The sequence below is a fragment of the Zea mays genome, chromosome 8 (assembly GCF_902167145.1).
Source record: "Zea mays cultivar B73 chromosome 8, Zm-B73-REFERENCE-NAM-5.0, whole genome shotgun sequence".
Lineage (NCBI taxonomy): Eukaryota > Viridiplantae > Streptophyta > Magnoliopsida > Poales > Poaceae > Zea > Zea mays.
In genome coordinates, this window is record NC_050103.1 from 105,323,914 (window position 1) to 105,396,002 (window position 72,089).

The 72,089-nt window shown below is 48.5% G+C and overlaps 1 long non-coding RNA gene and 1 other non-coding gene across 2 annotated transcripts; both read left to right on the forward strand.

Annotated features, from left to right (window-relative positions):
- Positions 1-29,680: 29,680 nt before the first annotated feature.
- Positions 29,681-31,533, forward strand: LOC103635644 (uncharacterized). Its single transcript, XR_002264250.2, has 3 exons — positions 29,681-30,648; positions 30,744-30,834; positions 30,918-31,533. It is a non-coding gene; the product is annotated as an uncharacterized lncRNA (long non-coding RNA).
- Positions 31,534-40,190: 8,657 nt separating this feature from the next.
- LOC111590035 (U2 spliceosomal RNA) lies at positions 40,191-40,387 on the forward strand. Its single transcript, XR_004852324.1, has one exon. It is a non-coding gene; the product is annotated as a U2 spliceosomal RNA (small nuclear RNA).
- Positions 40,388-72,089: the final 31,702 nt, after the last annotated feature.

Consider the following 72,089-nt stretch of genomic DNA (forward strand, 5'->3'; position numbering starts at 1 on the left):
CAAAAACAAGGATTCCCAAGATTCAATAATATTTGGTGATGGGAATCAAGGCAAGGTAAAAGGGTTAGGTAAAATTGCTATTTCATCCGAGCACTCTATATCTAATGTGTTTTTAGTTGAGTCTCTTGGATATAACTTGTTATCTGTTAGTCAATTATGCAAAATGGGATATAATTGTCTATTCACAAATGTAGATGTGTCTGTCTTTAGAAGAAGTGATGGTTCATTAGCTTTTAAGGGTGTATTAGACGACAAACTTTATTTAGTTGATTTTGCAAAAGAGGAGGTCGGTCTAGATGCATGCTTAATTGCTAAGACTAGCATGGGCTGGCTGTGGCATCGCCGCTTAGCACGTGTGGGGATGAAGAACCTTCACAAGCTTCTAAAGGGAGAACACGTGATAGGTCTAACCAATGTTACTTTCAAAAAAGATAGACCTTGTGCAGCTTGTCAAGCAGGTAAACAAGTGGGAGGAGCGCATCACACCAAAAATGTGATGACCACATCAAGACCTTTGGAGATGCTTCACATGGACCTCTTCGGACCCGTCGCCTATCTAAGTATAGGAGGAAGTAAGTATGGTCTTGTTATAGTTGATGACTTTTTCCGCTTCACTTGGGTATTCTTTTTGCAGGATAAATCTGAAACCCAAGGGACCCTCAAGCGCTTCCTAAGGAGAGCTCAAAACGAGTTTGAGCTCAAGGTGAAAAAGATAAGGAGCGACAATGGATCCGAGTTCAAGAACCTTCAAGTGGAGGAGTACCTTGAGGAGGAAGGGATCAAGCACGAGTTCTCCGCTCCCTGCACACCACAACAAAATGGTGTAGTAGAGAGGAAGAACAGGACGCTTATTGACATGGCGAGGACGATGCTTGGAGAGTTCAAGACCCCCGAGCGCTTTTGGTCGGAAGCCGTGAACACGACTTGCCACGCCATCAACAGGGTCTACCTTCATCGCATCCTCAAGAAGACATCGTATGAGCTACTAACCGGTAACAAACCCAATGTTTCGTATTTTCGAGTTTTTGGGAGTAAATGCTACATTCTAGTGAAGAAGGGTAGGAATTCCAAATTTGCTCCCAAAGTCGTAGAAGGGTTTTTGTTAGGTTATGACTCAAATACAAAGGCGTATAGAGTCTTCAACAAATCATCAGGTTTGGTTGAAGTCTCTAGCGACGTTGTATTTGATGAGACTAATGGCTCTCCAAGAGAGCATGTTGTTGGTTTTGATGATGTAGATGAAGAAGAAGTTCCAACGACCGCAATACGCACCATGGCGATTGGAGATGTGCGGCCACAGGAACAAGATGAACAAGATCAACCTTCTTCCTCAACATTTATGCATCCCCCAACTCAAGATGATGAACAGGAGACGTGTGATCAAGGGGGAGCACAAGATGATCATGTAATGGAGGAAGAAGCGCAACCGACACCTCCAACCCAAGTTCGAGCAATGATTCAAAGGGATCATCCCGTCGACCAGATTTTGGGTGACATTAGCAAGGGAGTAACTACTCGATCTCGATTAGTTAATTTTTGTGAGCATTACTCTTTTGTCTCCTCTATTGAGCCTTTCAGGGTAGAGGAGGCCTTGCTAGATCCGGACTGGGTGTTGGCCATGCAAGAGGAGCTCAATAACTTCAAGAGAAATGAAGTTTGGACACTGGTGCCTCGTCCCAAGCAAAATGTTGTGGGAACCAAGTGGGTATTTCGCAACAAACAAGACGAGCACGGGGTGGTGATAAGGAACAAGGCTCGACTTGTGGCAAAAGGTTATGCCCAAGTCGCAGGTTTGGACTTTGAGGAGACTTTTGCTCCTGTGGCTAGGCTAGAGTCCATTCGTATTTTGCTAGCATATGCCGCTCACCATTCTTTCAGGTTGTTCCAAATGGATGTGAAGAGCGCTTTCCTCATCGGGCCAATCAAGGAGGAGGTGTACGTGGAGCAACCCCCTGGCTTTGAGGACGAACGGTACCCCGACCACGTGTGTAAGCTCTCTAAGGCGCTCTATGGACTTAAGCAAGCCCCAAGAGCATGGTATGAATGCCTTAGAGATTTTTTAATTGCTAATGCTTTCAAGGTGGGGAAAGCCGATCCAACTCTTTTCACTAAGACTTGCGATGGTGATCTTTTTGTGTGCCAAATTTATGTTGATGACATAATATTTGGTTCTACTAACCAAAAGTCTTGTGAAGAGTTTAGCAGGGTGATGACGCAGAAATTCGAGATGTCGATGATGGGCGAGTTGAACTACTTCCTTGGGTTCCAAGTGAAGCAACTCAAGGACGGCACCTTCATCTCCCAAACAAAGTACACACAAGACTTGATCAAGCGATTTGGGATGAAGGACGCCAAGCCCGCAAAGACTCCATTGGGAACCGACGGACACACGGACCTCAACAAAGGAGGTAAGTCCGTTGATCAAAAGGCATACCGGTCTATGATAGGGTCTTTACTTTATTTATGTGCTAGTAGACCGGATATTATGCTTAGTGTATGCATGTGTGCTAGATTTCAATCCGATCCTAAGGAGTGTCACTTAGTGGCTGTGAAGCGAATTCTTAGATATTTAGTCGCTACGCCTTGTTTCGGGATCTGGTATCCAAAGGGGTCTACCTTTGACTTGATTGGATATTCAGACTCCAACTATGCTGGATGTAAGGTCGATAGGAAGAGTACATCGGGGACGTGCCAATTCTTAGGAAGGTCCCTAGTGTCGTGGAGCTCTAAGAAAGAAACCTCCGTTGCCCTATCCACCACTGAGGCCGAGTACGTTGCCGCAGGACAGTGTTGCGCGCAACTACTTTGGATGAGGCAAACCCTCAGGGACTTTGGCTACAATCTGAGCAAAGTCCCACTCCTATGTGATAATGAGAGTGCTATCCGCATGGTGGATAATCCTGTTGAACACAGCCGCACAAAGCACATAGACATCAGGCATCACTTTTTGAGAGACCACCAGCAAAAGGGGGATATCGAAGTATTTCATGTTAGCTCCGAGAACCAGCTAGCCGATATCTTTACCAAGCCTTTAGATGAGCAGACCTTTTGCAAGTTGTGTAGTGAGCTAAATGTCTTAGATTCGTGGAACTTGGATTGATTTATAGCATACATGTATTTATGCCTTTGATCATGTTCCTTATGCATTTTGTTGCTTACTTTGGTGCTCAAGTTGTACAATCACTCCCCGGACCTCACAAGTCCTTTTGCAAGTGATGCACATATTTAGGGGGAGTTGTGCTACAACTTGACCCTTTGAGACTAACCGTGTGCTTGAGTTTGCCTGTTTTAGTCTCAAAGGAGGTTTGAAAGGGAAAAGGTGGACTTGGACCATGAAAGACTTCCACTGCACTCCGATGAGAGGGTAACTTATTCCAAGTTCATCTCACATACTCTTATTGCCTTTGTATTCTTATTGAAGATTTTGGTGAGGCAATGGGGTTCTAGGGCCAAAATTGATCCCGTTTTGGTGCTTGATGCCAAAGGGGGAGAAAATAAAGGCCAAAGCAATAAATGGATCAGCTACCACTTGAGAATTTTGAAAATAATAGAATAGAGTTTTTTTTGTTTTGTCAAAACACTCTTATATTGGCTCTTTTTGTCAAAAGTTGATCTCTTGTGGGGAGAATGGTTGATTATGGGAAATAGGGGGAGTTTTTGATACTGTGATCAATTTCTATTGGAACAACTCTCTTTATGTTGATTTACAAAAACAAACCAAGAGGTGGCAAAGTATGATCCATATATGCCAAAATTGAATCAAAACAATTTTGAGTTTTCATTTGCATCGATATTGCACTTGTTTTAGTTGCTTTATGTTGTGTTGGCATAAATCACCAAAAAGGGGGAGATTGAAAGGGAAATGTGCCCTTGGGCCATTTCTAAGTATTTTGGTGATTGAGTGCCAACACAAGTACTTTTGTGTTAATCTATGCAAAGTGGTGGACAAAGTGCAAATCATGTCAAAAGGTATGTTTCTAGACTTAGTACATTGTTTTATGGACTAATGTATTGTGTCTAAGTGCTGGAAACAGGAAAAATTGAATTGGAAATGAAATGGCTCCGTTCAGCCAAAGTCTGCTCAGTCTGGGTGCACCGGACTGTCCGGTGGCGCACCGGACAGTGTCCGGTACGCCAGGCTGACTCTGGCGAACTTGCTGCTCTCGGGACTTCGACGACGGTGTACGGCTATAATTCACCGGACTGTCCGGTGGTGCACCGGACTGTCCGATGAGCCGTTCACAGGCGAACTCGTCGCTCTCGGGAGATGATTAACGGCGTACGACTAAAATTCACCGGACTGTCCGGTGGTGCACCGGACTGTCCGGTGATCCAACGGTCGACCGGGCCAACGGTCGGCCGCGCGATCTGCGCGGGACACGTGGCCGAGCCAACGGCTAGAAGGAGGCACCGGACTATCCGGTGTGCACTGGACAGTGTCCGGTGCGCCAACGGCTCTCAAACTCCAACGGTCAGCTTCGCCAAATAAGGAAGGATATCCGCACCGGACAGTGTCCGGTGGTGCACTGGACTGTCCGGTGCGCCAGTCGACAGAAGGCAAGAATTGCCTTCCTACAATGCTCTCAACGGCTCCTAGCTGCCTTGGGGCTATAAAAGGGACCCCTTGGCGCATGGAGAAGACATCCAAGCATTCTTTGAGCATACTTGATCACTCACACTTCGTTTTTGCGCACTTGTTCGACATTCATAGTGATTTGAGCTCCGTTCTAGTGAGAAACTCGTGATAGTCTCTTGAGCTCAAGTCTGGGTCTTGTGTGTGCGTATTTGCTGTGATCTTTGTGTCTTGTGTGAGTTGCTAATTCCCCCCTTACTCCGTGCTTCTTTGTGAACTTCAAGTGTAAGGGCGAGAGACTCCAAGTTGTGGAGATTCCTCGCAAGCGGGATAAAGGAAAGCAAAGCAAAACACCATGGTATTCAAGTGGGTCTTTGGATCGCTTGAGAGGGGTTGATTGCAACCCTCGTTCGTTGGGACGCCACAACGTGGAGTAGGCAAGCGTTGGTCTTGGCCGAACCACGGGATAAACCACTGTGCCATCTCTGTGTTGATATCTTTGTGGTTATTGTGTTTTGTTGAGACTCCTCTCTAAGTCACTTGGCATTATTGTGCTAACGCCGAATCATGTTTTGTGGCATTAAGTTTTCAAGTTTTACATGATCACCTATTCACCCCCCCTCTAGGTGCTCTCACGAGGGTTGCACTCAACCCCTTTCAAGTGATCCAAAGATACACTTGAATACCACGGTGTTTTTCTTTCTTTCACTATATCCCGGTTGCGAGGAATCTCCACAACTTGGAGCCTCTCGCCCTTACAATTTGATGATCACAAAGAAGCACGAATGTAAGGGAGGGAAAAGCAACACACACAAGTCTCAAAAGCAACAGCACAAACACGCACACTAGTCACAACTTGAGCTCTAAGTTCACACACGGAGTTCTCAACTCAAGAGGAGCTCAAATTGCTATCACAAAGAATCAAATGCGCTAGAATGAAGTCTTGGTGCTTAGAGATGATCAAAGAATGCTTGGGTGTACTCCTCCATGTGCCTAGGGGTCCCTTTTATAGCCCCAAGGTAACTAGGAGCCGTTGGAAGCAATCCAGGAAGGCAATTCTTGCCTTCTGTCGGGTGGCGCACCAGACAGTCTGGTGCACCACCGGACAGGCACTGTTCAGTGTCCGGTGCAGATTTCTTTCCTAAATTGGCACAGCCGACCGTTGAAGATTTGGAGCCGTTGGCGCACCGGACACTGTCCGGTGCCCCCATCTGACCGTTGACTCGGCCACGTGTCACGCGCGGATTGCGCGGCCGACCGTTGGTTCACCGGACAGTCCGGTGCACCACCAGACAGTCCGGTGAATTTTAGTCGTACGCCACCGACGAATTCCCGAGAGCGGCCAGTTGACCAGACTCCAGCCTGGCGCATCGGACACTGTCCGGTGCACCACCGGACAGTCCGGTGCACACAGACTGCGCAGAGTCATGGCTGCTCCAGCCAAGTCTTTTTCCTTTTGTCCTTTCTCTGATTCTAGCACTTAGACAAATATGTTAGTACACAAAAACCAATGTACTAAGTCTAGAATCATACCTTTGTGTTGATTTGCACTTCATCCACCATTTGGCACTTATTAATACTTAAACCATTTGTGTTGGGCACTTAATCACCAAAATACTTAGAAATGGCCCAAGGGCACATTTCCCTTTCAATCTCCCCCTTTTTGGTGATTTATGCCAACACAACAAAAAGCAACTAAAAGAAGTGCAACATCAATGAGAATTTGTTTTTGATTCAAATTTGGCATATTTGGATCATTCTTTGCCACCACTTGGTTTGTTTTTGCAAATCAAATTCAATTTCCTATCTCTAAGTCAAATTCACTTGTTGAGGCATAGAGAGAGATATTCCAAGAGAAATTGATCAAAGATTCAAAAACTCCCCCTTTTTCCCATAATCAAACATTCTCCCCACAAGAGACCAACTTTTGACAAAAAGAGACACTTAGAGTATTTTGACAAATCAAAACTTCTAACTCTACTATTTTTAAAGTTCTCAAGTGGTAGCTGATCCATTTGCTTTGGCCTTAATTTCTCCCCCTTTGGCATCAAGCACCAAAACGGGATCATTTTTGGCCCTTTAACCTCATTGCCTCACCAAAATCGTCAATGAGGAGCAAAAAGGCAATAAGAGCATAGAGATGAACTTGGAGTTAATTACCCTCTCATCGGAGTGCAGTGGAAGTATTTCATGGTCCAAGTCCACCTTTCCCTTTCAATCCACTTTTGAGACTAAAACAAGTAAACTCAAACACAAGGTTAGTCTCAGAGTGTCAAGTTGTGACATGCCTCCCCCTGAATAAGTGCATCACTTGCACATGGACTTGTGAGGTCTGGGGATCATGTGTACAACTTGAGCACCACAAATGAACAATATAGATTGAAATGCATAAATTACATGATCAAAGGCATAAAACACATGTATGCTATAGATCAATCCAAGTTACGCGAATCTAAGACATTTAGCTCACTACGCAGCCTGCAAAAGGTCTTCTCATCTAAAGGCTTGGTAAAGATATCGGCTAGCTGGTTCTCGGTGCTAACATAAAACACTTCGATATCTCCCTTTTGCTGGTGGTCTCTCAAAAAGTGATGTCGGATGTCTATGTGCTTTGTGCGGCTGTGTTCAACAGGATTGTCCGCCATGCGGATTGCACTCTCATTATCACATAGGAGTGGGACTTTGCTTAGATTGTATCCAAAGTCCTGGAGGGTTTGCCTCATCCAAAGTAGTTGCGCGCAACACTGTCCTGTGGCAACATACTCGGCCTCAGCGGTGGATAGGGCAACAGAAGTTTGTTTCTTAGAACTCCAAGACACCAGGGACCTTCCTAGGAATTGGCACGTCCCTGATGTACTCTTCCTATCGACCTTGCATCCAGCATAATCGGAGTCCGAGTATCCAATTAAGTCAAAGGTTGACCCCTTTGGATACCAGATCCCGAAGCAAGGCGTAGCAACTAAATATCTAAGAATTCGCTTAACGGCCACAAGGTGACACTCCCTTGGGTCGGATTGAAATCTAGCACACATGCATACGCTTAGCATAATATCTGGTCTACTCGCACATAAATAAAGCAAAGAACCTATCATAGACCAGTATGCCTTTTGATCAACGGACTTACCTCCTTTGTTGAGGTCGACATGTCCGTCGGTTCCCATTGGAGTCTTTGCGGGCTTAGCGTCCTTCATCCCAAACCGCTGATCAAGTCTTGCATGTACTTCATTTGGGAGATGAAGGTGCCATCCTTGAGTTGCTTCACTTGGAACCCAAGGAAGTAGTTCAACTCGCCCATCATTGACATCTCAAATTTCTGAGTCATCACCCTACTAAACTCTTCACAAGACTTTTGGTTAGTAGAACCAAATATTATGTCATCGACATAAATTTGGCATTCAAATAAGTCACCATCACAAGTCTTAGTGAATAAGGTTGGATCGGCTTTCCCAACCTTGAAAGCATTAGCAATTAGAAAGTCTCTAAGGCATTCATACCATGCTCTTGGGGCTTGCTTAAGTCCATAGAGCGCCTTAGAGAGCTTACACACGTGGTCGGGGTACCGTTCGTCCTCAAAGCCAGGGGGTTGCTCTACGTACACCTCCTCCTTGATTGACCCATTGAGGAAAGCGCTCTTCACATCCATTTGGAACAACCTAAAAGAATGGTGAGCGGCATAGGCTAACAAAATGCGAATAGACTCTAGCCTAGCCACAGGAGCAAAAGTCTCCTCAAAGTCCAAACCTGCGACTTGGGTATAACCTTTTGCCACAAGCCTAGCCTTGTTCCTCGTCACCACCCCGTGCTCGTCCTGTTTGTTGCGGAACACCCACTTGGTTCCCACAACGTTTTGCTTGGGACGTGGCACCAGTGTCCAAACTTCATTTCGCTTGAAGTTATTGAGCTCTTCCTGCATGGCCAACACCCAGTCCGGATCTAGCAAGGCCTCTTCTACCCTAAAAGGCTCAATAGAAGAGACAAAAGAGTAATGCTCACAAAAATTTGCTAATCTAGAGCGAGTAGTTACTCCCTTGCTTATATCACCCAAAATCTGGTCGACAGGATGATTCCTTTGAATCGTTGCTCGGACTTGAGTTGGAGGGGCTTGAGGTGCTTCTTCCTCCATAACATCATTATCTTGTGCTCCCCCTTGATCACACGCCTCCTCTTGATGAACCTGTTCATCAGTTTGAGTTGGGGGATGCACCATTGTTGAGGAAGAAGGTTGATCTTGCTCCTTTTGTTCCTGTGGTCGCACATCTCCAATCGCCATGGTGCGTATTTCGGCTGTTGGAACATCATCTTCATCTACATCATCAAGATCAACTTGCTCTCTTGGAGAGCCATTAGTCTCATCAAATACAACGTCGCTAGAGACTTCAACCAAACTCGATGATTTGTTGAAGACCCTATACGCCTTTGTATTTGAGTCATAACCTAACAAAAACCCTTCTATAGCTTTGGGAGCAAATTTGGAATTCCTACCTTTCTTAACTAGAATGTAGCATTTACTCCCAAATACACGAAAGTATGACACGTTGGGTTTGTTACCGGTTAGAAGTTCGTACGACATCTTCTTGAGGAGGCGATGAAGGTAGACCCGGTTTATGGCGTGGCAAGCTGTGTTCACAGCTTCCGACCAAAACCGCTCGGGCGTCTTGAATTCTCCAAGCATCGTCCTTGCCATGTCTATGAGGGTCCTGTTCTTCCTCTCTACCACACCATTTTGTTGTGGTGTGTAGGGAGTGAAGAACTCGTGCTTGATTCCTTCTTCCTCAAGGTACTCTTCCACTTGAAGGTTCTTGAACTTGGACCCGATGTCGCTTCTTATATTTTTCACCTTGAGCTCAAACTCATTTTGAGCTCTCATTAGGAAGCGCTTAAGGGTCCCTTGGGTTTCTGTTTTACCCTGCAAAAAGAATACCCAAGTGAAGTGGGAAAAATCATCAACTATAACAAGACAATACTTACTTCCCCCGATGCTGAGGTAGGCGACGGGTTCGAAGAGGTCCATATGAAGTAGCTCCAGAGGTCTTGATGTGGTCATCACATTCTTGTTGTGATGAGCACTTCCCACTTGTTTACCTGCTTGACATGCTGCACAAGGTCTATCTTTTTCGAAAGTTACATTTGTTAGACCTAACACATGTTCTCCCTTTAGAAGTTTGTGAAGGTTCTTCATCCCCACATGTGCTAGACGGCGATGCCACAGCTAGCCCATGCTAGTCTTAGCGATTAAGCATGCATCTAGATCGGCCTCCTCCTTCGAAAAATCAACTAAATAGAGTTTGTCGTCTAGTACACCCTTAAAAGCTAATGAACCATCACTCCTTCTAAAGACAGACACATCTACATTTGTAAATAAGCAATTGTAACCCATATTACATAGTTGACTAACGAACAACAAGTTATACCCGAGCGATTCAACTAAAAACACATTAGATATGGAATGCTCGGATGAAATAGCTATCTTTCCTAATCCTTTAACCTTGCCTTGATTCCCGTCACCGAATATGATTGAATCTTGGGAATCTTTGTTCTTGACGTAGGAGGTGAACATCTTCTTTTCCCCCGTCATGTGGTTTGTGCATCCGCTGTCGATAATCCAGCTTGAGCCCCCGGATGCATAAACCTGCAAGGCAAATTAGGCTTGGGTTTTAGGTACCCAACTCTTGTTGGGTCCTACAAGGTTAGTAACAATAGCCTTAGGGACCCAAATGCAAGTTTTGTCTCCCTTGCATTTTGCCCCTAATTTCCTACCAACCACTTTCTTATTTTTGCATGTGAGTACAAAATCAGTGTTGCAGGCATGAATAACAGTAGCATTTTCATTATGCATTTTCCTAGGCACATTAACAACATTTCTCCTAGGCATATGATGAACAACATTTTTCCTAGGCATATCACTACCATGCACAAAGGAAGAACTTGAAGCAATCATGGCATGTGAATCATAAGCATTACAACTCCTATTATGATAAGTATTTCTAGAAAATTTTCTATCATAAATAAATGCATGATTCTTTTGACTACTATTAGCCATAGGAGCCTTTCCCTTTTCCTTGTTGAAAATGGGAGCTCTTTGGCTTGTTAAGTTCTTGGCCTCCCTTTTAAAGCCAAGCCCATCCTTAATTGAGGGGTGTCTACCAATAGTGTAGGCATCCCTTGCAAATTTTAGTTTATCAAAGTCATTCTTGCTAGTCTTAAGTTGGGCATTAAGACTAACCACTTCACCATTTAATTTTGCAATAGAAGTAAGGTGCTCAACACATGCATCAACATTAAAATTCTTACACCTATTACAAATTACTACATGTTCAATACATGAGCTAGATTTATTTGCTACTTATAAATTAGCATTTAAGTCATCATTGACACTCTTTAGACTAGAAATGGACTCATGACAAGTAGATAATTCACATGAAAGCATTTCATTTCTTTTAACTTCTAAAGCAAGAGATTTGTGCACACTTACAAATTTATCATGCTCTTCATATAAAAGATCCTCTTGCTTTTCTAGCAATCTATTCTTCTCATTCAACGCATCAATTAATTCATTGATCTTATCAATTTTAGTTCTATCTAAGCCTTTGAATAAACTTGCGTAGTCTACTTCATCATCACTCGATTCATCATCACTTGAAGAAGCATATGCAATAGTATTTCGAGTGCTCACCTTCTTCTCCTTTGCCATGAGGCATGTGTGATGCTCGTTGGGGAAGAGAGACGATTTGTTGAAGGCCGTGGCGGCGAGTCCTTCGTCGTCGGAGTCGGACGAAGAACAATCTGAGTCCCATTCTTTTCCAAGGTGTGCTTTGCCCTTAGCCTTCTTGTAAACCTTCTTGTTCTCTCTCTTCCCATTCTTTCCTTGTTCCTGGTCACTGTCATTATCGGGACAATTAGCAATAAAGTGATCAATCTTACCACACTTGAAGCAGGAGCACTTTCCCTTCATCTTGCTCTTGTAGGGATGCTCCTTGCGACCTTTGAGCGCCGTCTTGAAGTGCTTGATGATGAGGGCCATTTCATCCTCATTTAGCCTGGCCGCCTCAATTTGCGCCACCTTGCTAGGTAGCCCCTCCCTGCTGCTTGTTGCTTTGAGAGCAACGGTTTGAGGCTCGTGGATCAGCATTGGGCCATTCAACGCCTCATCAACATATCTTGCCTCCTTGATCATCATTCGCCCGCTTACAAACTTTCCGAGTATTTCCTCGGGCGTCATCTTGGTGTACCTAGGATTTTCACGAATAGAGTTTACAAGATGAGGATCAAGGATAGTGAAGGACCTTAGCATAAGCCGAACGACGTCGTGGTCCGTCCATCTCGTGCTCCCATAGCTCCTTATCATGTTGACCAGGGTCTTGAGCCTATTGTACGTTTGAGTTGGCTCCTCCCCCTAATCATTGCGAACCTTCCTAGTTCGCCTTCCACCAACTCCATCTTGGTGACCATGATGGCGTCGTTCCCCTCATGCGAGATTTTGAGGGTGTCCCAAATCTTCTTGGCATTATCCAAGCTGCCCACCTTATGATACTCTTCCCTACACAAGGATGCTAAAAGAACAGTGGTAGCTTGTGCATTTTTGTGAATTTGTTCATTGATAAACATGGGATTATCCGTACTATCAAATTGCATTCCATTTTCTACTATCTCCCATATATTTGGATGAAGAGAGAACAAGTGGCTACGCATTTTGTGACTCCAAAATCCGTAGTCCTCTCCATCAAAGTGTGGAGGTTTACCAAGAGGAATGGAAAGCAAATGAGCATTGGAATTTTGCGGAATACGAGAATAATCAAAAGAAAAGTTTGAGTTGACCGTTTTCTTTTTCTCGTCGTCGTCGTCTCTTTGGGAAGAAGAGGACTCGTCGCTGTCATAGTAGACTATCTTCTTGATGCGCCTCTTCTTCTTCCCATCCTTCTTCTTGTGACTTGAGCCCGAGTCAGTGGGCTTTTCGTCTTTTGGCTCATTGATGAAGGACTCCTTCTCCTTGTTGTTGATCACCATCCCCTTTCCCTTAGGATCCATCCCTTCGGGCGATTAGTCCCTTTCGTGAAGAGAACGGTTCCGATACCAATTGAGAGCACCTAGAGGGGGGGGGGGTGAATAGGTGATCCTGTAAAAACTTAAAACTTATAGCCACAAAACTTGGTTAAGTGTTAGTAGGCTAAATAGCGAGTTCTTGTGAACACAAGTATCACAGAAAAGCAATCACAAAAGACACGCGAGTTATCCCGTGGTTCGGCCAAGTACAACACTTGCCTACTCCACGTTGTGGCGTCCCAATGGAAGAGGGTTGCACTCAACCCCTTTCAAGTGATCCAAAGATACACTTGAATACCACGTTGTTTTTCTTTCTTTCACTATATCCCGGTTGCGAGGAATCTCCACAACTTGGAGCCTCTCGCCCTTACAATTTGATGATCACAAAGAAGCACTGATGTAAGGGAGGGAAAAGCAACACACACAAGTCTCAAAAGCAACAGCACAAACACGCACACTAGTCACAACTTGAGCTCTAAGTTCACACACGGAGTTCTCAACTCAAGAGGAGCTCAATTTGATATCACAAAGAATCAAATGCGCTAGAATGAAGTCTTGGTGCTTAGAGATGATCAAAGAATGCTTGGGTGTACTCCTCCATGCGCCTAGGGGTCCCTTTTATAGCCCCAAGGTAGCTAGGAGCCGTTGGAAGCAATCCAGGAAGGCAATTCTTGCCTTCTGTCGGGTGGCGCACCGGACAGTCCGGTGCACCACCGGACAGGCACTGTTTAGTGTCCGGTGCAGATTTCTTTCCTAAATTGGCGTAGCCGACCGTTGAAGATTTGGAGCCGTTGGCGCACCGGACATTGTCCGGTGCACACCGGATAGTCCGGTGCCCCCATCTGACCGTTGGCTCGGCCACGCGTCACGCGCGGATTGCGCGGCCGATTGTTGGCTCGGCCGACCGTTGGCTCACCAGACAGTCCGGTGAATTTTAGTCGTACGCCGCCGACGAATTCCCGAGAGCGGCCAATTGACCAGACTCCAGCCTGGCGCACCGGACACTGTCCGGTGCACCACCAGACACTGTCTGGTACACACAGACTGCGCAGAGTCATGGCTGCTCCAGCCAAGTCTTTTTTCCTTTTGTCCTTTCTCTGATTCTAGCACTTAGACAAATATGTTAGTACACAAAAACCAATATACTAAGTCTAGAATCATACCTTTGTGTTGATTTGCACTTCATCCACCATTTGGCACTTATTAATACTTAAACCATTTGTGTTGGGCACTTAATCACCAAAATACTTATAAATGGCCCAAGGGCACATTTCCCTTTCAGTGGGCATCGCCGCCCTTCTTCTTGTAGTATTTCTTCTTCTCCTTCTTCTTCCCTCTCTTGTCGTCGCCCCTGTCACTGTCACTAGATATAGGACATTTTGCAATAAAGTGACCAGGCTTACCACACTTGTAGCACACCCTTTTGGAACGGGGCTTGTAGTCTCTCCCCTTCCTTTGCTTGAGAATTTGGCGAAAGCTCTTGATGATGAGCGCCATTTCCTCGTTGTTGATCTTGGAGGCGTCGATGGGGAGCCTACTTGATGTAGACTCTTCTTTTTTCTCCTCCGTCGCTTTGAATGCGACGAGTTGCACCTCAAGTGTGGAGGTGCCTCCTTGCTCCAAGTTGACTATTTGTTTGGAGCCTTTGATCATTAATTCAAAGCTCACAAACTTGCCTATAACCTCCTCGGGAGACATTAGCTTGTATCTAGGATCACCACATATTAATTGAACTTGAGTAGGATTACAAAATACGAGTGATCTAAGAATAACCTTGACCATTTCATGGTCATCCCATTTTGTGCTCCCGGGGTTGCTCACTTGGTTGACCAAGGTCTTGAGCCGGTTATACATTGCTTGTGGCTCCTCTCCTTGGTTGAGTACGAATCGACCGAGCTCCCCCTCGATCGTCTCCCGCTTGGTGATTGAAAGTCGCCTAGAGGGGGGGTGAATAGGCAAATCTGAAATTTATAAAGTTTAAGCACAACTACAAGCCGGGGTTAGCGTTAGAAGTATAATCGAGTCCAAAAGAGAGGGAAAACAAATCAACAAAGAAATAAAGCGGATGAACACGGTGATTTGTTTCACCGAGGTTCGGTTCTTGCAAACCTACTCCCCGTTGAGGTGGTCACAAAGACCGGGTCTCTTTCAACCCTTTCCCTCTCTCAAACAGTCACTTAGACCGAGTGAGCCTTTCTCTTCAATCAAATGGGACACTTAGTCCACTACAAGGACCACCACAACTTGGTGTCTCTTGCTTTGATTACAAGTGAGTTGGAAACAAGAATAGAGGAAGAAGAAAAGCGATCCAAGCGCAAGAGCTCAAAAGAACACAAAAGTCTCTCTCTCTAGTCACTAATTTGTTTGGAGTGATTCCGGACTTGGGAGAGGATTTGATCTCCTTGTTTGTGTCTTGGAATGAAGTCTAGAGATCTTGTATGAGGTTTGATGGCTGAAAACTTGGATGCAATGAAGTGTGGTGGTTGGGGGGTATTTATAGCCCCAACCACCAATATGGCCGTTGGTGAAGGCTTCTGTCGTATGGCGCACCGGACAGTGTCCGGTGCGCCAGCCACGTCACCCAGCTGTTGGGTTCTGACTGTTTGAGCTCTGACATGTGGGGACACCGGACAGTCCGGTGGTGCACCGGACAGACACTATTCACTGTCCGGTGTGCCTTCTGGTGCCTGCTCTGACTCTGCGTGCGCAGTCGCGCACTGTTCACAGTTCACTGTTGCTTTTGCAGACGACCGTTGGCGTAGTTAGTCGTTGCTTCGCTGGCATACCGGACAGTCCGGTGAATTATAGCGGAGTGGCTCCCTAAATTCCCGAAGCTAGCAAGTTGGAGGGAATCCACCCTGGTGCACCGGGCACTGTCTGGTGGCACACCGGACAGTCCGGTGCGCCAGACCAGGGCAGCCTTCGGTTGTCTTTTGCTCTTTTTATTTGAACCCTTTCTTAGACATTTTATTGGTTTGTGTTGAACCTTTGGCACCTGTAGAACTTATAATCTAGAGCAAACTAGTTAGTCCATTTATTTGTGTTGGGCAATTCAACCACCAAAATCATTTAGGAAAAGGTGTAAGCCTATTTCCCTTTCAATCTCCCCCTTTTTGGTGATTGATGCCAACACAAACCAAAGCAAATATATAATTGCAGAATTGAACTAGTTTGCATAATGAAAGTGCAAAGGTTACTTGGAATGAAACCAATATACATTTTATAAGATATGCATGGATGCTTTCTTCATATTTAACATTTTGGACCATGCTTGCACCACTTGTTTTGTTTTTGCAAACTCTTTTGGAAATTCTTTTCAAAGTCTTTTTGCAAATAGTCAAAGGTAAATGAATAAGATTTTGAGAAGCATTTTCAAGATTTGAAATTTTCTCCCCCTGTTTCAAATGCATTTCCTTTGACTAAACAAAACTCCCCCTTAATGAAATTATCCTCTTAGTGTTCAATAGGGTTTTAGATATTAATTTTCAAAGGGGTTATACCAATTTGAAAATTCTATCAAAAATAAGATACCAATTGAAAAACCTTCTTTTAATACAAATTTGAAAGACTTCATTTTTGAAATTGGTGGTGGTGCGGTCCTTTTGCTTTGGGCTAATACTTTCTCCCCCTTTGGCATGAATCGCCAAAAACGGATACTTGTGAGTGAAATATAAGCCCTTTTTCAAACTTTCTCCCCCTTTGGTAAATAATGTAGGAGTGAATATTATACCAAATTGGAGAGTGATGCAGAGTGTCGGCGAAGAATGAATAATTCGATGGAGTGGAGTGGAAGCCTTATCTTCGCCGAAGACTCCATTTCCCTTTCAATCTATGACTTGGTATGAAATATACTTGACAAACACATGAGTCATAGCCCATGAAAGAGATATGATCAAAGGTATATAAATGAGCTATGTGTGCAAGGAATCAATCAAAGTTCCTAGAATCAAGAATGTTTAGCTCATGCCTAAGTTTGGTAAAAGTTTTCTCATCTAGGGGCTTGGTAAAGATATCGGCTAATTGTTCTTTGGTGTTAATATAAGCAATCTCGATATCCCCCTGTTGTTGGTGATCCCTCAAAAAGTGATACCGAATGGCTATGTGCTTAGTGCGGCTGTGCTCAACGGGATTATCCGCCATGCGGATTGCACTCTCATTATCACATAGGAGAGGAACTTTGGTTAATTTGTAACCATAGTCCCTAAGGGTTTGCCTCATCCAAAGCAATTGCGCGCAACAATGGCCTGCGGCAATATACTCGGCTTCGGTGGTAGAAAGAGCTACAGAATTTTGCTTCTTTGAAGCCCATGACACCAGGGATCTTCCCAAGAACTGACAAGTCCCTGATGTGCTGTTTTTATCAATTTTACACCCTGCCCAATCAGCATCTGAATAACCAATTAAATCAAATGTGGATCCCTTGGGGTACCAAAGGCCAAACTTAGGAGTATAAACTAAATATCTCAAGATTCGTTTCACAGCCCTAAGGTGAACTTCCTTAGGATCGGCTTGGAATCTTGCACACATGCATACAGAAAGCATAATATCCGGTCGAGATGCACATAAATAGAGTAAAAATCCTATCATCGACCGGTATACCTTTTGATCTACGGATTTACCTCCCGTGTCGAGGTCGAGATGCCCATTGGTTCCCATGGGTGTCTTGATAGGCTTGGCATCCTTCATCCTAAACTTGGTGAGTATGTCTTGAATGTACTTTGTTTGGCTGATGAAGGTGCCCTCTTGGAGTTGCTTCACTTGAAATCCTAAGAAATACTTCAACTCCCCCATCATAGACATCTCGAATTTTTGAACCATGATCCTACTGAACTCTTCACATGTAGATTTGTTAGTAGACCCAAATATGATATCATCAACATAAATTTGGCATACAAACAAATCATTTGCAATTGTTTTAGTAAAAAGACTAGGATCGGCTTTTCCGACTTTGAAGCCATTAGCGATAAGAAAATCTCTTAGGCATTCATACCTTGCTCTTGGGGCTTGCTTGAGCCCATAAAGCGCCTTAGAGAGATTATAGACATGGTTAGGGTACTCACTATCTTCAAAGCCGGGAGGTTGCTCAACGTAGACCTCTTCCTTGATTGGTCCATTGAGGAAGACACTTTTCACGTCCATTTGATAAAGCTTAAAGCCATGGTAAGTAGCATAGGCAAGTAATATACGAATTGACTCAAGCCTAGCTACGGGTGCATAGGTTTCACCGAAATCCAAACCTTCGACTTGTGAATATCCCTTGGCCACAAGTCGGGCTTTGTTCCTTGTCACCACACCATGCTCATCTTGCTTGTTGCAGAAGACCCACTTGGTTCCTACAACATTTTGATTAGGACGTGGAACTAAATGCCATACCTCATTCCTCGTGAAGTTGTTGAGTTCTTCTTGCATTGCCAACACCCAATCTGAATCCCTTAATGCGTCTTCCACCCTGTATGGCTCAATAGAAGACACAAAGGAGTAATGTTCACAAAAATGAGCAACACGAGATCGAGTGGTTACCCCCTTATGAATATCGCCGAGGATGGAGTTCACGGGGTGATCTCGTTGTATTGTTTGGTGGACTCTTGGGTGTGGCAGTCTTGGATCGTCATCATCTTCCTTGTCTTGATCATGGGCATCTCCCCCTTGATCATTGTCCCCTTCTTGAGGCGGCTCATATTCTTGATCTTCATTTTCATCCTATTGAGCTTGATCCTCATCTTGAGTTGGTGGAGATGCTTGTATGGAGGAAGATGGTTGATCTTGTGCTTGTGGAGGCTCTTCGGATTCCTTAGGACACACATCCCCAATGGACATGTTCCTTAGCGCGACGCATGGAGCCTCTTCATCATCTAGCTCATCAAGATCAACTTGCTCTACTTGAGAGCCGTTAGTCTCATCAAACACAATGTCACAAGAAACTTCAACTAGTCCAGAGGACTTGTTAAAGACTCTATATGCCCTTGTGTTTGAATCATAACCAAGTAAAAAGCCTTCTACAGCCTTAGGAGCAAATTTAGATTTTCTACCTCTTTTAACAAGAATAAAGCATTTGCTACCAAAGACTCTAAAATATGAAACATTGGGCTTTTTACCGGTTAGGAGTTCATAAGATGTCTTCTTGAGGATTCGGTGAAGGTAGAGGCGGTTGATGGCGTAGCAAGCGGTGTTGGTTGCTTCCGCCCAAAACCGGTTTGAAGTCTTGTACTCATCAAGCATGGTCCTCGCCATGTCAAGTAGAGTTCTATTCTTCCTCTCCACTACACCATTTTGTTGTGGCGTGTAGGGAGAAGAGAACTCATGCTTGATGCCCTCGTCCTCAAGAAAGCCTTCTATTTGTGAGTTCTTGAACTCCGTCCCGTTGTCGCTTCTAATCTTTTTGATCCTTAAGCCAAACTCATTTTGAGCCAGTCTCAAGAATCCCTTTAAAGTCTCTTGGGTTTGAGATTTATCCTGCAGAAAGAACACCCAAGTGAAGCGAGAATAATCATCCACAATTACAAGACAATACTTACTCCCGCCGATGCTTATGTAAGCTATCGGGCCTAATAGGTCCATGTGGAGTAGCTCAAGCGGCCTGTCGGTCGTCATGATGTTCTTGTGTGGATGATGAACACCAACTTGCTTTCCTGCTTGACATGCGCTACAAACCCTGTCTTTCTCAAAATGAACATTTGTTAGTCCTAAAATGTGCTCCCCCTTTAGAAGCTTGTGAAGATTCTTCATCCCAACGTGGGATAGTCGGCGATGCCAGAGCCAACCCATGTTAGTCTTAGCAATTAAGCAAGCGTCGAGTTCAGCTCTATTAAAATCAACTAAGTATAGCTGACCCTCTAACACTCCCTTAAATGCTACTGAATCATCACTTCTTCTAAAGACAGTAACACCTATATCCATAAAAAGACAATTGTAGCCCATTTTACATAATTGAGAAACAGAAAGCAAGTTGTAATCTAAAGAATCTACAAGAAAAACATTGGAAATAGAATGGTCAGGGGATATAGCAATTTTACCAAGTTCTTTGACCAAACCTTGATTTCCATCCCCGAAAGTGATAGCTCGTTGGGGATCATGATTTTTCTCGTAGGAGGAGAACATCCTTTTCTCCCCAGTCATGTGGTTTGTGCACCCGCTATCAATAATCCAGCTTGAGCCCCCGGATGCATAAACCTACAAAACAATTTTAGGCCTTGTTCTTAGGTACCCAAATGGTCTTGGGTCCTTTCACATTAGAAACAAGCATCTTGGGTACCCAAACACAAGTTTTTGACCCCTTGTGTTTGCCCCAACATATTTGGCAACTACTTTGCCTGATTTGTTAGTTAAAACATAAGATGCATCAAAAGTCTTAAATGAAATATTAGGTTCATTTGATGCAATAGGAGTTTTCTTCTTAGCCAATTTAGCATGGGTTGATTGCCTAGAACTAGATGCCTCACTCTTATACATAAAAGCATGATGAGAGCCAGAGTGAGACTTCCTAAAGTGAATTCTCCTAATTTTGTGTTCGGGATAACCGGCAGGGTATAAAATGTAACCTCGTTATCCTGAACCATGGGAGCCTTACCCTTAACAAAATTAGACAATCTTTTAGGGGTTTTAAGCTTGACATTGTCTCCCTGTTGGAAGCCAATGCCATCCTTAATCCCCGGGCGTCTCCCATTATAGAGCATGCTTCTAGCAAATTTAAAATTTTCATTTTCTAAGTCATGCTCATTTATCTTAGCACTAAGTTGAGCTATGTGATCATTTTGTTGTTTAATTAAAGCTAGGTGATCATGAATAGCATCAACATTAATATCTCCACATCTAGTGCAAATGGTAACATGCTCAATGGTAGATGTAGAGGGTTTGCAAACATTTAGTTTATCAATCTTAGCATGTAGCATGACATTTTCATTTCTAAGATTGGAAATAACATCATTACAAACATTTAAATCTTTAGCCTTAGCAATTAATTTTTCATTCTCAACTTTAAGGCTAGAGAGAGATGTGTTCAAATTGTCAATCTTAGCAATCAAATTGGCATTATCATTTCTAAGACTAACAATTAAATCATCACAACTATCTAACTTCTCAACCTTAGCAATTTGTTTAGCGTTCTCATTTCTAAGGTTGGAAATGATATCATGGCAAGTGTTTAGCTCACTAGTTAATTTTTCACATTTTTCTATCTCCTGAGCATAAGCATTTTTAAGTTTAATATGCTTCTTATTTTCTTTAATAAGGAAGTCCTCTTGGCTATCCAAGAGTTCATCCTTCTCATGAATGACACTAATCAATTCATTTAATTTTTTCTTTTGTTGCATGTTTAAGTTGGCAAAAAGGGTGAGCAAGTTATCCTCATCATCACTAGAATTTTCCTCATTACTAGAAGTTGCATACTTAGTGGAGGATCTAGATTTTACCTTCTTTTTGCCGTCCCTTGCCATGAGGCACTTGTGGCCGACGTTGGGGAAGAAAAGCCCTTTGGTGACGGTGATGTTTGCGGCGTCCTCGTCGGAGGAAGAGTCGGTGGAGCTCTCGTTGGAGTCCCACTCCCGGCAAACATGGGTATCGCCGCCCTTCTTCTTGTAATACTTCTTCTTTTCTCTTATCTTTCCCTTCTTGTCGTCGCCCCTGTCACTATCATTAGATAACGGACATTTAGCAATAAAATGACCGGGCTTACCACATTTGTAGCACACCTTCTTGGAACGGGGCTTGTAATCTCTCCCCTTCCTTTGCTTGAGGATTTGGCGAAAGCTTTTGATAATTAAAGCCATCTCCTCGTTGTCGAGCTTGGAGGCGTCGATGGGAAGCCTACTTGGTGTAGACTCTTCCTTCTTTTCCTCCGTCGCTTTGAATGCGACGGGTTGCACCTCAGGTGTGGAGGTGGCGCCTCGCTCAATGATTTGTTTGGATCCTTTGATCATGAGTTCAAAGCTCACAAACTTTCCTATCACTTCCTCGGGAGACATTAGTTCATATCTTGGATCACCATGAATTAATTGAACTTGTGTAGGGTTAAGAAAAACAAGTGATCTAAGAATAACCTTGACCATTTCATGGTCATCCCATTTGGTGCTCCCGAGGTTGCACACTTGGTTCACCAAGGTTTTGAGCCGGTTGTACATGGCTTGTGGCTCCTCTCCTTGGTGAAGCATGAAGCGACCGAGCTCCCCCTCGATCGTTTCCCACTTGGTGATCTTGGTCACCTCATCTCCTTCGTGCGCGGTCTTGAGCACGTCCCAAATCTCTTTGGCACTCTTCAACCCTTGCACCTTATTATACTCCTCTCGACTTAGAGAGGCGAGGAGTATAGTAGTGGCTTGGGAGTTGAAGTGTTGGATTTGTTCGACCTCCTCCGAATCATAATCCTTGTCTCCCTTCTTTGGTACCTGCGCTCCATACTCAACAATATCCCATATGCTTTTGTGGAGTGAGGTTAGGTGATGCCTCATTTTATCACTCCACATAGAATAATCTTCACCTTCAAACATAGGTGGTTTGCCTAATGGGACGGAAAGTAATGGAGTGCGTTTTGAAATACGAGGATAGCAAAGGGGCATCTTACTATACTTCTTGCGCTCATGGCGTTTAGAAGTGGCGGATGCCGATTCCGAGCCGGAGGTGGAGGGTGACGAAGAGTCGGTCTCGTAGTAGACCACTTTCTTCATCTTCTTCTTCTTGTCACCCTTCCGTTGGGACTTGATGGAGGAAGAGGATTCCTCCTTGTGCTTATGGGCGGACTCCCTTGAATGTGTTCTCCCCGAGCTTGCGGACTTATCGCCGGTCCCAATCTCCCTCATGGCGGATGCTCCCGGCATCACTTCGAGCGGTTAGGCTCTAATGAAGTACCGGGTTCTGATACCAATTGAAAGTCGCATAGAGGGGGGTGAATAGGCAAATCTGAAATTTATAAAGTTTAAGCACAACTACAAGCCAGGGTTAGCGTTAGAAGTATAATCGAGTCCAAAAGAGAGGTAAAACAAATCAACAAAGAAATAAAGCGGATGAACACGGTGATTTGTTTTGCCGAGGTTCGGTTCTTGCAAGCCTACCCTTTGTTGAGGTGGTCACAAAGACCGGGTCTCTTTCAACCCTTTCCCTCTCTCAAACGGTCACTTAGACCGAGTGAGCCTTTCTCTTCAATCAAATGGGACACTTAGTCCACTAAAAGGACCACCACAACTTGGTGTCTCTTGCTTTGATTACAAGTGAGTTGGAAACAAGAATAGAGGAAGAAGAAAAGTGATCCAAGCGCAAGAGCTCAAAAGAACACAAAAGTCTCTCTCTCTCGTCACTAATTTGTTTGGAGTGATTCCGGACTTGGGAGAGGATTTGATCTCCTTGTTTGTATCTTGGAATGAAGTCTAGAGCTCTTGTATGATGTTTGATGGCTGAAAACTTGGATGCAATGAAGTGTGGTGGTTGGGGGTATTTATAGCCCCAACCACCGATATGGCTGTTGGTGAGGGCTTTTGTCGTATGGCGCACCGGACAGTCCGGTGCCCCACCAGACACTGTCCGGTGAGCCAGCCACGTCACCCAGCCGTTGGGTTCCGACCGTTGGAGCTCTAACATGTGGGGCCACCGGACTGTCCAGTGGTGCACCGGACAGTCACTGTTCACTGTCCGGTGCGCCTTCTAGTGCCTGCTCTGACTCTGTGCGCGCAGCCGCGCACTGTTCACTGTTCACTGTTGCTTTTGCAGACGACCGTTGGCGCGGTTAGCCGTTGCTCCGCTGGCACACCGGACAGACCGGTGCTACACCGGACAGTCCGGTGAATTATAGCGGAGTGGCTCCCCAAATTCCTGAAGCTAGCGAGTTGGAGGGAATCCACCCTGGTGCACCGGACAGTCCGGTGCGCCAGACCAGGGCAGCCTTCGGTTGTCTTTTGCTCTTTTTATTTGAACCCTTTCTTGGACATTTTATTAGTTTGTGTTGAACCTTTGGCACCTGTAGAACTTATAATCTAGAGCAAACTAGTTAGTCCATTTATTTGTGTTGGGCAATTCAACCACCAAAATCATTTAGGAAAAGGTGTAAGCCTATTTCCCTTTCAGTGATCTTGGTCACCTCATCCCCTTCGTGCGCGGTCTTTAGTACATCCCAAATCTCTTTGGCACTTTTTAGCCCTTGCACCTTATTATACTCCTCTCGACACAAGGAGGCGAGAAGTATAGTAGTTGCTTGGGAATCAAAGTGCTGGATTTGGGCGACTTCGTCTGAATCATAATCTTCATCCCCTACGGATGGTACCCGCGCTCCAAATTCAACAATGTCCCATATGCTAGCGTGGAGTGAGGTTAGGTGATGCCTCATTTTATCACTCCACATACAATAATCTTCACCATAAAAAACTAGTGGTTTGCCTAATGGGACAGAAAGTAAAGGAGTGTGTTTAGAGATGCGGGGATAGCGTAGGGGGATCTTTTTAAACTTCTTGCGCTCATGATGCTTAGAAGTGACGGACGGCACGTCGGAGCCGGATGTGGAGGGCGACGAAGAATCGGTCTCGTAGTAGACCACTTTTTTCATTTTCTTCTTCTTGTCACCACTCCGGTGCGACTTGACGCGGGGAGGTGATTCCTCCCTTCCTATGGCGTCGGACTCCCTTGATGGAGCCTTCCCGTGGCTTGTGGCCATTTCCATCTCCCTCTTGGCGTGATCTCCCGACATCACTTCGAGTTGTTAAACTCTAATGAAGCACCGGGCTCTGATACCAATTGAAAGTCGCCTAGAGGGGGTGGATAGGCGGAAACTAAAATTTACAACTTTAAACACACTACAAGTCGGGGTTAGCGTTAGAATAAAATCCGAGTCCGAGAGAGAGAGGAAAATAAATCAACCAAGAATATGAAGCGGATGACATGGTGATTTGTTTTACCGAGGTTCAGTTCCAAAGAACCTAGTCCCCGTTGAGATGGTCACAAAAATCGGGTCTCTTTCAACCCTTTCCCTCTCTCAAACGGTCACTTAGACCGAGTGAGCTTTCTTCCTTGATTTCCCGGGTTACTTAGACCCCGCAAGGACCACCACACAAATGGTGTTTCTTGCTTCGCTTACAAGGCTTTGAGAGTAAGAATGAGAGAAAGAAGAAAGCCAACCAAGCAACAAGAGCAACAAAGAACACAAGACGATCTTCTCACAAGTCCTAAAATACTAGAGTTGAATTGTGGACTTTGATTGGATCAGAGGCTTTGATTTGTGTCTTGGAGTGTTGTATTTTGCTCTTGTATTGAATGAAGAGTAGTGAATGCTTGGATGGTTGGAGTGGAGGTGGTTGGGGGGTATTTATAGCCCTCAACCACCAATTCAACCATTGGGGCAGGCTGCTGTCGATGGGCGCACCGGACAGTCCGGTGCGCCAGCCACGTCACCCAACCGTTAGGGTTCTGACGGTTTCGACCATTGGAGCTTTGTCATCTGGTGGCACCGGATAGTCCGGTGCCGCACCGGACAGTCCCTGTTCACTGTCAAGTGCGCCTTCTGGCGACTGCTCTGACTCTGCACGAACTGTCCGCGCATTGTAGCACTTTTGCAGGTGTCCATTGCAGTCGACCGTTGCGCTGGAGCCGTTGCTCCGCTAGTGCACCAGACAGTCCGGTGAATTATAGCGGAGCGGCTCTTCTGAAACCCGAACGTGGCAAGTTCAGACTCGTACGGCCCTGGCGCACCGGACACTGTCCGGTGCGCCAGTCCAGAGTTCTCTTCGGTTTCTTTTGCTCCTTTATTTTTGAACCCTAACTTGATCTTTTTATTGGTTTGTGTTGAACCTTTAGCACCTGTAGAATATATAATCTAGAGCAAACTAGTTAGTCCAATTATTTGTGTTAGGCATTCAACCACCAAAATCATTTATAGGAAAAGGTTAATCCCTATTTCCCTTTCAATGAGGCAAACCCTTTAGGACTTTGGCTACAATTTGAGCAAAGTCTCACTCCTATGTGATAATGAGAGTGCAATCCGCTTGCTGGATAATCCTGTTGAACACAATCGCACTAAACATATAGACATTCGACATCACTTTCTGAGAGACCACCAACAAAGGGGAGATATTAATGTTTGCCATGTCATCACCGATCACCAGCTAGCTCAATCGACTATAAGGAGTGTTACTTAAAGTGCACACTTGTCTTCACATTTCCAGTTCAAAGTTATCAGCCCTGATCAAACAAGAGGTTGTGGAACAAATTCTGACCTTACATGAAGGTAAAATTGATACCTCTTATCAATTACCATATGAAATAGCAGTAGTGGTAAACCAATATTAGGAGCTATTTCAGACGCCAGAGGGATTACCACCACGACGTGCAGTGGAACATTCCATTTGATTGCTATCCGGGGCCCCAACTTTTCGATTGAGGCCTTATCGGTACACACCGCAACAGGAAAATGAGATCGAAAAGCAGGTGAAAGAGATATTGGATAATGGGGTAATACAACAATGTAACAGTCTGTTTGCTCTTCGGTGTTACTAGTGAATAAGAAGGATGGGGAGTGACGTATGTGCATGGATTATAGGAAGCTCACGCTTATACTGTCAAAAATTAGTACCCGATGCCCATAGTCGATGAAATTATTGATGAACTCAGTGGTGCTAAGGTGTTTTCTAAGTTAGATCATATATCTGGCTATCATCAAATACATATCAAGGAGGGTGACGAGCACAAGACCGCCTTTCAAATGCATCACGACCACTTTTAATATCGTGTTATGCCATATGGGTTAATTGGAGCTCCAGCAACTTTTCAGGATTTTATAAATCATATCCTTGCTCCTTTGCTTCGTCGGTGTGTGGTTGTCTTCCTGGATGATGTTTTGGTATACAACAAGACTATGGAGGATCATGTGAATCATCTTACTCATGTCTTTTAGATCATAAACCAAAATCAATTACATCTAAAAATGTCAAAGTGTCTGTTTGGACAAGCACAACTAGAGTTCTTGGGACATGTGGTGAGTTCTGAGGGAGTAGCTACTAACCTAAACAAAGTTAAAGTCATCCAAGAGTGGCCACAACCGAAAACAGACAAAGAGTTGAGAATTTTTTTGGCATGGCCACATACTATAGGCGGTTTGTGCAAAACTTTGGCATTATAAGCAAGCCCTTCACTACATTATTGAAGAAGGATGCTTTATTCATTTGGACTGGCTTGACTGAACAATCTTTTCATCCACTAAAGAAAGTGTTGGCTCAAACACCAGTCCTAGCTATTCCAAATTTCTCCAAACAGTTTATTGTAGAGACTGATGCAAGTAGTGGGGGCATTGAAGTTGTCTTACAACAAGAAGAACATCCAATAGCATAGATTAGCAAGGCACTGGGACCCCAAAATCTTGGTCTCTCGATCTATGAAAAAGAATGCTTGGCAATCCTTTTCGCAGTTCAGCAGTGGCGATCCTATCTTCAACATAGCGATTTCCTTATTCAAACGGATCAACAAAACCTTATACACCTCGATGGTTAGAGGTTGTCGACTCATTGGCAGCAGAAGGCATTCACAAAGCTTATGGGTTTACAGATTCATATACTATATAAGAAGGGTGTTGATAATCAAGTGACAAATGCCTTATCACGAAGAGCAGGCATGTTCTAATACTGAAATGCATAACACTATCATGACAACCCTACATGACAATGTTCTTGGAGAGCACTCGGGTTTTCCGGTAAGGTACAGAAGGATCAAAGCAATCTTTGCTTGGCCTAAGATGAAGAAGCAAGTCAAGACTTTTGTTCAATCTTGCCTAGTTTGTTAGCAAGCTAAACTGAAGATATCACAAGTTCTTATTCACTGGATTGGATGGCCAAGTGAACTCGCTACGTGGGAGGATGAAGAAGCACTCAAGCAACAGTTTTCGTTTGTGCCAACTTGGGGACAAGTTGCGGCTTCAAAGGGGCAATGTCAGCAACCCGGTGACTTAAGACGAAGGGAAGCAAGGAGTAGCCAATCCATTCAGAAGGAGAAGTGGTCGACTGCACAAGCCGAATCCAAAATACCACTCTTCATTGTGGGTGTAATAGCTTAGGACTTAGGCCCACATGCTAGTGGTAGCTCTATTAAAGGCTAAATACTACAACTGTAAACATTGGCTTACCAGTTGGCAAAACAAAATTCGACTATAGGGCATACCTGTTCTCGATTTGACTATTGTCGTGGACAATTTACCTATGTCTTTGTCTCCATGTTTGTGTTGTTGTGAGGGTGATCTTCACATGTGTAGTTAGGCACGGCCATGAACTTGGCGTAGCATGACCTTCCAAGTATGGCATTGTAGGACCCAGAAACTCCACCACCTCGAACTGCAGCCGTTCGGTGGGGTCACTGAACATGACGGGTAGAGTGATCTACTCAAGCGGGTAGGCCTAGTGGACGAGGATGGCACCGTGCAATGGTGTCGTGGTAGGTCGCAACGCGGAGCATGCGATCCCTAGTCCGTCGAAGGTCTCAATGTACATGATATTAAGGCTGCTCCCCCATCCATGAGCACCTTGGTGAGGTGCTTCGAGCCTATGACTGGCTCGACGATGAGGGGGTAAGCCAGGATGTGGGATTCTGTCTAGGTGGCCACGACAATCAAAGACGATCTGGAACTCCAACCACCAGAGATACCACGGGATGGCGCTTGTCGTTGTATGCCTCTGCTTTGCAAAAGATCATGAAGTAGCCTGTTGTTTCAGGGAAATCCTCGACGGAGACCTCCTGCTCCGCTGGCTTTGTCGGCTCCTCCGGCTTTGCCTATTTGGTGGGTGGCTTGGAGATGAAGACCTTTAGGAGTTCACACTCCCAAATCTTGTGATGGACGGGGAAGCCATGGTTCTGACACGACGAGTCCGTCAGTTTCTAGAAATGGTTGCCACTGCTTTTAGCCGGTGGCCTGGGTGGTCGGTCCGCGGTGGCGACTTCTTCTTCTTCACGTGCGAGGACGGTGGTTCCTCCGGCGCTTGTCAGGATGTTCCGACGCTCCCTTTTCTCTCTACTGGGCTCGCCAGCATCGCACGAGTCCTTCCCCTTTCGAAAAATAGCCCCCACTACGTCCTCTCCGTTAGTGAACTTGGTCGCTATGTTGAGCAGGTCCACAATTGTCATTGGTCTCCTGTGCCCAAGCTCGTGGACGAGCACCTTGTTCGTGGTGCCATAGGTGAAGGCGCTCAGTATGTCGGTGTCAGTGGCGTCGGTGACGTCGGGGAGTTCGTTTCTTTTTTGATAAAACCTCTGGATGTAGTCCTGGAGGCTCTCTCCATTCTTCTAGGTGCACCTCTTCAGGTCCTAGGAGCTTCCCGACCACTTGTAGGTGCCCTAGAAATTTCTGACAAAGGCCTTCTGGAGGTTGGTCCGGTCGTGGATGGTTCCGGCTAGCAGGTGCTCGAGCTAGGCCATCACGACACTTTACTTCCATCGTTGCCGGGAACATTCTAGGCTCCGCAAGAAGAGCCGATTGGGGAAAAAAGTTACCGATCCGCATGACAGCAACATTGTTTGTGCTCCCCAGTTGGTCGCCTCTCTCCTGATGCGCTCTGCAAAGGGTCCTGAGGTCCTCTCGTAGTCTCCCCTAGGCCTAGAGATGTCCAAATGGGCCGTGCCCATCGGGCGGCTCGTGGAACGACACATTTTTGGCCCGTTACGAACATGGCACGACCCGGTGGTTGACGGGCTCGGTCCGAGCTTGGGTCGCTGCCGTGGCACGCCGTGCCGGCCTGAGCACGACCCCATTTTTTATTTCCTAATGCATTTCTTTGTATATTAGAAGCAACTTTAATAGTTTAGACACAAAATAAATTTGGTTTAGTTGGCTAGAGTGGTGTAGCTAGGCATTTTAAAGCCTCCAACCAAGGTTCAAATCCTAGCAAAACTTGTTTTTAGGCTTTTTTTATTTATTTTTCTTCACACCTCGGTCAAAGCACGGTGGGCCTTAACGGGCTACGGGCCGGCCCGGCACGACGTGGCTATATACGTGTCGTGCTTGGGCTGGGGATGTGGCACGATGGCCCAGCCTGGCCCATCAACCTAACATTTGGACATGTATATCTAGGCCCTAGTATCACCTATTGTCTTCCACCACAATTTTCCCTACTCAACTGTTTTCGTTGGCTAGAGATTAGTGAATGTCAAGATTAAGTGTTGCCCGCTTGTGAGACGGAAGCCGGGCGACTGATTCACCGCCATGTCTGAGTCCTATGCATTGCCTGTTGGGCGGAGGCCGGGTATGGTATGGTCAGATACAACAAGTGAGTCGTCGGAGAGAAAATGGAAGTCGATGTCCCCCAGTCAAGTCCATGACCTGAACCATGTCGGGGAGACGGATGAAGCGCCGTCGTGCACGCTGTAGCTTCTTCATGGCGGCTTGGTGCTGCTTTATCCGGCTATCCCCGCGATTCGTGGACACCGTCGCCACCTGCACGGCCAGAGGTTTCTCCTCCCAAATGCTCTCCACCCTCTTCTTCGTCCCCTCCCAGTCCCCTCTTCCTAGCTACAGCTCCTTCAGTCCAATCGATTAGTTCAATGAGTTGAGATGGCTGGAGAGGTGACTGTATCCGGTTCACTCCCCTGTTCCATGGACGTGCTATGGTCTGTGAGGTTGTGCGAGTTAGCTAGCCATTTTGAGTGGAGTTGAGTGCTGGAAGAAGGGATTGGAGAATACAGTAAAAAATGTGTGTTTCGTCGTACTGATTCTTTTCTAATTCTTCAATTCTCCTTTGTGATTGAGTAGATTCCTTTTAAGAGTTAAAACTTTACAATGCTAACATGATATTGGGAAAGCAAAATATTTTTTAAGCATCTACGCCTAATGTGGTTTACTTCTTCTTTACGCCTTGCGGATGGTTAAGATGTTGGACATTCTGTTCTTGCAGAATACCTCTCCCTTTGAGGATTTCATTTTGAGAGGCTTGATGGTAGTACAAGAGATGGAACATTTTAATGCTCCTGAAAGTGACGACTTCTGTTTCCTTTTATCCACACGTGCTAGAGGACTTGGTATTAATCTTGCAACTGTAGATACAGTGATAATTTTTTAGTCCAATTGGAATCCGCAAAATGATCTGCAGGTCTTTCTCTCTCATACTCTCTCCCTCTTAGAAGTGAGCGTGTACCTAACTTGCAAAGGTTTATTTATCTTTATTATGTTTTTTATGGTACATAGGATTGTCCAACAGGAAACTGTTAATATCTACCGCTTCGTCACATGCAAAAGTGTTGAAGAGGATAATTTGGAACACACAAAGACAAAGATGGTTGTCAAAGTGCATAATTCATGTATATTCTTTAGTATGATTATTGATCTGTTCTTTTTACCTATTTTTTTTTCCTATTTCAGGTTCTTGATCACTTGGAATGAGGAAAGACTGAACTGAGCGTTATGTTCGGCAGCAGATAGCACTAGCAAGGCACGCCAGCCCTCTCCTCCCCTCCCAATGTACTCCCTCATTGCCATTCGAAACAAAAGTTTTTTTCATTCAAATCTCATCTCGAATATATAATCTATTTCTAAATAAACAGCTTAACAAACAAAATATGTTCTAATTGTTATTCCCTGCGTTTTAGTTCAAAAGTGAACTAGCAATCTACAGAGACAACAGTTTTTTTTTAAAAAAAAGGCAACGTCGAAGTAGACAGCTAGCATGTGAAGCAGACCAGGCTGCTAGAATCGTGATAGTCTTGTTCTTTATATACACAAGGGGCAAAAAGGGAACTTGCGAGTGAGTAGCCGAGTAGTACGTCGGCAGGAACCGTGCTGCTCATGGCCTCGCTCTAATCCAAATCCGAATCATTAGCACGTCTGGAATCATACGAGTTTGAAAAGAAAGACCACGCATGAATGATGAAGGGCGAATTACGCGTAGGCCTGGTTCGGTGCATCAATAAGTGTTGAGGTAAATTGAGATATAAATTAAATTAATTTATATTATAATTCATCTTAGGCTATTTGGATATTCTAGTATTCAGCATAATTTAGGTATTGTTCGGTTATTTCCATTATTCATGGATTGGATGAGATTGAAAAAAAATTAGAAGACTTTGACTTGCTTGGGATTTAAATATACTCAATCCCACTCAAATCACATAGATTGAGAGCTAACCGAACAAACTCTTATATGCATTGAGATGGACTATGGTGTAAAATAGTTTAATTTACATTTCAATCCACCTAAATCAATGTAGATTACTATGAATAATAGAGTATTCAAATAAGACCTTAACACGTATAGATTAAAATAAATACGAGAGTACCTAAACAAAACCATAAGGATCCATTTGGTTAGTGGTGAATTGGAGGATTCAAAAAAATTAAATCTTTCTATTCAATTTTAAATAAAGAAGAGATTTAATCCTCTCCAACATCTCTCAAATCACACATAACCGAACAAGATGCCGGGAGATAATCCTGTGAGCCGCGAAGACGCCAATACCAGGGATGACTGATCAACTACTGAAACAGACTACCTGCAAAAAAGTAGAGTACCTCAAGAAATTAAAGCGTTGGTTCCACGAGACGAGACAGGACGAGACCCTGCTGCTCCGGCTCCCGCCCAGCCCTCGTCGACGCTGGTGACCTACATTCAATAGCACGACAGTTTGCACATGCTGACTGCTGAGGCAGCATCCAAGTCCGGTACAGCATCTAAGTCCGGTATCTCCGGCAGCCGTGGCTTGGCTCGAACGAGAGGATGTCGTGGTGGCCTCGATGGTCTCCGGTCCGCCGCCCCGCGCCTGTTGGGGACTTGTTCTCAAATGCTATGAGTCAAGAACAAGGCAACATAGAAAATATTAATCGGTAAAGTCCTTCGTCCTTCGAAGCATTATTCCCCTTAGGATATAATGGTTTTCGGACGAAGGTTATGAAGGGCGTACCTTCATAAATACATTATACAATGACGAAGGATGAATTGTAAGGAATATAATGAGCAACATAAACAATTATATATTATTATCATGTGTAAACAGAAATAACGTTGGATTACAATTGTACCTTCAACTTGAAGGAGATGAAAGTACAAGCGTGACGCAAAAGCGAATGCCAAATCAGCGTCCCCAGTACGGGGGTACTGTTCACCTATTTATAGGCACGAGACACAGCCCATACAAAATTACATTCATGCCCTTTACATTTGATAATAATTCTATAGTAGTCTATCGAGGTCTGAATAGCCTTTTCATCTTTAAGTCAGTTTCATTTTCTGCTGCCACGCCGAAGCTTTCCTGTTCAAATCTTCGGCGCTGTATCGACCTTCGTATTATCCTGGTCTTCTCCTGCCGTGATACCGACTTGAGTCCGAAGGCACCTGCTCACACATTATACTTCCAGAAATATTGTTAAATCCTGTTTTTGAGGACCTTCGTAAGCCGAAGGCCCCCAACAGTAGCCCCTCGCAATATAAATTTGTTTAAAATAATAAATTTAGATTGCGACATGGACGAAGGCTTTACGCCGAAGGTCCGAAAAAACACCTTCCCTTTGCTAGAATAGCAACATTCACTGACAGGCGGGGTCTTTCAATTTTCAACGCATTGAGCGTATAAATACAGTCATACCGCAAACTCATTTGGCACGCTCTCTGGCCATCTGCTCCCGCTCACTCAATTTTTAGCTCTTGTGCACTAAGATTTGCTAAGTTTTCAGTTTTGAAGCTTCGGCTTTGAAAATAGTTTTTAGTGTTTTCGAAGATGTCTGAAGATAAGAAGGCTGCTGCTGAGATGAAGCTGAGTCTCGACGAAGAGAAAAACTTGGGGTTTCTTATAGCGATGTCAAAGACCAATACAGAAAAAATCACCAAGGAGATTTTGGAAGGTTTGTCTGAAGATACTGGTGACAGTGACAGTTATGATGTGGACAGTGGTGGTGAAGACTCCGAAGATCGTCCCTGGCGACCAAGCCATTCAGTTTATGGTAAATCAACTATCAAAGAGAATCATCTTGTCAACATGAGAGGAAGGTATTTCCGGGATTTGTCCGTTGTGAGAGCCGACGAAGGGGAGAAGACTTGTCCACACCCTGAAGAGAATGAAGTCGTAGTGTACCGAAGCTTTTTGAAAGCTGGACTGCGATTTCCCTTGAGCAGCTTTGTCGTGGAGGTGCTGAAAATCTTCGAAGTCTATCTTCACCAACTTACCCCCGAGGCAATCATAAGGCTGAATATCTTTGTGTGGGCCGTGAGGAGCCAAGGTCTGAAGCCTGATGCAAAAAGCTTCTGCCATATACACGAATTATCATACGAAACAAAACCTTGGGGTAAGGAACAGTATCACAATAATTTTGGCTGCTACAGTTTCGTTTCTCGGTCCGGGTCAAGCTGTCCCGTGCCAACCTTTCGGAAGAGATGGCCCGGAGACTGGATGACAGAATGGTTTTATGTGAAGAATGACCTGTCAGTACGAGAAGATATCAAAGGTATAATTATGCGCCCTATTTGGCAAAGCTTCGGCCTTCGGAGGCCGAAGGTTGAAATGAATGAAGCTGCCGAAGAATGCCAGAGAGCCTTCGGCGTTATCTGCTCTTTTATTGGAACGAGAGATTTGGTACAAGAGCATATCGCCTTCAGGGTATGGCCACTTGCGGAGAAATGGGAAATGCCGCAAGAAACCATAAAAGAGGCCGACGAAGGTGGACTTATCAGGCTGAAGTACACTTTTAAGTTCGGAGATAAATTCGTCGAGCCAGATGATGACTGGTTAAAAAGCATTGAAAATTTAAGTGATGAACTGCTTGGGGCTTATTCGAAGGCCGAAGATACTGCACTGTCAGCAGCCTTCGGAGGCCGAAAAAAGAAAAGGCTGAATCGGGTGTTTGACGCAATCGGGTTCGTCTACCCTGATTATCGTTATCCCATTCGAGGAAAGAAAAGAAAAAACACAACCTCTGCGAAAGAAGAAGCTGCAACTGTTCCTAGCGAGCCAGAACCGAAAAGAAAGAGGATACAGGTCCTCACACATCGGCCGCGCTATATTGAACCAGCTTCGGTGCCTGAGTTCACCGGAGAAACTACTTCGGCCACCGAGGCTGAAAAGCCAACCAAACCAACCTTGCTGCCAGAATTTGCAGAAATGGCCGAAGCGCCAACAAGGATAGAATTGGAAGAACCGAAGATTCCGCTACCAGAAACCAAAGAGATGGCCGAAGCGCCATCCCCAGAAAAAATGGAAGAAGTGAAAAAACCAACTGAAGAAAAAGCATCAGAAGTTGTGAGTCCTGCAGCAAATGTTGAGACAATAAAAAATCAAGAAGTACCGGCAGTGACTCCGAAAAGAAAGAGAATGGCTAATGTGCTAGATGTACTGGAAACAATTAAATCTTCAAGCACACCTCCGAAGAAGATTGCTGCCATTCCCGAGGCGAAAAGTGAAATTTCTGATACTAAAGCCCCAGAGCAAGAAACTGAAGCCGAAGCTGGGTCCTCAGAGCCCGTGAAGATAAAATCCTTGGAAACCGAGGAAGAAAAAGTAACAGAGCCAACTTTTGTTAAAGAAACCAGTGATATTGCCCCCGAAGCATCCCCCAAAGTCCTTGATTACATTGTTCGTCATGCTTCGGGGAAAATACTATCAGAAAAAGAAGAGCAAGAGGCCCGGCGCTACGCCCAAAAACTGAAGTATCCAAAGGGGGCGTTAATATTCAATGGCAGTGGAGAAGAAGACTTTTTGTATTGTTTCCCTGACAGTAAGGAGATCTCTGTCTGTCGGGAGATGAGCAAGAGCTTCGGATTCCCATCATTGGAAGACGGGCTCTCGGTGCTGTCGAAGAATGATCTGGCCGACAGCCTGGCCTATAATAGCTTAAAGGTGCAACAAATGAGATCTTTGCATCTTTGTAGAAACCAAAGATCCCATCTTTGTTTAAATCTATTGACACACACAAATTTTTCTTTACAGGGCCTGATACTTAGCAATGCCCTCAGGGCACAGAAGGATGCTGAAGACGAAGGGTGTGCTATAGCCCTGAGCAACCTTCGTTCCGAAGTAATTGAACTGAGGAACGAAGGTCTCGAAAAAGATAAGATATTACATTCATTGATAAATAAAATAAAAGAAGACGAAGCTGCTTTTAAAGGTCAAGCTGAAGCACAGAAGCGCGAAATTGAAGATCTTCGTAAACAACTGGCCAGAGCCAAGGAAGAACGCATACTTGAAGAAACAAAGCGAGAACTCAGCGACCAATGGGCAGATCACTTAGAAGGAACTGTTGAAGAGCTTCGGTCGTCCAAGAAGAGATGCTATAACAAATCTATAGAGTGTGTTAAGAAGTTAAAGGCTAGCTTCGCCAGGGTCGGCGCCTTCTCAAGCGAAGAAAACTTTACGAGAGGCAATCCCGAAGGTCCCATCGAATGGATCGACCACGAAGCTGAGGCCTTCGAAGAAATTTTAAATAGCTGTGGAGATATATGTGCTTTCTCTGGTGCCAGAGGAATTGCCACCATTTTAGAGAAAAAGGGCTGCGAACATGTAAAAATTTTGGCACAATCCGAAGCTGCTTTGTCCTTCGAAGATGCAAGAGATCCTTCGGCCGAAGCTAGCATGATCGGTGGAAAATTTTTCACCGATATCTGGGATAATGGTGGCCGAGAAATGGCCGGAGAAATTATTCAAAAAAGTGAAAAGGGCATTCACGATGCTAGAGAAGTGGCTGAGGCTGCTGAAAAGAGCGCAGAGCCCGAAGGTCAATTAGGTATTAACTAATAGTTTTTATTGTGTTGTAATTTTAAGTTTTAAGATTCATTTGCAATTTGTAATAGCAATGTAGCCGTATCCTGCCCTACTTCAGATCCTGCTAAAGCGTCTTCGGGCCCTCAGCTAAAAGGAGACGACGAAATTAAAAAGATGGCTGAAGCTATTATGGACGAAGTCGTCAATCGGCTCCTGAACGAGGCTGCAGAAGTCGTTTTGAGAGAAGATTAAGTACTATTGTAAAAACTTCTGAAATGTGATATATTGTAACATTTTGTAACCTTGAATGTAATATACCTGTTTTTATTGTTCAATTCTTTACGATGCATGAAATTTTATACGTACCGTTTTTGAGTTTTTGACGAAAAAACACCTTCCCTTCTTTTCATGCTTCGTGAAGAAAAATCTTTCTTTGTCACAACAATATCTAGTGCTCTGATGAATAATATCCAGGCTTCGTGAAGATATTTTCCGAAGCTATACTTCCGAAGATCAATAATGTATCTCCTTGTGACATTATGATTTTTCCCTTTTTTCAAAACATTCTTCTGTAGATCGATATTGTGTCCACCTCTTGTGCCATATGCAACATGATGTATGATGCTTATGCTATGCGAAATGATGTGATGATGTTATGTTATGTGAGGTGATGTTTATTCCGAAGATGCACACGCATCCTTGCAATAAAACACAATCTTTTATAAGCCTCCCTTAGGAGCTTCTTCGCCTTTTACTTCAGCGGAATCAGCGTTTATTTTTCGCTGTAAGCCTCCCTTAGGAGCTTCTTCGCCTTTTACTTTCAGCGGTATTCGCGTTGACTTTTCGCGCTTCGCCCTTTACTTAGGCGGTATCAGCGTTGACTTTTCGCTGTATGCTCTGCATTCCCTTTGGAACGACTTTGGAGCAGAAAACTTACACTGCGCTCCCTCTGGAGCGGCTTTTTGTGACTTCGGCAAACTTACTCTGCGTTCCTTAGAACGACTTTTTGTTGCTTCGAAGAATTTTCGATAATCCGAAGGTCCTCTCTGTTATCATGAATCTTTAAACTTCAACAACTTAGGCCTGTGAAGAAAATATATTTTCCTTGTGGCAAACAACGAAATTATTTACATGAAATCTAAACAATGTCCTTTATTACACAGAAAAGAAGACTGAATAAGAAAGACTGCTATTAAGGTAGGATATTTGTCAATAGATGTGCTTTGACTCTGGCACAGTGCTGTTTACTGTACGAGCTTCGGACTGCTCTCTGAAGTCCCTTTGATGTGGAGCATACTGGCTCCCTTCTGGCTGCTGGCCTTGTTGTAGCGGAGGTGGAGGCGGAGGCTGTTGCCAGGAAGCTTGAGGTTGACTCGCCGAAGCAACAGAAACTGCAGGGTGGTTGGCCACATATTCTGGGATGTAAGGGGAATGATACGAAGCAGTATGCATGACCTGCTTTGGCTGAGCTTGCTGCACTGCGGCTTCAGCTATTTCCTTTTGCTTCTGGATGGTAACATGGCACATCCTGGTGGTATGGCCTTTGTTCTCACCGCAAAACAAGCAAAAGATTCTTCTTGGTTGATCTCCGAATCTTCCGCCGAAGCCCCTGGCGCCTCTACCTCTTGGGGCTGGTGGTCGGAAGGGGCCTTGCTGTTGCCCCGAAGCCTGTGAGGAGCACTGTGGCCTTTGCTGTTGGCTTCCTCGATCATCATTTTGGGTAGAGTTGTGAATTGATCTAACATGCCTCGGATAGAACCTTCCTCCGAAGCCCCTGGTCATTTCAGAAAACCTGAAAGCCTCCTCCCTTCTTTGGCGAAAATCATTATCGGCCCGAATGTACTCGTCCATCTTCTGAAGCAGCTTCTCCAAAGTTTGAGGGGGCTTCCTAGCGAAGTACTGAGCTGACGGTCCTGGCCGAAGCCCCTTGATCATGGCCTCAATGACAATTTCATTGGGCACCGTTGGTGCCTGTGCCCTCAACCGCAAGAACCTTCGGACGTACGCCTGAAGGTATTCTTCGTGATCCTGGGTGCACTGGAATAAAGCTTGAGCAGTGACCGGCTTCGTCTGAAACCCTTGGAAGCTAGTTAACAGCAAGTCCTTCAGCTTCTGCCATGAAGTGATCGTTCCTGGTCGAAGGGAGGAATACCAGGTTTGAGCAACACTCCTGACAGCCATAACAAAAGATTTGGCCATGACTGCAGCATTGCCACCATACGAAGACACTGTTGCTTCGTAGCTCATCAAAAACTGCTTCGGGTCTGAGTGGCCATCGAATACGGGAAGCTGAGGCGGTTTGTAGGACGGGGGCCAAGGTGTAGCCTGCAGCTCAGCGGACAGAGGAGAAGCATCATTGAAAACAAAATTCCCATGATGGAAATTATCATACCAGTCATCTTCGTTGAGGAAACCCTCCTGATGAAGGTCTTGGTGCTGAGGCCTTCGGTGCTGCTCATCCTGAGCAAGATGACGAACTTCTTCAGAGGCTTCGTCTATCTGCCTTTGCAGTTCAGCTAACCTGGCCATCTTTTCTTTCTTCCTCTGCACCTGTTGATGGAGCATCTCCATGTCTCTGATTTCTTGATCTATCTCGTCCTCTGGTGGTGTCGGGCTGACAGCCTTCCTTTTCTGGCTTCGGGCCTCCCGAAGAGAGACAGTCTCCTGATTGTGGTCCAGCGGTTGGAGAGCTGCAGTGCCAGTTGCTGAAGCTTTCTTCGGCGCCATAACGAAGGTTTATGATCGCCGAAGGTGTTCAAAAAACTCAGAGTGTGGAAGCGAGTTCACCGGAGGTGGGCGCCAATGTTGGGGACTTGTTCTCAAATGCTATGAGTCAAGAACAAGGCAACATAGAAAATGTTAATCGGTAAAGTCCTTCGTCCTTCGAAGCATTATTCCCCTTAGGATATAATGGTTTTCGGACGAAGGTTATGAAGGGCGTACCTTCATAAATACATTATACAATGACGAAGGATGAATTGTAAGGAATATAATGAGCAACATAAACAATTATATATTATTATCATGTGTAAACAGAAATAACGTTGGATTACAATTGTACCTTCAACTTGAAGGAGATGAAAGTACAAGCGTGACGCAAAAGCGAATGCCAAATCAGCGTCCCCAGTACGGGGGTACTGTTCACCTATTTATAGGCACGGGACACAGCCCATACAAAATTACATTCATGCCCTTTACATTTGATAATAATTCTATAGTAGTCTATCGAGGTCTGAATAGCCTTTTCATCTTTAAGTCGGTTTCATTTTCTGCTGCCACGCCGAAGCTTTCCTGTTCAAATCTTCGGCGCTGTATCGACCTTCGTATTATCCTGGTCTTCTCCTGCCGTGATACCGACTTGAGTCCGAAGGCACCTGCTCACACATTATACTTCCAGAAATATTGTTAAATCCTGTTTTTGAGGACCTTCGTAAGCCGAAGGCCCCCAACAGCGCCGCGCCGCGTGCAGCTTCAATGATTCGCTGCAGGGACCAGGTCTCCTGCTTCCCGCCGCGTCAGGCAGCGAGAGATGGAGGTGAATACACAAGGGACGAGGGGAAAGTTGCGGGAGCAAACTTCCGCTCTGTATGCCCTTCACCATGACTTGCACGGAAGGGGACTAGGGGAGGGGAGGACGGCGTGGAACAACGGCGGCGACGGTGTCTCGGGTGAACACTGAACAGCGCCGCTGCTAGCCTCCTACAGAGTGAACAAATTGGGACACGGTCCGTTAGGAGGAGGCAAGCAAGAAGCACTGGGCCGAGAGCAACGTGTGGGATTGCCAAATTGCGAGCCCAAATGGCCCAAGTAGCCAAACAGACAGCAAGCACACGCGCTACGCTTTGCCCGTGCGGTGATGTGCGGTGCTTCCGTTTAGTCCCAGCTCGACGGCTTTGAGCGGGCGGAGATGGAGGAAGGCTATAAAAGGAGACCCAGGGCACCGGCTCAATTCATACCTTTCTCGGCCTTTTGGCTAAGATCAAGTGTAGTATCTGTTCTTATCAGTTTAATATCTGATATGTGGACTATGTGTCCACTTCGATATTAAATTTATTTTTTGTGGGGGAAGACTCACTACAGTAGCTTGCCACTGAGGTCTTCACGTGTCGATCGGGCGTTGCACTACAGTCCGGGCCTGGCGCACCCCAACAATACTTTCTAAATTTTGCTTTGGGCTTAGGCATTTGACCTTGTCTTACAAATGCTTTGTTTAGATTAATTAATATTAAATTTTGATTTGAATTGTATTTCCACCTTTCATATTTAATTTAATGTTGTTGGTTTTTTAAAAGATTTGTCTGTCTGTTTTATTCAAAATAGTTATTTATTCAAAAACTTAAAATTTCAAGTCATACACAAACAACCACACCCATTGATAAAATAAATAATAACAAAACAAATTATAATTTGTGATTTCTTTGAATAAGACGAGTAAAAACAAATTATAATTCGTGATTTTTTTAATAAGACTTACAACCGATAAATTAATTTTGTTTATGTTAACTATAACAATTAACAAATTAAATATAATGAGCGTGTAGATCGTAATTAAAAAAATAAGGCCTTGTTAATTCAGCTTTGGAGGCCCCAACATTAATGTTTTCGAATGGGATTGGGACTATCGAGCAAGCTAGCTAAAACACTAGTATTTTTCAATGGTCGGGCCCGTATCCGTTACAGGCGTCTTTAACGTAATTTTCAAATCGTTGAGATTATACTCAAGAAACAAGAACACCGCAAACGAGCGTATAGACAGGCTGCCACTCTCTAGCTACGAACATTTCTGGAGACGCTTTTCTCATTTGCTGAACATTTCTGGAGGCGCTTTTCTCATTTGCTGCTGATACAAACCGTTTCTTGCTCTCCTATCTGTATCGTCAAAACACTTCGTCTCTTGTGCTACACCCGCTTGCCTCCATCGCCGGCGGCTTTCGCGTACACGTCGGAGTCGGTTCTTAGGATGATGATGGTGGCATCCTTGTACACAGAGATCGCCAAGTTGTCCACGTACGACAGCGGGCCGGGCCTGATCAGCGGTCGCGTATCCTCCATGTCACGATCCTCGTCGTCCTCGCCCTCATCCTCGTCGTCCATGTAGGCCTACCTCGTCGCGCTCTGCGAGGGCGTCCACATGAGGCAGAAGGCGCAGAGCAGCGAGAAGATGAGCTGCCACACCGTCGGTATGACCCACGTCGCGCGCCACCGCTCGTTGTACTCATCCATCGACTTGAAGTGGACCTGCAAACGAAGCACACGTAGTGATTTTGCAGATGATCAGACAGGTTGTTTGGTAACCACCGAGAAGTCTTGTTGTTGTATAGGAAAGACGGAAGTGTAGGATGATGTACGAGAGTACTTTCTTTTGGTTGCACATTGTTCACATTCAGACTATGGTGGGGCATTCCGGGGGAGGGCCATCGTCTGATCACTCGCCTAGGCTAGACCACAGGCATCATGATTGCATCAGTCACAAAAGATGGTTCTTTTCCCAATCCATCATGTGCCCACCAAAACATCACTAGCACATTGGTCGTGACAGATTGGTCGATAAAAGTCACGAGAAGAGGATTCTTTGTCTATCGATCCTAGACTGAACATTTAGGCTAAGATGCAAAGAAAAAGTAGCAATGTTTATTGTTCAGCGGGATGGGTTAAGACCAAGGCTGTGTAGTGCTCCACCCAAATTGGGACATGTTCATTAAAAGATTGAGGCTTGGACAACAAGAGTAGTTGAATGAATTCAAGCTCCTGATCATAAAAAAATATAGGAGGTTTTGTTTGGTACTAGCATTTACCTCAAATGTGATCCAGCCGAGTGACACGGCCACCATGAGATCAAGGCGTTGTTCAACCTCCGGTACATCTGAAGATTCGCCGTCATTCCGTCCGCCTGCAAACATCAAAAGTTGCTTTATTTTGATGCTGAAGAAATAAACAAGCCAAAATGGAAGGCCAGAACATTGTTGATTGTCGGGTACCGTAATTAGGGGTACCCCCAATGCTCCTAAACACGGTCGAAAAACATCTTCAGAACAAACTATATACGACTGATAAAGCACGGTTCAAGTCAGGGTCACGTCTACCAAGAAACGCAACCTCATCCGAGCCCAGCCTCGAGTGGGAACAGTAGTCCCGGACGGTGGTTGGGGCTATAAATACCCCCAACCACCCACTATTCATTGCATCCAAGTTTTCACACTTCCTACACCTTACAAGAGCTATAGAATTCAATACAAGACACACCAAAGAGATCAAATCCTCTCCCAAGTCCATAGATCATTCCCAATCAAATAGTGACTAGTGAGAGAGTGACTTGTGTTCATTTGAGCTCTTGCGCTTGGATTGCCTCTTTTTCTCATTCTTTCTTGTGATCAATTCAATTGTAACCGAGGCAAGAGACACCAATTGTGTGGTGGTCCTTGCGGGGACTTTGTGTCCCGTTTGATTGAGAAAGAGAAGCTCACTCGGTCTAAGTGACCGTTTGAGAGAGGGAAAGGGTTGAAAGAGACCCGGTCTTTGTGACCACCTCAACGGGGAGTAGGTTTGCAAGAACCGAACCTCAGTAAAACAAATCCTTGCATCTCACTCTTTATTTGCTTGCGATTTGTTTTTCGCCCTTTCTCTCGGACTCGTTCATATTTCTAACGCTAACCCGGCTTGTAGTTGTGCTTAAGTTTATAAATTTCAGATTCGCACTATTCACCCCCCTCTAGGCGACTTTCAATTGGTATCAGAGCTTGGTGCTTCATTAGAGCTTAACCGCTTGAAGTGATGTCGGGAGATCACGCCAAGAAGATGATGATCGGCGGTGAGAAGTCCGCTACAAGCCACGGGAAGGCTCCATCAAGGGAGTCTGCCAACAACAAGAAGGATGGATCCCCTTCACGCATTTGATCACACAAGAGTGGCGAGAAGAAGAAGAAAATGAATAAAGTGGTCTACTACGAGACCGACTCTTCCTCGCCCTATACATCCGGATCCGATGCCGCGTCCGTCACTTCTAAGCGCCAAGAGCGCAAGAAGTATAGTAAGATCCCCCTACGCTATCCTCGCATTCCTAAGCATACTCCATTACTTTTCATCCCATTAGGCAAACCACCGACGTTTGACGGTGAAGATTATTCTAGGTGGAGTGATATGATGAGATATCACCTAACCTCACTTCACAAAAGCATATGTGATGTTGTTGAGTTTGGTGTACATGTACCATCCGTAGTGGATGAAGATTATGATGAGGATGAGGTGACCCAAATCGTGCACTTCAACTCCCAAGCCACCACTATACTCCTCACCTCTCTAAGTCGAGAGGAGTATAACAATGTGCAAGGATTGAAGAGCGCCAAAGAGATTTGGGACGTACTAAAGACCGCGCACGAAGGAGACGAGGTGACAAAAATCACCAAGCGGAAGACAATCGAGGAGGAGCTCGGTCGCTTCAGGATTCGCCATGGGGAGGAGCCATAAGATATGTACAACCGGCTCAAGACCTTGTTGAACCAAGTGCGCAACCTCGGGAGCACCAAATGGGATGACCATGAAATGGTCAAGGTTATTTTTAGATCACTCATTTTTCTTAACCCTACGCAAGTTCAATTAATACGTGGTTGTCGGGGACCATAATTAGGGGTACCCTCAAGACGCCTAATTCTCAGCTGGTAACCCCCATCAGCATAAAGCTGCAGAGGCCTGATGGGTGCGATTAAGTCAGGGATCAGTCCATACGAGCGACTCGATCACGCCTCGCCCGAGCCTAGCCTCGGGCAAGGGCAGCCGACCCCGAGGGATTTCTGTCTCGCCCGAGGCCCCCCTTTAACGGCGGACACATCTCCGGCTCGCCCGAGGCCTTGCCTTCGCTAAGAAGCAACCCTGACTAAATCGCCGCGCCGACCGACCGAGTCGCAGGAGCATTTAACGCAAAGGTGGCCTGACACCTTTATCCTGACGCGCGCCCCCCGGCAGAGCCGAAGTGACCGCCGTCACTTTGCTGCTCCACTGACCGGTCTGACAGAAGGACAGCGCCGCCTGCGCCACTCCGACTGCAGTGCCACTTGACAGAGTGAGACTGACAGGCAGTCAGGCCCTGCCAAAGGCGCCATAGGAAACTCCGCTCCGCCCGACCCAGGGCTCGGACTCGGGCTAAGCCCCGGAAGACGGCGAACTCCGCTCCGCCCGACCCAGGGCTCGGACTCGGGCTAAGCCCCAGAAGACGGCGAACTCCGCTCCGCCCAACCCAGGGCTTGGACTCGGGCTAAGCCCCGGAAGACGGCGAACTCCGCTCCGCCCGACTCAGGGCTCGGACTCGGGCTAAGCCCCGGAATACGGCGAACTCCGCTCCGCCCGACCCAGGGCTCGGACTCGGGCTCAGCCCCAGAAGACGACGAACTCCGCTTCGCCCGACCCCAGGGCTCGGACTCCGCCCTGGCCTCTGCCGAACAACCTCCGCCTCGCCCGACCCAGGGGCTCGGGCTCGGCCTCGGCCATGGAAGACAGACTCGACCTCGGCTTCGGAGGAGCCTCCACGTCGCCCGACCTAGGGCACAGGCCAGCCGCGTCAACAGGAAGCGCCATCATCACCCTACCCCGAGCCGACTCGAGCCGCAGAGAACAAGACCGGTGTCCCATATGGCTAGCTCCGCCAGATAGGCAATGATGGCGCCCCGCTAGCCCTGTGACGACGGCGGCTCTCAGCTCCCTTACGGAAGCAGGGGGACGTCAGCAAGGACTCGACCGCTCCGACAGCTGTCCCTCCGCCAGGCTCCGTTGCTCCTCCGACAGCCACGATATCACACCAGCAGGGTGCCAAGATCTCTCCGGCTGCCACATTGGCATGTACTCAGGGCGCTAGCTCTCCCCCCGCTAGACACGTAGCACTCTGCTACACCCCCATTGTACACCTGGATCCTCTCCTTACGCCTATAAAAGGAAGTACCAGGGCCTTCTTAGAGAAGGTTGGCCGCGCGGGGACGAGGACGGGACAGGCGCTCTCTTGGGGCCGCTCGCTTCCCTCACCCGCGTGGACGCTTGTAACCCCCTACTGCAAGCGCACCCGACCTGGGCGCGGGACGAACACGAAGGCCGCGGGATTTCCACCTCTCTCACGCCCGTCTCCGGCCACCTCGCTTTCCCCCCTTCGCGCTCGCCCACGCGCTCGACCCATCTGGGCTGGGGCACGCGGCACATTCACTCGTCGGCTTAGGGACCCCCCGGTCTCGAAACGCCGACAGTTGGCGCGCCAGGTAGGGGCCTGCTGCATGCTGACGAACAGCTTCCCGTCAAGCTCCAGATGGGCAGTCTCCAGCAACCTCTCCGGCCCGGGACGGTGCTCCGTTTCGAGAGTCTTGAGTTCATGTCCTTCGACGGCAGCTACGACATGATACTCCTTCCACCGCCGCGCGACAACGACAATGGCGGCCGACAACCCGTCCGCCGGCGGCGGAATCGACGACATCTTCCCCACGTGGTGGAAGAACAACATTCGAGCTCGCCCCGTCCTCTCCCCCGCCAACGGAGGAGGAGGAGGCGGGGCAACCAAGGCCAAGCGGGAGGCCGCGCTTCGTCGGCTGTCGAGCGAATCGACATCCCCAGTGCCCCAACGGGGGGCGCGTCGGGCGTCGACCTCGCGTTTGAGACGAAGGCGGGCGTCGTCCCCCCGCGACGCTCCAATCCCAAGCAAGTGGACGACGCCAGCGCGCTCGCGGAGAGCTTGCAGGACGTCGCCCTCGTACCTGGGACGACGGTGCAATCAGTCCCCGACGTGACTATGTCGCTCCTCGTCGACCAAAAGGTACTGACTGATCCCCATCCTACGTCATTTCGACTCGGCCTCAACCCGCCTAGCAACCTCGCTTTGGCGGGCGCTCTCGTTGAGGCGAGTGCAACCCCTCTGGGGTTTCGTACGCGGTCGCCTTGGGACCGATTGACGGACGTCTCGACCTACGGGCCCTCTGGGTCCGAGGAAGATGACGATCCCAGCATCTGTTGGGATTTCTCTGGATTTGGCAACCCCAGTGCCATGCGGGACTTTATGACCGCATGTGACTACTGTCTCTCCGACTGTTCCGACGATAGCCGCAGCCTTGACGACGAGGACTGTGGCCCAAGCCGCGAATGTTTCCATGTCGAGCTAGGGGATCCCTCCGAAGGCAACCATCTCGGCATGCCGGAGGACGGTGATCTCCCTAGGCCGGTGCCTCGCGTTGACATCCTGCGGGAGCTAGCTGTGGTCCCCGTTCCGGCGGGGGGTCACGACCCACAGCTCGAGCAAGTCCGCGGGGCGCAGGCCAGGCTCGACGAGGGAGCAGGAGCGCTTGAGTCGATCCGCCGGGACGTCGGGCAGGTATGGGCGGGCCAACCCCCGGCCGGAGAAATACGTCACCTGCCCCAGGGTTTCCAGCACCGCGTCGCCAACGACGTCAGGGTCAGACCGCCACCCGCATCCAGTGGGGTCGGTCAGAACCTGGCAGCCGCAGCGATGCTCCTCCGCGCGATGCCGGAGCCATCAACCACCGAGGGTCGGCGAATCCAGGGAGAGCTCAAGAATCTCCTGGAAGGCGCTGTGGTCCGACGGGCCGAGAGCTCTGCCTCCCGAAGGCAGGGATACCCCTCGGAACCTCATGCCGCGACTTCCCGATTCATGCGGGAAGCCTCGGTCTACACCGGGCGCACGCGCAACACCGCGCCTGCGGCCCCGGGCCACCTCGGCAACGAGCACCATCGTCGCGACCGTCGGGCCCACCTCGACGAAAGGGTGCGCCGAGGCTACCACCCCAGGCGTGGGGGACGCTACGACAGCGGGGAGGATCGGAGTCCCTCGCCCGAACCACCCGGTCCGCAGGCCTTCAGTCGGGCCATCCGACGGGCGCCGTTCCCGACCCGGTTCCGACCCCCGACTACTATCACAAAGTACTCGGGGGAAACGAGACCGGAACTGTGGCTCGCAGACTACCGCCTGGCCTGCCAACTGGGTGGAACGGACGACGACAACCTCATCATCCGCAACCTCCCCCTGTTCCTCTCTGACACTGCTCGCGCCTGGTTGGAGCACCTGCCTCCGGGGCAGATCTCCAACTGGGATGACTTGGTCCAAGCCTTCGCCGGCAATTTCCAGGGCACGTACGTGCGCCCCGGGAATTCCTGGGACCTCCGAAGCTGCCGGCAACAGCCGGGAGAGTCACTTCGGGACTACATCCGGCGATTCTCGAAGCAGCGCACCGAGCTGCCCAACATCACCGACTCGGATGTCATCGGCGCGTTCCTCGCCGGCACCACCTGCCGCGACCTGGTGAGTAAGTTGGGTCGCAAGACCCCCACCAGGGCGAGCGAGCTGATGGACATCGCCACCATGTTCGCCTCTGGCCAGGAGGCGGTCGAGGCTATCTTCCGAAAGGACAAGCAGCCCCAGGGCCGCCCATCGGAAGAGGCTCCCGAGGCGTCTACTCCGCGCGGCGCCAAGAAGAAAGGCAAGAAGAAGTCGCAAGCGAAACGTGACGCCGCCGACGCGGACCTTGTCGCCGCCGCCGAGTACAAGAACCCTCGGAAACCCCCCGGAGGTGCTAACCTCTTCGACAAGATGCTCAAGGAGCCGTGCCCCTACCATCAGGGGCCCGTCAAGCACACCCTTGAGGAGTGCGTCATGCTTCGGCGCCACTTCCACAGGGCCGGGCCACCCGCAGAGGGTGGCAGGGCCCACGACGACGACAAAAAGGAAGATCACCAAGCAGGAGAGTTCCCCGAGGTCCGTGACTGCTTCATGATCTACGGTGGGCATGCGGCGAATGCCTCGGCTCGGCGTCGCAAGCAAGAGCGCCGGGAGGTCTGCTCGGTGAAGGTGGCGGCGCCAGTCTACCTAGACTGGTCCGACAAGCCCATGACCTTCGACCAAGCTGACCACCCCGACCACGTGCCGAGCCCGGGGAAATACCCGCTCGTCGTCGACCCCATCGTCGGCGACGTCAGGCTCACCAAGGTCCTGATGGACGGGGGCAGCTGCCTCAACATCATCTACGCCGAGACCCTCAGGCTCCTGCGCGTCGATCTGTCCTCCGTCCGAGCAGGCGCTGCGCCCTTCCACGGGATCATTCCTGGGAAGCGCGTCCAGCCCCTCGGACGACTCGACCTTCCTGTCTGCTTCGGAACGCCCTCCAACTTCCGAAGGGAGACTTTGACGTTCGAGGTGGTCGGGTTCCGAGGAACCTACCACGCGGTACTAGGGAGGCCATGCTACGCGAAGTTCATGGCCATCCCCAACTACACCTACCTGAAGCTCAAGATGCCGGGCCCCAACGGGGTCATCACCGTCGGCCCCACGTACAAACACGCGTTCGAATGCGACGTGGAGTGCGTGGAGTACGCCGAGGCCCTCGCCGAGTCCGAGGCCCTCATCGCCGACCTGGAGAACCTCTCCAAAGAGGTGCCAGACGTGAAGCGTCATGCCGGCAACTTCGAGCCTGCGGAGACGGTTAAGTCCGTCCCCCTCGACCCCAGCGGCGACGCCTCCAAGCAGATCCGGATCGGTTCTGGGCTCGACCCCAAATAGGAAGCAGTGCTCGTCGACTTTCTCCGCGCAAACGCCGACGTCTTTGCGTGGAGTCCCTCGGACATGCCCGGCATACCGAGGGATGTCGCCGAGCACTCGCTGGATATTCGGGCCGGAGCCCGACCCGTCAGGCAGCCCCTGCGCCGATTCAACGAGGAGAAGCGCAGAGCCATAGGCGAGGAGATCCACAAGCTAATGGCGGCAGGGTTCATCAAAGAGGTATTCCATCCCGAATGGCTTGCCAACCCTGTGCTTGTGAGAAAGAAAGGGGGGAAATGGCGTATGTGTGTAGACTACACTGGTCTCAACAAAGCATGTCCGAAGGTTCCCTACCCTCTGCCTCGCATCGACCAAATCGTGGATTCCACTGCTGGGTGTGAAACCCTGTCCTTCCTCGATGCCTACTCAGGGTATCACCAAATCCGGATGAAAGAGTCCGACCAGCTCGCGACTTCTTTCATCACACCCTTCGGCATGTACTGCTATGTCACCATGCCGTTCGGTTTGAGGAATGCGGGCGCGACGTACCAGCGGTGCATGAACCATGTGTTCGGCGAACACATCGGTCGCACAGTCGAGGCCTACGTCGATGACATCGTAGTCAAGACAAGGAAGGCTTCCGACCTCCTCTCCGACCTTGAAGTGACATTCCGATGTCTCAAAGCGAAAGGCGTCAAGCTCAATCCCGAGAAGTGTGTCTTCGGGGTGCCCCGGGGCATGCTCTTGGGGTTCATCGTCTCCGAGCGAGGCATCAAAGCCAACCCGGAGAAGATCGCAGCTATCACCAGCATGGGGCCCATCAAGGACTTAAAAGGAATACAGAGGGTCATGGGATGTCTCGCGGCCCTGAGCCGCTTCATCTCACGCCTCGGCGAAAGAGGTCTGCCTCTGTACCGCCTCTTAAGGAAGGCCGAGTGTTTCGCTTGGACCCCTGAGGCCGAGGAAGCTCTCGGGAACCTGAAGGTGCTCCTTATAAAGGCGCCTATCTTGGTGCCCCCAGCTGATGGAGAAGCCCTCTTGGTCTACGTCGCCGCGACCACTCAGGTGGTTAGCGTCGCGATTGTGGTCGAGAGGCAAGAAGAGGGGCATGCATTGCCCGTTCAGAGGCCAGTTTACTTCGTCAGCGAGGTACTGTCCGAAACCAAGATCCGCTACCCACAAGTTCAGAAGCTGCTGTATGCGGTGATCCTGACGAGGCGAAAGTTGCGACATTACTTCGAGTCTCATCCGGTAACTGTGGTGTCATCCTTCCCCCTGGGGGAGATCATCCAGTGCCGAGAGGCCTCGGGCAGGATCGCAAAGTGGGCGGTGGAAACCATGGGCGAGACAATCTCGTTCGCCCCTCAGAAGGCCATCAAGTCCCAGGTATTGGCGGACTTCGTAGCCGAATGGGTCGACACCCAGCTGCCGACGGCTCCGATCCAACCGGAGCTCTGGACCATGTTTTTCGACGGGTCGCTGATGAAGACGGGAGCCGGCGCGGGCCTGCTCTTCATCTCGCCCCTCGGGAAACACCTACGCTACGTGCTACGCCTCCATTTCCCGGCGTCCAACAATGTGGCTGAGTACGAGGCTCTGGTCAACGGGTTGCGGATTGCCATCGAGCTAGGGGTCAGACGCCTCGACGCCCACGGTGACTCGCAGCTCGTCATCGACCAAGTCATGAAGAACTCCCACTGCCGCGACCCGAAGATGGAGGCCTACTGCGATGAGGTTCGGCGCCTGGAAGACAAGTTCTAAGGGCTCGAGCTTAACCACATCGCTCGGCGCTACAACGAGACTGCGGACGAGCTGGCAAAAATAGCCTCGGGGCGAACAACGGTTCCCCCGGACGTCTTCTCCCAGGATCTGCATCAACCCTCCGTCAAGATCAACGACACGCCCGAGCCCGAGGCACCCTCGGTCCAGCCCGAGGTACCCTCGGCCCAGCCCGAGGCGTCCTCGGTTCAGCCCGAGGTACCCTCGGCCCCCGAGGGCGAGGCACTGCACGTCGAGGAGGAGCAGAACGGGGCCACGCCTGATCGAAATTGGCAGACCCCGTACCTGCAATATCTCCGCCAAGGAGAGCTACCCCTCGACCAAGCCGAGGCTCGGCGGGTAGCGCGACGCGCCAAGTCGTTCGTCTTGCTGGGCGATGAGGAGGAGCTCTACCACCGCAACCCCTCGGGAATCCTCCAGCGATGCATCTCCATCGCCGAAGGTCAGGAACTCCTGCAAGAAATACACTCGGGGGCTTGCGGCCATCATGCAGCGCCTCGAGCCTTTGTCGGGAATGCTTTCCGGCAAGGCTTCTACTGGCCAACGGCGGTGGCTGACGCCACTAGAATTGTCCGCACCTGCGAAGGGTGCCAATTCTATGCGAAGTAGACCCACCTGCCCGCTCAGACTCTGCAGACGATACCCATCACCTGGCCCTTTGCTGTATGGGGTCTGGACCTCGTCGGTCCCTTGCAGAAGGCGCCCGGGGGCTACACGCACCTGCTGGTCGCCATCGACAAATTCTCCAAGTGGATCGAGGTCCGACCCCTGAACAGCATCAGGTCCGAGCAGGCGGTGGCGTTCTTCACCAACATCATCCATCGCTTCGGGGTCCCAAACTCCATCATCACCGACAACGGTACCCAGTTCACCGGCAGAAAATTCTTGGATTTTTGTGAGGATCACCACATCCGGGTGGACTGGGCCGCCGTGGCTCATCGCATGTCGAATGGGCAAGTAGAGCGTGCCAACGGTATGATTCTACAAGGGCTCAAGCCCCGGATTTACAACGACCTCAACAAGTTCGGCAAGCGATGGATGAAGGAACTCCCCTCGGTGGTCTGGAGCCTAAGGACAACGCCGAGCCGAGCCACGGGTTTCACGCCGTTCTTCCTGGTCTACGGGGCCGAGGCCATCTTGCCCACTGACCTGGAATACGGCTCCCCGAGGACGAGGACCTACAACGATCAAAGCAACCAAGCTAGCCGAGAAGAATCGCTGGACCAGCTGGAAGAGGCTCGGGACAAGGCCTTATTACACTCGGCGCGGTACCAGCAGTCCCTGTGACGCTACCACGCCCGAGGGGTCCGGCCCCGAGACCTCCAGGTGGGCGACCTGGTGCTTCAGCTGCGGCAAGACGCCCGAGGGAGGCACAAGCTCATGCCCCCCTGGGAGGGGCCATTCGTCATCGCCAAAGTTTTGAAGCCCGGAACGTACAAGCTGGCCAACAATCAAGGCGAGATCTACGGCAACGCTTGGAACATCCAACAGCTACGTCGCTTCTACCCTTGAGATGTTTTCAAGTTGTTCATATACCTCGCACCCACGCAAAGTTTAGTCATCAAGGAAGGGTCGGCCTCGCCTCGGCAAAGCCCGACCCTCCCTCGGGGGCTAAAAGGGGGGGGACCCCCTCTGCGTCGAAATTTTCCTCGAAAAAAGGGCCTCATGGACGGGTGAAAGTACGCGTAAGCAGCAAGGCCGACCGAGCCGAGGGACTCCCACGCCTCCGGGATACGGATACCTCACTCATCACCTTCCGCGAGAAGCAACTCTCGCTCGCACAAACATCCCTGTTACCAACAAAAAAGTCCAGATGCTCGAAATAAGAGGAAAGGAGACGCAGCTTTACAACGCAGCGAGGGTGTGTTTTCTGGCCTCAGCGGCCGCAGAAGGCACACGCTACAAGACAATCTGATCCTGCAGGCTCGGGTCTTCACGATGGAAGGGGGCTGTAGCACCCTCGGCATCGACGACACCTTCAGCGAGGTCCGACCCAGCCTCGGACGGCGACGCGGTCCAGGGACTTTTCCGGGAATCCGGCCCGAGCAGGCAGCTCGACCGGTTACCCCAGGGGCCTCGGCCAGCCATCTTCCAAGGGCGCCAGCCCGGTCCGAGGCCTCGGCTGATCAACTCCGGCATCGGTCCCGCTGACGGACAACCCGGCTAGGCTCCGGCCAACCAGGTTTTCATTTTCGAGCCAACTCCGCCTCTGTTCGTACTGATATCGCTACCCCTGGCCTCGGCTCGTCGAAGAGCGGCCAAGGGGTCTCTTTAACTAAGCTAGAGGAGCCTCAGACAACAAGGCCGACCGAGCCGAGGGACTCCTACACCTCCGGGATACGGATACCTCACTCGTCACCTTGACACGGGGCGGCTCATGCTTGGTGAAGCGGTTCAGATAAACAACAGGCGAGTCTTAGTGCTCGAAAATGAGGAAAAAACACGGCTCCGTGCCGGAATTACATACATGTTCAGGCCTCGACAGCCACAATGAACAAAAACACTGGCATTCAAAGTGCCATTACAAACGGAACTCCGGTTCCCCCTCCGCAGGTACGAACAACCCCACTCCATGGGGGAAGGCCTGCGGAGCAAACAGAAGACCGACAAACGGCGCGCCGTCACCTGCTCCAGCAGCGGCGATGAAGACGACTTCTGCTCTGGGGGACCGAACAGCGGCAGCACTGACCTCAGGGCGGGCGCTGCTGCTAGGAGGCCCCCGCCCATGCCCAAACTTGTGAGGCAAGGACGAGCAGAAGGCCGTAGAGTTGGAGGTCGGTCCGTGGGCGGCCCTGGCTATCTCGCCGGCGGAAGAACCTCTTCAAGCTGTCGTGGCAGACGCCGGCGCCGCGAGCGGCTCCGAAGCCACTCGCGTCCGAGAGCCAGGCACGGTGCAGCTGCCAGCGCCACGGACGACAACTGCCCTTCCCTCCGATCACTGAGTGAAGGAGCGGGTCGCCGCCCACGCGGGGGCCGACCCCAACTCGGCACTCTCTCCTCCCCAACCCTGGTGATGAAAATCCTTGAGGCTGAGGGAGGGGTAGAGGCCGCAGCCCGGCTCGCTTTCCCCCACCATCAAGCCGGAGGTCACCATCTTGGGTGACCGCCTGTGGAGGGGTGCAGCCGGGCTGCATGATGAAAATCCTTGAAGCCGAACGATGGCTGAAAGGTACCAACTCCCACGGAGTTGCGTTCCTCTAACGATGAGGCAAAAAGACGATGGGTACCCCCCATCCGGGGGCTTGGAAGGTGGAAAGACGCGACGCATAAGGGAGCGAGAAGACATGGTTGCCTTACGAAAGGGGTCGCCCTCCTTTTAAAGGCAACTCTCCCTACGTGCGCCCCCAAACGTCACGGGCTGAGTCTTCTCCAACACGCTCCAAGGCCCTTCCCTACGGCGCGGGGGCTGGGTCCCGCGTGTCATGCAAACCGGCTCAGAGCAGAAGAAGCCAAACCGCCGCGCGTGGTGCACACAACCGCCCAGCAGTTACAAGCGACCCCCCACTTTTGCCCAGACCAACGGGCGGAAGGGGCGGGCAGCCATGCAGGCGGCATGCAATCGCGCCAGGCGGACGCGCTTCTCCGACTCCCAACACGCCAGCATTGAGGCCCAGGCCCACGCGTCTGAAAGGGAAATGTGCCCTTGGGCCATTTCTAAGTATTTTGGTGATTGAGTGCCAACACAAGTGCTAAAATGTGAATCTATGCTCACGGATGGACAAAGTGCAAATCAAGAGTAAAGGTATGTTTCTAAGCCTTAGTACATTGGTTTTGTGTACTAATATACTTGTCTAAGTGTTAGAAACAGAAAGAAGAAGAAAAGAAAAGAAGTGAAAAAGGCGTGGCTGTGTACAGCCACTCAGCTTAGTCTGGCACACCGGACTGTCCGGTGGTGCACCGGACAGTGTCCGGTGCGCCAGGCTGACTCGGCGAGAAGTGGCCGCTCTCGAGAATTCGCCGACGGCGTACGGCTAAAATTCACCGGACTGTCCGGTGTGCACCGGACTGTCCGGTGAGCCAACGGTCGGCCGGGCCAACGGTCGGCCGCGGAATCTGCGCGCGACACGTGGCCAGGCCAACGGTCGAAAGGGGGCACCGGACTGTCCGGTGTGCACCGGACATGTCCGGTGCGCCAACGGCTCCCAGATCTGCAACGGTCGGCCGCGCCGTTTTAGGAAGGAAATCGGGCACCGGACAGTGTCCGGTGTGCACCGGACTGTCCGGTGCACCAGTCGACAGAAGGCAAGATCAGCCTTCCAGATTTGCTCTCAACGGCTCCTAGCTGCCTTGGGGCTATAAAAGGGACCCCTAGGCGCATGGAGGAGAACACCAAGCAACCTTAGAGCATTCTTGATCATCCACGCTCAGTCTTTGCGCATTCGTTTGTCATTCTCAGTGATTCGAGCTCCATTCTAGTGAGAACTTTGAGATAGTTTCTTGAGCTCGATTCTTGGCCGTGTGTGTTCACATTTTGCTGTGGATTTGTGTGTGTTGCTAATTCCTTCCTTACTCCGTATTTCTTTGTGAATCTCAAGTGTAAGGGCGAGAGGCTCCAAGTTGTGGAGATTCCTCGCAAACGGGATATTGAAAGGCAAAGCAAAACACCGTGGTATTCAAGTTGGTCTTTGGACCACTTGAGAGGGGTTGATTGCAACCCTCGTCCGTTGGGACGCCACAACGTGGAGTAGGCAAGCGTTGGTCTTGGCCGAACCACGGGATAAACCACTGTGTCATCTCTGTGTTTGATCTCGTGTGGTATTGTGTTTTGTTGAGACTCCTCTCTAGCCACTTAGCGACTATTGTGCTAACACTTAACAAGTTTTTGTGGCTATAAGTTTAAGTTTCACAGGATCACCTATTCACCCCCCCCCTCTAGGTACTCTCAATTGGTATCAGAGGCGTTCTCTTCAAGAAGGGACTAATCGCCCGAAGAGATGGATCCTAAGGGAAAGGGAATCGTGATCAACGACAAGGAGAAGGAGTCCTTCGTCAACGAGCCGAAGGATGACAAGCCTACTGACTCGGGCTCGGGCCACAAGCGCAAAGATGGGAAGAAGAAGAAGACAAGGCGCATCAAGGAGATCATCTACTACGACGATAGCGATGAGTCTACTTCTTCCCAAAAGGACGACGACAACGACTACAGGAAGACGGTCAATTCAAACTTTTCATTTGATTATTCTCGTATTCCACATAGATCGAATTCGCATTTGCTTTCCATTCCTCTTGGCAAACCTCCACACTTCGATGGGGAGGACTACGGATTTTGGAGTCACAAAATGCGTAGTCACTTATTCTCTCTCCATCCAAGCATATGGGAGATTGTAGAGAATGGAATGAAATTTGATAGCTCGGATAGCCCTATGCTTATAAATGAACAAATCCATAGAAATGCACAAGCCACTACTGTTCTATTAGCATCTTTGTGCAGGGAAGAATACAATAAGGTGAGCGGCTTGGACAACGCCAAGCAGATATGGGACACCCTCAAGATCTCTCACGAGGGGAACGACATCACCATGCTCACTAAAATGGAGTTAGTGGAGGGCGAGCTTGGACGATTCGCAATGATAAGGGGAGAGGAGCCAACCCAAACTTACAACCGGCTCAAGACCCTTATCAACAAAATAAGGAGCTACGGAAGCACGCGATGGACGGACCACGACGTCGTCCGCTTAATGCTAAGGTCCTTTACCGTTCTTGATCCTCATCTCGTAAACAATATTCGTGAGAATCCCAGGTACACGATGATGACGCCCGAGGAGGTACTCGGAAAATTCGTAAGCGGGCGGATGATGATCAAGGAGGTGAGATACGTCGACGACGCTCTAAACGGTCCAATCAATGAGCCTCAACCTCTTGCTCTCAAGGCAACAAGAAGCAAGGAGATGCTACCTAGCAAGGTGGCACAAATTGAGGTGGCCGGACTTAATGATGAAGAGATGGCTCTCATCATCAAGAGATTCAAGACGGCACTAAAAGGCCGCAAGGGGCAGCCAAGCAAGACCAAGACAAAGGGGAAGCGCTCATGCTTCAAATGTGGTAAGCTTGGTCATTTTATTGCTAACTGTCCCGACAATCATAGTGATCAGGATCAAGGGAACAAGAGGGAGAAGAAGAAGAACTATAAGAAGGCAAAGGGCGAGGCGCATCTAGGCAAGGAGTGGGACTCGGACTGCTCCTCTTCCGACTCCGACAATGAAGGACTCGCCGCCACCGCCTTCAACAAATCAACCCTCTTCCCCAACGAGCGTCACACATGCCTTATGGCAAGGGAGAAGAAGGTATGTACTCGAAACTCTACCTATGCTTCTTCAAGTGAGGACGAATCTAGTGATGAGGATGAAGTAGATTACTCATGTTTGTTTAAGGGCCTAGATAGAACCAAGGTAGACAAAATTAATGAATTGATTGATGCCTTGAATGATAAGAATATGCTGTTAGAAAAGCAAGAGGATTTGTTGTATGAAGAACATGATAAATTTGTAGAAGCTCAAAGATCTCATGCTCTAGAAGTTAAAAGAAATGAAATGCTTTCTTGTGAATTATCTTCTTGCCATGAGACAATTTCTAAATTAAGGAGCATTAATGACGATTTGAATGCTAAGTTAGAGATTGCTAGTAAATCTACCTCTTGTGTAGAAAATGTTGTAACGTGCACTAGGTGTAAAGATATTAACATTGATGCTTATAGTGAACACCTAGCTTGCATTTCTAAATTAAATGAAGAGGTAGCTAGTCTTAATACCCAACTTGAGACTAGCAAAAGTGATTTTGAGAAACTAAAATTTGCTAGGGATGCCTACACGGTTGGCAGACACCCCTCAATTAAGGATGGGCTTGGCTTCAAGAGGGAAGTCAAGAATTTAACAAGCCATAAGGCTCCCATCTCCACCAAGGAGAAAGGGAAGGCCCCTATGGCTAGTAGTGCTAAAAAGAACTATGCCTTTTTGTATCATGATAAGAGACAAACTAGAAATGCTTATAGGAATTACAATGCTTATGATGATTTTAATTCTCATGACATGTTTGCTTCTAGTTCTTTCTATGTGCATGATAGAAATGTTGGTAGGAGAAATGATGTTCATAATATGCCTAGGAGAAATGTTGTTAATGGTCCTAGGAAAGTTAATGAACCTTCTACAATATATCATGCTTTGAATGCTTCCTTTGCAATTTGTAGAAAGGATAGAAAAGTGATTGCTAGGAAATTAGGGGCAAAATGCAAGAGAGATAAAACTTGCATTTGGGTCCCTAAGGAAATTGTGACTAACCTTGTAGGACCCAACAAGAGTTGGGTACCTAAGACCCAAGCCTAAATTTGCCTTGCAGGTTTATGCATCCGGGGGTTCAAGCTGGATTATCGACAGCGGATGCACAAACCATATGACGGGGGAGAAGAAGATGTTCACCTCCTACGTCAAGAATAAGGATTCCCAAGATTCAATTATATTCGGTGATGGGAATCAAGGCAAGGTAAAAGGGTTAGGTAAAATTGCAATTTCTAATGAGCACTCTATCTCCAATGTGTTTTTAGTTGAGTCTCTTGGTTACAATTTGCTATCTGTTAGTCAACTATGCAATATGGGATATAATTGTCTTTTTACAAATGTAGATGTGTCTGTCTTTAGAAGAAGTGATGGTTCACTAGCCTTTAAGGGTGTATTAGACGGCAAGCTCTACTTAGTTGATTTTGCAAAAGAAGAGGCCGGTCTAGATGCATGCTTAATTGCTAAGACTAGCATGGGCTGGCTGTGGCATCGCCGCTTAGCACATGTGGGGATGAAGAACCTTCACAAGCTTCTAAAGGGAGAACACGTGATAGGTTTGACTAACGTACAATTCGAAAAAGATAGACCTTGTGCAGCTTGTCAGTCAGGTAAACAGGTGGGAGGAGCGCATCACAGCAAGAATGTGATGACCACATCAAGACCCCTGGAGCTGCTACATATGGACCTCTTCGGACCCGTCGCCTATCTAAGCATAGGAGGAAGTAAGTATGGTTTAGTTATTGTTGATGACTTTTCCCGCTTCACTTGGGTGTTCTTTTTGCAGGATAAGTCTGAAACCCAAGGGACCCTCAAGCGCTTCCTCAGGAGAGCTCAAAATGAGTTTGAGCTCAAGGTGAAGAAGATAAGGAGCGACAACAGGTCCGAGTTCAAGAACCTTCAAGTGGAGGAGTTCCTTGAGGAGGAAGGGATCAAGCACGAGTTCTCCGCTCCCTACACACCACAGCAAAATGGTGTGGTAGAGAGGAAGAACAGGACGCTAATCGATATGGCGAGGACGATGCTTGGAGAATTCAAGACCCCCGAGTGTTTTTGGTCGGAAGCCGTGAACACGGCTTGCCACGCCATCAACAGGGTCTACCTTCATCGCCTCCTCAAGAAGACTTCGTATGAGCTACTAACCGGTAACAAACCCAATGTGTCTTACTTTCGTGTATTTGGGAGCAGGTGCTACATTCTAGTGAAGAAGGGTAGAAATTCTAAATTTGCTCCCAAAGCTGTAGAAGGGTTTTTGTTAGGTTATGACTCAAATACAAAGGCGTATAGAGTCTTCAACAAATCATCGGGTTTGGTTGAAGTCTCTAGCGACGTTGTATTTGATGAGACTAATGGCTCTCCAAGAGAGCAAGTTGTTGATTGTGATGATGTAGATGAAGAAGATGTTCCGACGGCCGCTATACGAACCATGGCGATTGGAGAAGTGCGGCCACAGGAACAAGATGAACGAGATCAACCTTCTTCCTCAACAACGGTGCATCCCCCAACTCAAGACGATGAACAGGTTCATCAAAAGGAGGCATGTGGTCAAGGGGGAGCACAAGATGATCACGTGATGGAGGAAGAAGCGCAACGGCACCTCCAACCCAAGTTCGAGCGGTGATTCAAAGGGATCATCCCGTCGACCAAATTTTGGGTGACATTAGCAAGGGAGTAACTACTCAATCTCGATTAGTTAATTTTTGTGAGCATTACTCCTTTGTCTCTTCTATTGAGCCTTTCAGGGTAGAGGAGGCCTTGCTAGATCCGGATTGGGTATTGGCCATGCAGGAGGAACTCAACAACTTCAAGCGCAATGAAGTTTGGACACTGGTGCCTCGTCCCAAGCAAAATTTTGTGGGAACCAAGTGGGTGTTCCGCAACAAACAGGACGAGCACGGGGTGGTGACGAGGAACAAGGCTCGACTTGTGGCAAAAGGTTATGCCCAAGTCGCAGGTTTGGACTTTGAGGAGACGTTTGCTCCTGTGGCTAGGCTAGAATCAATTCGTATCTTGCTAGCATATGCCGCTCACTATTCTTTCAGGTTGTACCAAATGGATGTGAAGAGCGCTTTCCTCAATGGGCCAATCAAGGAGGAGGTGTACGTGGAGCAACCCCCTGGCTTCGAGGATGAACGGTACCCCGACCACGTGTGTAAGCTCTCTAAGGCGCTCTATGGACTTAAGCAAGCCCCAAGAGCATGGTATGAATGCCTTAGAGACTTCTTAATTGCTAATGCTTTCAAGGTTGGGAAAGCCGATCCAACTCTTTTTACTAAGACTTGCGACGGTGATCTTTTTGTGTGCCAAATTTATGTCGATGACATAATATTTGGTTCTACTAACCAAAAGTCTTGTGAAGAGTTTAGCAGGGTTATGATGCAGAAATTCGAGATGTCGATGATGGGCGAGTTGAACTACTTCCTTGGGTTTCAAGTGAAGCAACTCAAGGACGGCACCTTCATCTCCCAAACAAAGTACACGCAAGACTTGCTGAAGCGGTTTGGGATGAAGGACGCCAAGCCCGCAAAGACTCCGATGGGGACCGACGGACACACCGACCTCAACAAAGGAGGTAAGTCCGTTGATCAAAAAGCATACCGGTCAATGATAGGGTCTTTACTTTATTTATGTGCTAGTAGACCGGATATTATGCTTAGCGTATGCATGTGTGCTAGATTTCAATCCGATCCTAAGGAGTGTCACTTAGTGGCGGTGAAGCGAATTCTTAGATATTTGGTTGCTACGCCTTGCTTCGGGCTCTGGTATCCAAAGGGGTCTACCTTTGACTTGGTTGGATACTCAGATTCCGACTATGCTGGATGTAAGGTCGATAGGAAGAGTACATCAGGGACGTGCCAATTCTTAGGAAGGTCCCTGGTGTCGTGGAACTCTAAGAAACAAACCTCTGTTGCCCTATCCACCGCTGAGGCCGAGTATGTTGCCGCAGGGCAGTGTTGCGCGCAACTACTTTGGATGAGGCAAACCCTTCGGGACTTTGGCTACAATCTGAGCAAAGTCCCACTCCTATGTGACAATGAGAGTGCTATCCGCATGGCGGACAATCCTGTTGAACACAGCCGCACAAAGCACATTGACATCCGGCATCACTTTTTGAGAGACCACCAGCAAAAGGGAGATATCGAAGTGTTTCATGTTAGCACCGAGAACCAGCTAGCCGATATCTTTACCAAGCCTCTAGATGAGAAGACCTTTTGCAGGCTGCGTAGTGAGCTAAATGTCTTAGATTCGCGGAACTTGGATTGAATTGTAGCATACATGTATTTATGCTTTTGATCATGTTCCTTTTTGCATTTTGTTGTTTAGTATGGTGCTCAAGTTGTACAAACACTCCCTGGACTTCATAAGTCCGTTGCAAAGTGATGCACAGTTTTAGGAGGAGATGTGTTACAACTTGACCCTTTGAGACTAACCATATGCTTGAGTTTGCTTGTTTTAGTCTCGAAGGAGAATTAAAAGGGAAAAGGTGGACTTGGACCATGCAAGACTTCCACTGCACTCCGATGAAAAGAGTAACTTTTTCCAAGTTCATTTTTTAACTCTTATTGCCATTTGCTCTTAATTGAAGATTTTGGTGAGGCAATGGGGTTATAGGGCCAAGATTGATCCCGTTTTGGTGCTTGATGCCAAAGGGGGAGAAAATAAAGGCCAAAGTGATAAATGGATCAGCTACCACTTGAGAGATTTTGAAAATAGTAGAATAGAGTTTTTTTTTGTTGTTTTGTCAAAACTCTTTTATTGTCTCTCTTGTCAAAAGTTGGCTTCTTGTGGGGAGAAATGTTGATTATGGGAAAAATGGGGAGTTTTTGGAATCCTGAATCAAATACTCCTGAAATGACTCTCTTTATGACTTAACATGTGTGTTTGACTTAGAGATAGAAATTTGAGTTTTGATTTGCAAAAACAAACCAAGTGGTGGCAAAGGATGATCCATATATGCCAAAATTGAATCAAAATAAATTTGAGTTTTATTTGAAGTGATATTGCACTTGTTCTAGTTGCTTTATGTTGTGTTGGCATAAATCACCAAAAAGGGGGAGATTGAAAGGGAAATGTGCCCTTGGGCCATTTCTAAGTATTTTGGTGATTGAGTGCCAACACAAGTGCTAAAATGTGAATCTATGCTCATGGATGGACAAAGTGCAAATCAAGAGTAAAGGTATGTTTCTAAGCCTTAGTACATTGGTTTTGTGTACTAATATACTTGTCTAAGTGTTAGAAACAGAAAGAAGAAGAAAAGAAAAGAAGTGAAAAAGGCGTGGCTGTGTACAGCCACTCAGCTTAGTCTGGCACACCGGACTGTCCGGTGGTGCACCGGACAGTGTCCGGTGCGCCAGGCTGACTCGGCGAGAAGTGGCCGCTCTCGGGAATTCGCCGACGGCGTACGGCTAAAATTCAACGGACTGTCCGGTGTGCACCGGACTGTCCGGTGAGCCAATGGTCGGCCGGGCCAACGGTCGGCCGCGGAATCTGCGCGCGACACGTGGCCAGGCCAACGGTCGGAAGGGGGCACCGGACTGTCCGGTGTGCACCGGACATGTCCGGTGCGCCAACGGCTCCCAGATCTGTAACGGTCGGCCGCGCCATTTTAGGAAGGAAATCGGGCACCGGACAGTGTCCGGTGTGCACCGGACTGTCCGGTGCACCAGTCGACAGAAGGCAAGATCAGCCTTCCAGATTTGCTCTCAACGGCTCCTAGCTGCCTTGGGGCTATAAAAGGGACCCCTAGGCGCATGGAGGAGAACACCAAGCAACCTTAGAGCATTCTTGATCATCCACGCTCAGTCTTTGCGCATTCGTTTGTCATTCTCAGTGATTCGAGCTCCGTTCTAGTGAGAACTTTGAGATAGTTTCTTGAGCTCGATTCTTGGCCGTGTGTGTTCACATTTTGCTATGGATTTGTGTGTGTTGCTAATTCCTTCCTTACTCCGTATTTCTTTGTGAATCTCAAGTGTAAGGGCGAGAGGCTCCAAGTTGTGGAGATTCCTCGCAAACGGGATATTGAAAGGCAAAGCAAAACACCGTGGTATTCAAGTTGGTCTTTGGACCACTTGAGAGGGGTTGATTGCAACCCTCGTCCGTTGGGACGCCACAACGTGGAGTAGGCAAGCGTTGGTCATGGCCGAACCACGGGATAAACCACTGTGTCATCTCTGTGTTTGATCTCGTGTGGTATTGTGTTTTGTTGAGACTCCTCTCTAGCCACTTGGCGACTATTGTGCTAACACTTAACAAGTTTTTGTGGCTATAAGTTTAAGTTTCACAGGATCACCTATTCACCCCCCCCCCCTCTAGGTACTCTCAGCGTCACGCAACCGGCGCACCAGATGCTGCATGCAAGCAACTGCACCGCCACTTGCGCCACCACCGCGCCTCTTCGGTTGCGGAACCAATACCGCGACTCGAGGTGGCCCAGCGCATGACCCAGCGGCGCCAGCCTGGCGCGACGGTCAATACGGCCGAAAGTGGGCCGGCAGTAATGACGGTGGCAGGCGGGCGGGAGCAGCGGTCACGTCGCCGGCCAGACTCACGTCCCGTCCGGGGGCAGCAAGAGAACCCCCTCTCACGGCGTGAAGACAGGGCGCCCGTGATCCGTTCCTCGAACGGCTCGCGCACGCGCAACAGCCGCCCTGCCAACAACTCACCCCGTTGCATTAACTCCGCGGCGGGAGAGGCGGCGCTTCTGGCAGGAGAAGCGGGCGACGCTTCGCCTTCGCCGTAATAACCGCGCCAAAAAAGGTACGCCACATCGTTCGATTTTGTATCCTTTTCCTTTTTTCCTCTTTCTCTATCTCTTGCAACAGGGACCGGGAAAGGGGGATACCCCGAAAAGGATCCTTCCCCGTGAAGGAACCGGGCTCCGAGCCCCCCCCTACTGATCAGAGGTTCGAAGGCTGGCCCTCCGAGGGGTTCAACAGCCGCCTCAGATCGCGTGGGCCCTACACCCACTACTGGTCAGAGGTTCGAAGGCCGGCCCCCCGAAGGGCTCCACGGCCGCCTCAGGCTACTCGGGCTCCGCGCCCATTACTGATCAGGGGTTCGAAGGCTGGCCCCCGAAGGGTTCACAGTCGCCTCAGACGTCGAGCGAGGGATGACCAGGGGTACGTTCGATACATAACCAAGGCTCGGGCTGCGCTCCCGAGGTACCCTAGGACATTTCCGAGACCAGCGGGAGCGATCTTGTAACGGAATCCCATCGGAGGGAGGCATCGAGCCCTCGGACCCCGTCGCCAGGGGACCGGGTCCGGCAGATCACTCGCAGGTACTTTTGGGCGTGCCTCTGGGCCCCTAGCCGACCCCCAACGAACGGGGCACGGACGTCCACTCGGATTACCCGCTTGCAGCTCACCGGAGACACCATGTTCGGTGCCCATCGAGGGTAACATGGCGCTCCCCCCCTCCTCCTTGCGGAAAGGCGACGTAGGGGCGTATGTAAAAAAGCCGAGTCTGTCCCTGATCGCCCTCTCGCCCTGTGCGGAGGCTCGGGGGCTGCTCTCGCAAACCCGGCTCCGGCCGAACCGTTGACAGCGTCAACATACCAGCCCGAGAACTTGGGCCCCGACCGTGCACCCGGGCTACGGCCAGTTCGCATGAGGGAACAACCAGACCAGCCGAAGCATTACGCAAGGCATTAAGACCTCGGGGGAGTGAAACCACTCCTCCGAGGCCTCGGGGGCTACACCCGGCGGGTGCGCTCGCGCGCACCCACTGGAACAAAATGCAACCGAGAAAGGCTGGTCCCCTTGCAAAAAAAGTGCGACGAAAGCCTCCAAGCGAGTGCTAACACTCCCTTCGAGGCTCGGGGGCTACTGTCGGGGACCATAATTAGGGGTACCCTCAAGACGCCTAATTCTCAGCTGGTAACCCCCATCAGCATAAAGCTGCAGAGGCCTGATGGGTGCGATTAAGTCAGGGATCAGTCCATACGAGCGACTCGATCACGCCTCGCCCGAGCCTAGCCTCGGGCAAGGGCAGCCGACCCCGAGGGATTTCCGTCTCGCCCGAGGCCCCCCTTTAACGGCGGACACATCTCCGGCTCGCCCGAGGCCTTGCCTTCGCTAAGAAGCAACCCTGACTAAATCGCCGCGCCGACCGACGAGTCGCAGGAGCATTTAACGCAAAGGTGGCCTGACACCTTTATCCTGACGCGCGCCCCCCGGCAGAGCCGAAGTGACCGCCGTCACTTCACCGCTCCACTGACCGGTCTGACAGAAGGACAGCGCCACCTGCGCCACTCCGACTGCAGTGCCACTTGACAGAGTGAGACTGACAGGCAGTCAGGCCCTGCCAAAGGCGCTGAAAGGATCACGATGCCCAAGAGGGGGGGTGAATTGGGCTTTTCTAAAAATCAACACTAATTAAAACCTAAGCAAGAGCTAAACAAGAGCCCAACTTCACCCCAACAACTAGCACTAAGAAATTAATACTAGAAATGTAACAAGGCTAAAACAATGCTTCAAATACTTGCTAAACAAATACACAAAGTAAATAGCTTGAATTAAGTGCGGAATGTAAAGCAAAGTTTAGAAGACTCCTCCAATTTTTTTCCCGAGGTATCGAAGAGTCGGCACTCTCCACTAGTCCTCGTTGGAGCACCCGCGCAAGGGTATCGCTCCCCCTTGGTCCTCGCAAGAACCAAGTGCTCACTACGAGATGATCCTTTGCCACTCCGGCGCGGTGGATCCCTCGAGACCGCTTACAAACTTGAGTCGGGTCACCAACAAGATCTTCACGGTGATCACCGAGCTCCCAACGCCACCAAGCCGTCTAGGTGATGCCGATCACCAAGAGTAACAAGCCATAGACTTTCGCTTGACCAAGAGAAGCCTAATGCAAGTGGTGTGTGCTCTAGGTGGCTCTCACTAGCGCTAATGAGGAACAAGCACGGATTATGATTCTCTAATCTCCTCACTAGGCTTTTGGTGCTTGCAATACTCTACCAAGGTGCTGGAATAAATGTGGAGTGCAAGACATTGAATATGGTGGGTGGAAGGGGTATAAATAGCCCTCACCCACCAACTAGCCGTTACAGGAAACTTGCTGCGCGATGGCGCACCGGACAGTCCGGTGCGCCACCGGTGCGCCAACGGTGCGCCACCGGTGCGCCAACGGTCACTTCCAACGGCTAGTTCTGACACAGAGCCGTTGGACTCATGGCGCACCGGACAGTGAACAGTCCACTGTCCGGTGCACACCGGACAGTCCGGTGCGATGTCCGGTGTGCCACTAAAATTCATCTCCGAAGGCAGCGCTCTCGGGTTTCTGCGACTGGGAAGGCTCTGCTGTGAACCAGCCTGGTCCCACCTGGTAGAGGGTGCACCGGACAGTCCGGTGCACACCGGACAGTCCGGTGCCCCAAAGCCAGAAACCCTAAGTCTTGTTTTTCAGCTGATTTTCAAATCGGTTTTCGCTCTAACTTGTGTGTGAGTTCTAGAGTGACACCTAGCACTGTGTATGAGTGTGATTGTGCACCAACACTACACTAGAACTCTCTTGGTCAAACTACTCATCGACAACCCCTCTTTATAGTACGGCTAAAAGAGAATAAAAAGCCTAATTAAAATGCGAGTGTCCACATCTCCTTGACACTCGGACTCCGTAGACCTTCACCTTTTGTTTCGTCGTTTTAGCCGTCGCTTCGAGTTCTTATCTCCGGGATTGTTTTCTCCGTTGTAGTACTTCTACCTGTCATGCGACCTAACTTACCATTTGTCTCTGCAAAACACACGTTAGTCACATATAATAATACGTTGTCATTAATCACTAAAACCAACCAGGGGCCTAGATGCTTTCAATCTCCCCCTTTTTGGTGATTGATGACAACCCTACAAGTTTTGTGAGAGTAGTTTGTTTTGTAGATTCTGTCAATAGAAAGAATGGTTAGTTATACTCAGTAATTTTTGACAGAAGAAATGTGTACCATAATAATAAGAGTGAGCGCATACACATCATAAGATTCTTGTTCATATAAAGAGAAAGTAAATTAATGAAACAAGAGCTAGAAGACTGGTGATTTGAAATAAGGTGAAAACGTAATACACACAGTCAACCAAAAGCAACGAGAGTATATGACGAGTTTGTGAGCCAAAAACATAAAGCTAGTACAGAGAGTAGAAAACATAAAGCTAGTACAGAGAGTAGCAGGCACAATTATTACATCAAAAGAACACTGACTCTCTCTCTAACTCCCCCTAGCTCTCACAACTCATATCTCTCCCCCTTTGGCGTCAAACACCAAAAGGGACCTAAACATCGGATGCAGGAGGAGGCGACGGGGGCGCATCCGGTCGAGGTCGAGGTAGCAGAGCAAACGCCGACGGAGGGTCAGAGTCAGGCTCGGATCCAGGATCTGCGGTAGAAGCTGGAGCTGGTACTGACTCGGACACAGGCAGCGCTGCAGGAGCTACCGGAGCAGAAGCAGTCACAGATACTGCCACAGCGGTAGTGGAAACAGCAGATGCTGGTGGCACTGGCGGCTGCGGGCAGACAGAGCTGAGAACTGGTGAAGTGAACGCCAAGGTGACCGGCCGGAGCGGAGAGGTAACAGCAGGGGGTGCAGACAAGATCGAAGGCACTACTGGAGCGTGACGCGAAGAAGGCGGAGCAGACTGAACTGGGGACGCTGAGATACCAGAATGCTGAAGCATGAGGGCCATGAATGCCCTATTCTCTGCCCTATCCTGAATAAGCTGCTGCTGAAGTGAATCCTGCCTGTCCTGCATAGTCTGAAACATTGAGAGCATCCTCTCGGACATACGGGCCTGCTCGGCTGCCAGCTGAGCCTGCTGCTGAGTGAGAGTCTGAAGAATCGAAGCTAGAGCAGGGTCCATAGCCTGAGGGGTAGCAGGGGCAGCACTAGAGCTCCCAGCCTCATGATCATGAGAGCGTGGAGGCATAGGAGGCGGAGGTGGAGGAGGAATCCCAAAATCATCATCATCATCATCATCATCTGCTGCACCCTGGGTGTCAAACTGGCGAAGTGCTGCATCCTCAGCCTGAGTGTCAAACACAGGAGCAAAAGCTGGCACTGGAATCTCTGGAGCAGGACGGTAAGATCCAAACACAAGGCGAGAGGCCTCAAGGGTGCTCTGAAAGCGAGGTGGCTGGATCAGCTGCGCAAATATGTGGCACAAGTAGTGAGCATAGGGTAGCTGCCGCCGAGCACGAATCCCATCCAGAACAGTGTCCTCAATCTCACAGATCAGAAAGTCAACAACATCAAACTCAGAGTGGGATACCAAGGCACCAAGGAGCCAAAGCTGGATATGAGTGGTGGCCTCCCTGTATCCCATCCTAGGCAGGAGTGTCCGTCTGACGAGCTCATATAAGCACTTCGCTGCAGTAGTGAAGTCTGCTGGAGAACGTCGCGACCCATCTGTGAAAGGCGGGCGGAACAGAGCCGCGACGTGAGCTGTCCCTGGAGCTACACCACCGTGAGGGCGACGTGGAGGATCTGAAGTGCCGTAACAGAGACTGTGGAGGCGAGTCGACGAATCAGGGAATCCAAAAAGCTGTCTGATCTGACTGGCAGTGATCGTGACATCCTCGCGCTCAAAGCGGAACCTCATCCAATGATGATCCGGGTCAATCCAAACAGAGGCATAGAAGACGCGGACCCACTCCTCAACGTATCTGCCGCTGATAGTCAGAAAGGACAGAAGCCCTGGCAAATAGGTGAGATGAGCCTCAGACTCAGCACCGGCTGCTAGCAAGAAAGCTGGAAGATCCAATAGGCGGTGTACTCGCAGCGCAATCTGAGCTGACATCTGTGCCCTGAAGAAAGACTCCTGAATCCGAGTGCTGAAAAGAACTCCTGCTGCTGGGTCTCTCTGAGCTGGCAGCCAAGACTCCACGGGTACGTACCTGAACCGACGTACCCGGGCTGCAGTGGCACGCTGAAGATCAAATAGACGAGGATCCGAACCCAGTGGACGGACCTCAGTCTCATCGCGCTCCCGGAAGCGAGGTGGAGGGACAGGTGGAGCTGAAGCGGGAGCGGGGGCAGGGGAAGCAGTGGAAGCTGGCGTGGTGCTGGTAGTGGGTATGGCGGTGGAGGTGGATGGAGCAATAGGAGTGACTGGAGCAGGCAGAGTGGGTGGCGGAGTGGAAGCGGAGGTGTGAGTGGAGGAGCGAGACCGGGAGGCGAGACGATGAGCACGGAAAGCAATCTGATCTGATGGAATATCCGGCTGATCTCCAAGTGCTGCCTGTGCAGCGGCTGCGGCAGCTGCCGCTGCTGCGCGAGCCTCTCTGTCTGAACGCCGCTTCTTGCGGCCTTCCTGCTGCTCCAGATACACAGTCTTGCCCTTCACCTGCCTGAAGGGGCGACGAGGGTCCTCATCGTCGCCACCCCCTGATGCCGACGCATTCTTCGTGCGCGGCATCCTGAACTAAAGTCTGCAAACGAGATAGAGAGACTAAGCACAGAGCAAAAGTGACCGATATATTTAGCAAAGAGTGAGATGTCTACCTGGAAAGGTCACACGAGAGGTGACGATCCAGGCAGGACGAGAGACGGCACACGGTCACACAAGGTCACTGAAATGACAGAAGAGGTGAGCACGTATTAGTCACATAGTCATAAGCATATGAAATGTGAATAAATACATACACAAAGAGATATGGCACGAGATGGGACGATCGATAAGTCAAAAGCCGTGAAAACGACGTTTGACGGACAAATAGAGACATAGAATGATTGGAATTCAAATTGAGGCACAAAACAATATGGGATTGAGCCGATACTTCACGAATAGGTTTATATAGGTCAATATGAGTGAAGTGTGTACTTGGTTTGAATTTAGGCGAAGAAATAGGGTTTTGGGCACTCGGCTCGAAAACGATCGTGCAAAACGAGAATTTTGGTTAAATTTAAGCCTGGGATCTCGGATTGGCGTGAAATTTGGCAAGTAGGTTACTGGAAGTGTGGTGAAGGTGCCTGAAAAATTTGGGTTCAATTGGAGCAAGTTTGGCTGGTTTGGGCATTTCACCGAGCACTTGGTGGGCGAGGATTTAGGGTTTTAGGTATATGGCCATTTGAGGTGGGAATGCCCTCCCGAAGGAGCTAAGAGTTTGCAAGGATACACCATAGAGACATTAGAGCACAAACCACCAATTGGATTCACAGGAATTCACAGATTTGGAAGATTTGCAAAAGGGGGTGGTGAGTGGAATGCCACAGAGACCTTCAATCCGAGAGCAGGGAGATTGAAGGAAGGAAAGGAGCTGCTCACCGAGGGGAAGGGCACGGGCGAGGTCGCCGGAGCCTGGCGAGGACGGTGGCCGCCGGTGAGAGAAGGACGCCGGCGGGCGCTGGGAAATCGCCGCTGGACAGAGAGCACAGGCGCTGGCTGGGAAACAAGGGGCTTCTGGCCCGGCTCGGGCTGGAGGCCGTTTTTTAAAACGCGAGATGGGCACACCGGACAGTCTACAGTGGCTGTCCGGTGCACACCGGACAGCGCACAGTAGCTGTCCGGTGAACCACCGGACAGCGCACAGGAAAAAGACTTTTAGCGCGCGGCTGCCGGTGCACCGGACATTGCACAGTGCAGTGTCCGGTGCACACCGGACTGTCCGGTGAGCCCAGACAGAGGGGAGTTTGGAAAATTTTGAATTTTTCTATCTAACTCCTAACCAAACCAAATCCCAACTTATAATCACACAAAAGAACACTTGTTGGGACAGGTATTGGCACCCTCATATACTTTTCAAAATATTTTGCCATAGGCTAGATAATTTTTAGAGAAAATAGGCAAATGGTGAAATTTGCATTTTGGTTTGCACTAGGGGTTTTCATGAGTGATTTGAGTTTTGAATACTCCCCCTAAGTGCAGTACCTCATGCATATTTCAAGAACCAATAATTGCATGAAAGTAAGAATTTAAGTGCTTAAAAGCTTAAAAAACTAAGACTTGTCAAGTTTGACCCGAGTTAAGCTTTTTCACTCGCTTTATTGGCGGTTATCTCAACTAGGTTAGACAAGCCCTAGATGCAATACAAGGAATTTAAATATGCAATGCAAGCTTGACAACACCATTTGACATTTCACATAAAATTTCTGAGATCAAGAATATTTAGTTCATTCCTCAACATGCAAAAGCGGGTCTTATCAAGTGGCTTAGTGAAAATATCCGCTAATTGATCTTCCGACCTCACTCCTTCTAAAATGATATCTCCTTTAGCAACATGATCTCTAAGGAAGTGATGACGGATATCAATGTGCTTGGTGCGAGAGTGTTGTACAGGATTATTAGCAATTTTAACAGCACTCTCATTATCACACAACAAAGGTACTTTTTCTAGAACTACGCCATAGTCTAGAAGAGTTTGCTTCATATATAAAATCTGTGTGCAACAAGCACCTGCGGCAATGTATTCCGCTTCGGCAGTTGACAAGGCAACACTATTTTGCTTTTTGGATGTCCATGAAACTAGTGATCTACCAAGCAAATGGCATCCCCCAGAAGTACTTTTCCTATCAATTTTGCAACCGGCATAATCCGAATCGGAATAGCCAATTAAATCAAAAGTAGCTCCTTTGGGATACCACAGACCAACGCTTGTGGTGTGCTTGAGATACCTAAGAATTCTCTTAACAGCGCGAAGATGAGCTTTCTTAGGATTAGATTGAAATCTAGCACACATGCAGACACTAAACATGATATCGGGCCTAGATGCGGTAAGGTATAATAAACTACCAATCATAGAACGGTAGAGAGTTTGATTAACCGGGTTACCTCCCTCATCTAAGTCGAGATGTCCATTTGTAGGCATGGGGGTCTTGATTGGTTTGCACTTCTCCATGTTGAATCTTTTCAACAAGTCTTTGGTATACTTCTCTTGAGAGAGAAAGTTACCATCTTTCATTTGCTTGACTTGAAAGCCGAGGAAGTATGTTAGCTCACCAATCATTGACATCTCGAACTCCTTCGACATCAACTCACCAAATTCCTTGCAATGACAGTCATTTGTCGAGCCAAAGATTATATCATCAACATATACTTGACAAATGAAAATATCACCGTTATGTTTCTTGGTGAAGAGAGTTGTGTCGACGGTCCCGATTTTGAAGCCCTTTTCGATGAGGAAGTCGCGAAGACGCTCATACCAAGCCCTTGGAGCTTGCTTTAGTCCATATAGCGCCTTGGACAACCTGTAAGCATGGTTAGGATATCTAGGGTCTTCAAATCCAGGCGGTTGCTCAACATATACAAGTTCATTTATGAAGCCATTTAAAAATGCACTTTTTACATCCATTTGATAAAGTTTTATA